Source organism: Mesoplodon bidens, assembly GCF_964165515.1.
Source record: "Mesoplodon bidens genome assembly, chromosome: 7".
Lineage (NCBI taxonomy): Eukaryota > Metazoa > Chordata > Mammalia > Artiodactyla > Ziphiidae > Mesoplodon > Mesoplodon bidens.
The window spans coordinates 115778034-115847216 of NC_138164.1; the positions used below are offsets into that span (position 1 = coordinate 115778034).

General features: G+C 57.8%; 1 protein-coding gene across 1 annotated transcript; it reads right to left on the reverse strand.

Moving 5' to 3' along the window:
- Nucleotides 1-254: 254 nt before the first annotated feature.
- LOC308620874 (mucin-5AC-like) lies at nt 255-29057 on the reverse strand (the record flags this gene model as incomplete). The annotated part of the gene is made up of 56 exons (XM_081240761.1): nt 255-957; nt 1332-1446; nt 1552-1615; nt 1747-1866; nt 2184-2282; nt 2363-2485; nt 2871-2908; nt 3052-3153; nt 3507-3678; nt 4071-4102; nt 4286-4395; nt 4504-4591; nt 4951-5129; nt 5596-5803; nt 6233-6416; nt 6524-6774; nt 7149-7323; nt 7840-8048; nt 8334-9007; nt 10077-10235; nt 10386-10547; nt 11898-12059; nt 12258-12430; nt 12853-13842; nt 14182-14410; nt 15528-15578; nt 16066-16228; nt 16477-16605; nt 16999-17155; nt 17375-17614; nt 18227-18406; nt 18555-18668; nt 18757-18895; nt 19042-19193; nt 19380-19480; nt 19734-19786; nt 19856-20111; nt 20287-20413; nt 21041-21135; nt 21525-21689; nt 21770-21907; nt 21987-22056; nt 22483-22593; nt 22826-22964; nt 23260-23377; nt 23601-23726; nt 23824-24037; nt 24160-24269; nt 25034-25124; nt 25475-25589; nt 25787-26048; nt 26229-26288; nt 27292-27366; nt 27437-27588; nt 28416-28437; nt 28985-29057. 56 exons carry the CDS (start codon nt 29055-29057, stop codon nt 687-689), a joined length of 9087 nt encoding a protein of 3028 aa, XP_081096887.1. The 3' UTR covers nt 255-686.
- Nucleotides 29058-69183: the final 40126 nt, after the last annotated feature.

The following is a 69183-nucleotide window of genomic DNA, read 5'->3' on the forward strand; positions in this document are numbered from 1 at the left end:
CGTGCACAGACACAGGAGCACCGCACACCGAGCTTGACTTGGTGTGATGGGAGAGTCCAGAGATTTGTAGAGAGAAGATGGAGCCTTCCCAGTCTGACGGCTCAGCTGGGTGGACCCGCGGGACTCCCGCCCTCTGTCCAGCCAAATGCACAGACGACCAGGCAGCTGGCCTGCCCGGCCCCGGGCCCATGTCTGCCCTCTGACCTGCTCCCGGCTTTTATGGACAAGCTTAAAAATCACACAGAGCCCACGAATTGCAAATGCTCCAAGTGTATTTCCGAAACCGATGGCCCTTTCCTGAGGCCCAGGGCCGAGGCAGGGGGGAGGTTCTGCCTCCCAGTGGCTGGCCGAGCAGTCAGTTGCTGCATCTGAGGGACCCCTGTGGATCAGGACCTTACGTGATGCTGAAGGCTGGGGCCAGCAGGCTAGACCCACAGCCAGAGGAGCCTCCCCCACCCCCTGCCCACACGGGCTGGTCCTGAGCCGGCGGCTGCAAGCCCGTCAGGGCCACTGTACACCCAGGGCCGCTGGACCTGGAGAGGGACGAAAGGGGTGGACCGTGCGTCCTAGGCTTGGGTCACCTGGACCGGGGCTCAGGTTCCACTGGCCTTGGAGGCTGAGATTGCAGCGAATACAGACGTTCTTGTGGGCCTGTCCTGGAGGGACAGGGCGGGGCTCCGGCTCCTCTACTGCAAAGGCCGGGAAGCCGGGGTGCCTCTGCTCTTGCGCCTGAGCCCTGCCTCCTGGCTGCGCTCGGCACCCTGCACCTCCCATGAGTGGCCGGGGCCCCCGTGGGAGTCACAACGCAGGCGCACGCAGCCGCACTCCTCCACCTCGGTGTAGCTGAAGGCCTGGCTGGAGCCGTCCTCACAGCGCAGGGTCACGTTCCGCAGAGAGACCCGCAGCTCGCGGCAGCAGCTGCACCTGTGCTCCATAGTGCGGGCCTCCAGGGAGTACCTGCGGGCAGGGGCCGCCTGAGCCAGAGGTCACGGGGGGCGTTTAACAGTGGCTCCTGCGTGCCAGTCACGGCAGCTGAGGGGCCCCGTGGCTCCTTCTGAGCCCCCAAAGGCTAGGGAGGGGCCCAGCAGCCTCTCAGCAACCACTTGACCAGCAGGTCACCAACGGGGACCCCGAGTCTGGGGTCTCAGTAAAGAGAAGAGTGTGAGTCCAGACAGGCCGCGAGCTGTGCTTGGCCTCCGGCCCAGCCCCCTGCTGGCCCCCAGCCCCCCATCCTGCCCCTGTCTGCCGGCCCCAGGCCCTGCCGTGCAGGAGCCCTCTGTGGGCGGGGGGGTGTTGCGGGTCTGCCCTGGGCGAGTCAGGGGCTCACGTACATGGAGGTGGTGTCCCCACAGTTGCCCCGGCAGTAGGTGAGGCGCACGGGCACCACGGAGCTGCAGCCTGGCTGCCGGAGGACCTGAAGCTCGTGGTACACGGCGCAGGTCGACCCTGGGGAGGGACACGGGAGGCGGCGCAGAGGTCAGCCCTGGCCGGGCGCCCCCCGCCCCACGCCGCCTCCTGTGTCCCCCTCCCCTGGCAGACACGCCCACTCACTGTTCTGGACTGAGGGTTGGGGGCAGAAGGGGCAGCAGCCGTCCTCGCTCAGCCGAGCCTTGTCCTGTGAGGACAGAGATGCCGCTGGCGAGGGCAGGGACGCAAGACGGTGGCGCCCACTCCCACGCAGGGCCCGATCCTCCCATGGCCACTGTCGACCCCCCTGGGCAGGGCGGGAGGGCTCCCAGGACTCACCGCGGGACAGCTGAGTGGGGGACACGCCTTCCTCGTGGTCACCACCACGAGCCCATCCTGGTACTTCTCACACTCGTGTGTCACGCAGCGGCTCCCGGGGTCTGACCAGGACTCGCCGGGCTGCAGGGAGGCCCAGCCAGCAAGTGAGTGGCCCTCCCCAAGGCCCCCCTTCCAGCAGGGGAGGGTGCTGCATCCGTTTGTCTGTCAGCCCCCAGCCCACGGGCGTCCAGAGGCTCCCGCGGCCTCTGCTCTGCACCCGCCTTGCACTGACGGCTCCCCAGGGGCCCCAGTGCACCAGGAAGCCATCCACCCAGCACCCCCGCTGTCGCTGTGCGCTCCCGGCGGCCACCCTGTGCAGGGGTGGGGCTGGCCCCCCCCCGGAGCCTGTGGCCTGCCCCGCCCGGAACTCACCCCAAGGCCCCGTGACCGTTACTCACGTAGAAGAGGTGAGCAGAGCTGTCGCTGGTGTTCATGACACAGGCCACCTGCACGCACTCGCCACAGCACTGCCCTCTCTGTGTCTGGTACTCGAAGCCCTGGGAGGGGGCAGGATGTGTGGCCTGAGCCCCGGCTGGGCGCTGCGTGGGGGTGGGAGTGTGAAGTGGGGGGCACTCACCACGGGGCAATGGGTGCTGCAGATCTGGGTGTCACAGCTGATCACGAACGTATCCGACTGGGGCCCACCGGGCAACTCACACCAACACTTTTCGCACAGGTTCGAGGAGACTATGGCACCAGGCTGGGGGAGTCAAGGTGACAGTGTCTGCCCAGCCGGGCCTGGTGCCCCTGCCCTCCCGGACGTCCCCTCCAGGCCTGCCCCCGCCAGGCAGACTCTTCCCCTGAGGTGACCCTCAGTAGTGCCTCCTGGCTGGGGTCCCGGTTTGGGGGACAGAGCCCCAAGGCTGCTCCTCCAGGGAGGTCACATGCTTTGGAGGACCCGGCATGGAGAGAGCAAGGCTGGGGACCTTCTCAAGTTCAGGACAGGGGCCGTGGTCCCCGAAGAACCCACTGCTGCTCCAAAGGCCACCCAGGCCCGCAGGGATGCAGCCTCGGGGAGAAGCTGGCAGGACGGGGGGACTCCAGTCCCTGTGCACCAGGGGGCCTGACCTTCGGCTGGTTCTTACCTGGTACAAGGTGCCATTGATGCTGCAGACGGTCCAGCCTGCGCGGGGGAGAAAGCAGACCTGCAGACCCGCCATCCCCTTGTCCCGCCAGCCTCCCGCGTAGCAGCTGCCCGCGCCACCACTACAGCATCCCAGCCCCAGGCTGGGGACAGCCTGGCTGCCGCTGAGCCAGGACACTCACTGCAGTTTTGGGTCGGGCAGCAAGCCCCTTCCTTATAGGCCAGGATGGAGCGCGAGCCTTCTGGGCAGTCCTCGGGCGGGGGGCAGTATGTGGTGTTGCAGACTGCAGCAGACGGAAAGGGGGCGTCAGGGGACCTGCCTCCCTCCCAAGCCTGAGTGTCGCCTCCCCCTGGGGGTCTCCAGGAGTACTGACTACCCAGTGGACAGGTGGTAGGCTCTCCAGGGGATGCCCACCACCACGGGGGACGAGGCTTCTGCTCGGCTCTGACCTCCATGGTACCCCTTACCCTTGAGCCTTCCTGCTGGGGGTCAGCAGCTGAAGCCACATAAAGGGAGGGTATGCCCACCACCCTCCTGGGGTGTGCCCCCAGGTACCAGCACCTCGGGACCCTTCAGGGACAAAGCTGGCCAGCCCTGAGCCTGTGCATGTGCGCCCCCACCCGGCCTGGGGCTCACCACAAGTGTACTGGGGACAGCACTGGCCGGTCTGCAGGGCCGCGGGCACTGGCACGAAGCCGGGCTCGGGGCAGGCGGGGGGCGGGGCACAGGGCCGAGTCTGGCAGCTCAGAGTCCAGGTGCCGCCCTTGCAGGTGCACTCCTGACAGTCCACGCTGACAGTGTGGCCAGGCTGTCAGGGGAAGGACATGGGACCCCCGGGCCGTTGGTCGCCTGCCTGTCCCATGGCACAGTGGGAGGCGGCCCACGGCTGACGGCCTGCAAGGGGTCTTCCAAAGTGTGGGCGGGGCTGAGGGCTGCTGGGGCTCTGGGAGGCCCATGGGGGCCAGGAGGCAGGGTGGGAGGGAGTTGTGCGGGCGACCGGCCACCCTCCCCACCGTCCCCACCTTCACTGCGTGGGAGCCAGGCGGGAGGGGGTCTCCAGGGAGGGCGGGACGCGGCCAGCCTTGGGGCCAGCACCCACCCTCCTCCAGGGCCGTGCAAGGAGGCCTCCTGAGTCTTTGCTCAGGAAACCCTGGCCCCTCCCTTCCCCTCCTCTGGGTCCCCCAAGGGTGCCACACTCACCTCCACAGGCTCCCCGTGGGGCCCCAGGCAACCTGGAGGGAAAGAGAGGACGTCATCGCTGGGCCTCCATGGCCCCCAGCCCGTCACGGGAAGACCCGGTGTCGGGGGCTGGGGGAAGCCTAGGCTGTGGTGGAAAGCCCTGGGGCCTGGCTGAGAAGCGCAGAGCCCTTGGGGCCAGGGCGTGGCAGCCCCCGAGCGCAGCCCCGGTGACGTACTGCTGCAGCTGGCTGGCACGCAGACCTCCGCGCTCGAGCTGAACAACTTCATGTCCTCGGGGCAGAAGCAGCCTTCCGTCATGGGAACGGGAACGGCTTCCGGGAGGGCCCTGTGGGGAGCGGAGGGGGAGCGGGGCCGTGACCTCCAGGGTGGGGAGAGGCGGCCTGGGGACAGGGGAGGGGTGGGGGTGTCCCAGAGGGAGAGGGCAGGTGCTTACAGGGCACTGGCACTGTCGTTCGTGTAGCAGTAGGAAGGAATGGACGGGCCGCAGGGCTGGTACACCTTGTCAGCAGGGCAGGTGAAAGCTGTGCGAAGGGCGAGGCCACACCTGAGGCCGGAGGGCACGAGCAGCGAGCCCTGGCCTGGGCCCCGCTGGCTGGAGCTCTTGGCCCAGGCACCTGCTGTGTGCCCTGCACCGCCCAGCCTGTCCGAGCCCTGGACCCCTGCACCCTGGGCCCAGGGGCTCTGACCTGGATGGCCCCTCTTGTCCCTCCAGGAAACAAATGCACTCCATCCTGGGCTCAGCCCTCCTCCTCCCGGAAGCCCATACTGACCACCCAAGCCCACTCATGGATTGCCCAGTGTGTCTGTCCCCTCGAACATGCTGATTGCCACTGCCCAGCGGGACGGGACACTCTGGGGCTGGGGGTGGGGGGGCACTCACGGCATGTGTGGTTGGTCAGGCCCCTCCAGTCGATGCACACACTGAGGGACGCGCAGAGGGTGGCGTACAGCTCCAGGCTGGAGCACGGCATGTGCACCCTGGGCATGTGGCACTGGTCAAAGGTGCAGCTTTGGTAGTATGGCCACGGGGGGATCACCAAGTGACACGGCTTGAAGACCCTGCAGCACAGAGACACACGGGTCATGGGGCAGCTCCATGGTGGGGTTGCCAGGCTGTAGGCTTTCCCTAATGAAGGGTCCCGAGGGAGAGGCGTCACTGGGCCGACCTGTGTGCCAAGGGACCCCAGCCTCTGGGGCCATCTGTGTGCGGTGGGGAGGGTGTCTGGCTGCAACACAGCTTTTCTTTCTGCAAATTCTCCGCTGGGCTCCCCCCATGCCCTGCACGCCTGCGTGCTGCCGCCGGCTGACGGCTTATGCCCGGAGCCACCATGAGCTGCCTCAGAGCCTCAGAGGCCGACCCGCCATGATCCCCACTGGGCTCTGCGCCTGGCGTTCCAGCAGCTGTGACCCCCTCTCCCTCGGAGCCCCCTGCAGGCCCACCCACTTCTTCCCATCTCCCAGGCAGCGTGGGATTAGCAGGGCTACTCGACACCCCCCACACCCCAGCCCTGCCAGGGAATCTCACTTGCTCAGAATTAGCTGGCAGATTGGCGAAGGTGGACACGAGGTGGGCGTTTTCTTGGGCTCAACTGTGGTGGGCGTCAGGGGAGGCCTGGGGCAGGATGGCTGGCCGGGGTATGTCACATTCCAGTGGCTGGGCATGTCGGAGCAGGAGGGTACCACCGCTCCTCCGGGCAGGCGGCACTCGTCCTTCTGGTCATTGGTACAGGTGCCTGGGGCGTGGAAGCAGCGGTCAGTCAGCCGGGGAAAGCAGAGGCACCCTCAGCCTCCCTTGGAGCGTTGGGGGCCGGGCCCCGGCGTCTCCACGCCGCGCTCGGTGGGTTGCTGTGGGACCCTCGGTGGGTTGTGGAGGTCCCCTGACCTCCTTGTGCTTTCTTTTGCCTCCAAGACACTGGGGCAGTTCCCAAAGAGGCCTCAGGTATGGGCCAGGCCCCTGGGCCGTGTGGCCACACATTCTTGGTGCAGCTGGAAAGCAGAATCACCTGAAGGCTCCGCGCCACATGGGCGGTCTCACCCCCAGCCAAGAATGCAGTTCCTGGAGGGACACACCCGAGGCCGACACTTCTCACACCAGACACTCCCAGCCAGAGAAAGGGCCCAGAGTCCGGAGGGCCAGAGCGGGGCTGGGGCCGGGCGCTCACCGCACTGCCCCTCCGTGTTGTTGGCGAATTTGCTGAAAGGCAGCTCCACGGAGAAGATGAGGCCGCTGAACATGACCTGGACACCGAGGGCGGGGATGGTCACGTACATCTTGGTGCCGATTTGGGAGACGACGATGCCGTCTTTCTGGAAGCCGGGTCTGACCACCTCACCGTTGAAGGTGATCTAGACGGTGACCCAGCGAGGGAAAGAGAACCGGGTGGCGATCAGCCAGTGCCTGGCGCCCCCAGTCCGCCCGGCAAAAATGGGGGCTGCCCGGAGGGCATCCCCACCTCATTGGTCATCACCCCTCCGACAGGCTTGAGGGTCAGCACGACACGGCCCTTCTGGTACTCGACGATGATGGACTGTCGGCAGGGCAGCCCATCCTCAGCGTCACACAAGTAGCTCTCGATCAGCACCCGGAAGTGTCCGAACACGGGCACGATCTGCTGCACCAGCACATACGTGCAGTTGTCCAGAAAAGTGTAGTATGTGCCATCGAAAGTGACGTAGTGGGGTTCGCCCCAGCGGCTACACACGCCTGCGGGAGGACGAGCCGCCTTACCTGGCCGCACTACGGGCCTCCTCCCACCGCCCCAGGGCTCCCGCAGGGGCAGGTGTGTCCCGCACCAAGGCGAGCAGGCGACTGCCCTGTTGTCGGGACCCACACGCCAACAGCGCACAGAACTCTGTCCAGTAGGTGCCCGAAGCGGCCAAGAGGTGGGACCAGACTCCGGATGCCCCCTTGCGCCTGCGTGGCCCGGCTGCTCTGGGCTTGGGCAGAGTTCCACCGGGCACCTGGGCAGGAGGCTGGGCGCCACCACCGCTGCCCTGACCTTGGGAAGTCCTTCCTGGGTCCCACCGATTCCGTCCCGCTTCTCTGCCATGGCCGCCACCCCGGCCCCGCCCACTCACATGGGCACTCGTAGTGCGGGCAGCAGTCCTCCTGGCTGGTCACCATCACAGCGGAGTAGCCGCTGGTGCAGGTGGGCTTCTGCGCCTTTGGACACTGGCGCGGCCTCACGGTGATGACCCCGTTGCCCTCACAAGTGGCCTCAGAGCAGTTGGGCATGGCCCAGGTTTCGCCTTTCTGCGGAAGCAAAGACTGCTGCGGGGCCTTGCCCTGACCCGGCGCCCACCCCTCGTGGCTCAGAGCTCGCCTGGGTCTCCGGGGAGAGAAGAGCCACCGGGATTGGGACCAACACTTACACCAGGCCTCTCCTCCCCCAGACCCCACCGAGCACCCGGCTGACTGGGAGGGGTCCAGGGTGTTGAAGGTTGCCCCCTTCCCCCTCTGCCCGTTTCCACCCTGTTCCCCACCCACCTTTTCCACTCCTTGGCCGTTTGACCCTGTCCGGAGCATCAGTCACCTGCTCTAGCCCCCTTTATAGGCAACGGAGTCTCAACCTCGGGCCCCACGCTCCTGGCACCCCCTTCCAGAAGTTCAGGAGGACCAGAAATGGCCTCTTGCCATGGTCAGCCTACATCAGCCAAGGGGTCACCAACCTTCATGCACACTTGATGCAACAGCCTACTTTGAATGATGCTGAAGGTCCCTGCCCCGGCCCCCCTGAGCCCCCGAGAAGGGCAGCAAAGGTGAGGTTACCGTCCTTGGGGGGACGACGTTTGGGCATCCGCCCTGAGTAACGGTCACAGAGGCAGAAGAGGAGGACACTGGCATGGAGGTGGCCGGGGCAGGAGGGGGCGTGCTGGTGGGACAGGTGTGGTCGGTCCGCCTGACCACGTGGCAGTCCAGGCTGCAAACGGCATAATAGCAGTGTCCGGAGAGGTCTGTCTGTTGGTAAATGATGGATCCTGCAAGAAAAGGAACAGGAGGGCACTAGGAGAGCCAAGAAGCGATCACCAGGAGGGAGTCTAACCAGGCTGGTGGTCCACCTGGGTGCTGGTCTGGCAGGTGGCCTTCCTTCCCAGATGTAGATGGCATATCCTCAGAGACGGCTTACTGCCTTCCTACACACAAGACCTAGTCCTTTCGCAAAGACAAGGCACCCCTCCCTCCCCTTAACACCGTAGTTTTGTGAACAGGACAACAGTGACCAGGGTCAGCATACACCCCACACCCAGGTAGAGTACACATACCTGCGGGGTAGAACCTGTCGGCCACACTGCAGTAGCACGTGGAGGTGGAGGGCGCTGCGGAGCTGGGGGAGGTCACCAGGGAAACCGTGGGGGTGGTGGACTTGGGAGAGAGTGAGGACTGGGGACTTGAAGTCACAAAGGGAGTCACAGAGTTGACAGGGCAGCCTTTCTGGGGCTCACAGCACAGCACGCGCACCTCGTAGTTGAGGCACATCCTGAACCTTCCCTTCTGGTCCCGGTTCCGACAAACCAGGCCCACTTCCAGGCTGCACTGCACCACCTGCCCCAGCGTCTGGATGCTGACATCTGGGTGGTTCTCGGCTCGGCACTCCAGGGCGCTGATGTATTCGGGTCGGTGGCAGATCTTCTCTCCTCTTCTGATGATGTTGCTGTAGGTTTCAAAGTCTCCTCCTTGGGGCTCAGGAGATGGGAAGTCCGCATCAAACCACTTGGTCCACAGGCACTGTGGCTGGCAGGAGGTGGTCCTGGGTTGGGAGTGGGTTGTTTCAAGTATAGTGACAAAAGTTGTGCTGGTTGTAGGAGCTGATGTTCTGCTGGTTGTCTCCACAGTGGTGGTGCTGGTTGTAGGAGCTGTGGTGTGGCTGGTTGTCCCCACAGTGGTGGTACTGGTTGCAGGAGCTGTGGTTGGGCTAGTTGTCTCCACAGTGATGGTACTGGTTGTAGGAGGTGTGGTTGGGCTGGTTGTCTCCAAAGTGGTAGTGCTGGTTGTAGGAGCTGTGGTTGGGCTGGTTGTCTCCACAGTGGTGGTGCTAATTGTAGGACCTGTGGTTGGGCTAGTTGTCCCCACAGTGGTGGTACTGGTTACAGGAGCTGTGGTTGGGCCGGTTGTCTCCACAGTGATGGTACTGGTTGTAGGAGATGTGGTAGGGCTGGTTGTCTCCACAGTGGTGGTGCTAGTTGTAGCAGCTGATGTTGTGCTGGTTGTCTCCACAGTGGTGGTGCTGGTTGTAGGAGCTGTGGTTGGGCTGGTTGACTCCACAGTGGTGGTGCTGGTTCTAGGACCTGTGGATGGGCCGGTTGTCTCCACAGTGATGGTGCTTGTTCTAGGAGCTGTGGTTGTGCCAGTTGTCTCCACAATGGTAGTGCTAACTGTAGGAGCTGTGGTTGCGCCGGTTGTCTCCACAGTGGTGGTGCTGGTTCTAGGAGCTGTGGTTGGGCCGGTTGTCTCCACAGTGGTAGTGCTAATTGTAGGACCTGTGGTTGGGCTGGTTGTCTCCACAGTGGTGGTGCTGGTTCTAGGAGCTGTGGTTGGGCCCGTTGTCTCCACAGTGGTAGTGCTAATTGTAGGACCTGTGGTTGGGCTGGTTGTCTCCACAGTGGTGGTGCTGATTCTAGGAGTTGTGGATGGGCCGGTTGTCTCCACATTGGTGGTGCTGGTTCTAGGAGCTGTGGATGGGCTGGTTGTCTCCACAGTGGTGGTGCTTGTTCTAGGAGCTGTGGTTGGGCTGGTTGTCTCCACAGTGGTAGTACTAATTGTAGGAGCTGTGGTTGGGCCGGTTGTCTCCACAGTGGTGGTGCTGGTTCTAGGAGCTGTGGTTGGGCTGGTTGTCTCCACAGTGGTGGTGCTGGTTCTAGGAGCTGTGGTTGCGCTGGTTGTTTCCACAGTGATGGTGCTGGTTCTAGGAGCTGTGGTTGGGCCCATTGTCTCCACAGTGGTGGTGCTGGTTGTAGCAGCTGATGTTGTGCTGGTTGTCTCCACAGTGGTGGTGCTAATTGTAGGACCTGTGGTTGGGCTGGTTGTCTCCACAGTGGTGGTGCTGGTTGTAGCAGCTGATGTTGTGCTGGTTGTGTCCACAGTGGTGGTGCTTGCTGTAGGAGCTGTGGTTGTAGCAGCTGATGTTGTGCTGGTTGTCTCCACAGTGGTGGTGCTTGCTGTAGGAGCTGTGGTTGGGCTGGTTGTCTCCACAGTGGTGGTGCTGGTTCTAGGAGCTGTGGTGGGGCTGGTTGTCTCCACAGTGGTGGTGCTTGCTGTAGTAGCTGGGGTTGTACTGGTTGTCTCCACAGTGGTGGCGCTAATTGTAAGAGCTGTGCTTGGGCTGGTTGTCTGCACAGAAATTGGGCTGGTTGTCTGCACAGAGATTTTGCTGGTTGTAGGAGGTGCAGTTGAGGTGGTTGTCTCCGCAGATGTTGCCCTGCTTGTAGGAGCTGAGGTTGTGCTGGTTGTCTCCACAGTGGTGGTGCTGGTTGTAGGAGCTGTGGTTGGGCCGGTTGTCTCCACAGTGGTGGTGCTGGTTCTAGGAGCTGTGGTTGGGCCGGTTGTCTCCACAGTGGTAGTGCTAATTGTAGGACCTGTGGTTGGGCTAGTTGTCTCCACAGTGGTGGTGTTAATTGTAGGACCTGTGGTTGGGCTAGTTGTCTCCACAGTGGTGGTGCTGGTTGTAGCAGCTGATGTTGTGCTGGTTGTCTCCACAGTGGTGGTGCTAATTGTAGGAGCTGTGGTTGAGCTGGTTGTCTCCACAGTGGTGGTGCTGGTTCTAGGAGCTGTGGTTGGGCCCGTTGTCTCCACAGTGGTGGTGCTGGTTCTAGGAGCTGTGGTTGGGCCCGTTGTCTCCACAGTGGTAGTGCTAATTGTAGGACCTGTGGTTGGGCTGGTTGTCTCCACAGTGGTGGTGCTGGTTGTAGCAGCTGATGTTGTGCTGGTTGTCTCCACAGTGGTGGTGCTAATTGGAGGAGCTGTGGTTGGGCTGGTTGTCTCCACAGTGGTGGTGCTGGTTGTAGCAGCTGATGTTGTGCTGGTTGTCTCCACAGTGGTGGTGCTGGTTCTAGGAGTTGTGGATGGGCCGGTTGTCTCCACAGTGGTGGTGCTGGTTCTAGGAGCTGTGGATGGGCCGGTTGTCTCCACAGTGGTGGTGCTTGTTCTAGGAGCTGTGGTTGGGCCGGTTGTCTCCACAGTGGTAGTACTAATTGTAGGAGCTGTGGTTGGGCTGGTTGTCTCCACAGTGGTGGTGCTGGTTCTAGGAGCTGTGGTTGGGCCGGTTGTCTCCACAGTGGTGGTGCTGGTTCTAGGAGCTGTGGTTGTGCTGGTTGTTTCCACAGTGATGGTGCTGGTTCTAGGAGCTGTGGTTGGGCCCATTGTCTCCACAGTGGTGGTGCTGGTTCTAGGAGCTGTGGTTGGGCCCGTTGTCTCCACAGTGGTAGTGCTAATTGTAGGACCTGTGGTTGGGCTGGTTGTCTCCACAGTGGTGGTGCTGGTTGTAGCAGCTGATGTTGTGCTGGTTGTCTCCACAGTGGTGGTGCTAATTGTAGGACCTGTGGTTGGGCTGGTTGTCTCCACAGTGGTGGTGCTGGTTGTAGCAGCTGATGTTGTGCTGATTGTCTCCACAGTGGTGGTGCTGGTTCTAGGAGTTGTGGATGGGCCGGTTGTCTCCATAGTGGTGGTGCTGGTTCTAGGAGCTGTGGTTGGGCTGGTTGTCTCCACAGTGGTGGTGCTGGTTCTAGGAGCTGTGGTGGGGCTGGTTGTCTCCACAGTGGTGGTGCTTGCTGTAGTAGCTGGGGTTGTACTGGTTGTCTCCACAGTGGTGGCGCTAATTGTAAGAGCTGTGCTTGGGCTGGTTGTCTGCACAGAGATTGGGCTGGTTGTCTGCACAGAGATTTTGCTGGTTGTAGGAGGTGCAGTTGAGGTGGTTGTCTCCGCAGATGTTGTCCTGCTTGTAGGAGCTGAGGTTGTGCTGGTTGTCTCCACAGTGGTGGTGCTGGTTGTAGGAGCTGTGGTTGGGCCGGTTGTCTCCACAGTGGTGGTGCTAGTTGTAGGAGCTGTGGTTGGGCTGGTTGACTCCACAGTGGTGGTGCTGGTTTTAGGAGCTCTGGTTGGGCCAGTTGTCTCCACAGTGGTGGTGCTGGTTGTAGGAGCTGTGGTTGGGCTGGTTGTCTCCACAGTGGTGGTGCTAATTGTAAGAGCTGTGCTTGGGCTGGTTGTCTGCACAGAGATTATGCTGGTTGTAGGAGGTGCAGTTGAGCTGGTTGTCTCCGCTGATGTTGTCCTGCTTGTAGGAGCTGAGGTTGTGCTGATTGCCTCCGCAGAGGTTGTGCTGCTTGTAGGGGCTGAGGTTGTGCTGGTTGTCTCCATAGTGGTGGTGCTAATTGTAGGACCTGTGGTTGGGCCCATTGTCTCCACAGTGGTGGTGCTGGTTCTAGGAGCTGATGTTGTGCTGGCTGTCTCAACAGTGGTGGTGCTGGTTGTAGGAGCTGTGGTTGGGCCGGTTGTCTCCACAGTGGTGGTGCTGGTTGTAGGAGCTGTGGTTGGGCCGGTTGTCTCCACAGTGGTGGTCCTAGTTGTAGGAGCTGTGGTTGGGCTGGTTGTCTCCACAGTGGTGGTGCTGGTTGTAGGAGCTGATGTTGGGCTGGTTGTCTCCACAGTGGTGATGTTGGTTGTAGGAGCTGAGGTTGTACTGGCTGTCTCAACAGTAGTGGTGCTGGTTCTAGGAGCTGTGGTTGGGCTGGTTGTCTCCACAGTAGTGGTGCTAATTGTAAGAGCTGTGCTTGGGCTGGTTGTCTGCACAGAGGTTGTGCTGCTTGTAGGAGCTGAGGTTGTGATGGTTGTCTCCACAGAGGTTATGCTGGTTATAGGAACCACGGTTGGGCTGGTTGTCTGCACAGTGGTTGCACTGGATGTGGCCTCATGGGAGGTGGTCCCTGTCTGGCTGGTGACACTCACACTTGAAGTGCTGGGAACTGTGGCATGTGTGAGAGTGCAACGTTTCTGGGGCTCACAGCACAGCACACGCACCTCGTAGTTGAGGCATATCCTTAACTTGCCCTTCTGGTCCCGGTTCCGACACACCAAGCCCACTTCCAGGCTGCACTGCACCACCTGGCCCAGCGTCTGGATGCTGACATCTGGGTGGTTCTCGGCTCGGCACTCCAGGGCGCTGATGTATTCGGGTCGGTGGCAGATCTTCTCTCCTCTTCTGACGATGTTGCTGTACGTTTCAAAGTCTCCTCCGTGGGGCCCAGAAAATGGGAAGTCCACATCGAACCACTTGGTCCATGTGCACTGTGGCTGGCAAGAGGTGGTCCCCAGAGGGGACTGCTCAGTTTTTCTGGTTGTGACCCTCGTTTTGGGGGGCACATATGCCGAGCTGGCAGTGCTGTGTTGTGTGGAAGACGAGAAAGTTGCAGTGGTCCAGGCAGTGCTGGTTTCACCTGTGGTCGTGTGTGTGGGCCCAGGTGTGGTAGGGGGTCTGGTCTTTGTTGTGCAAACATCCACCATCTCACAGCACAGGATCCGGATTTGGTAGTTGTAGCAGATGGGGGGCAGCTGGTCTTTGTTCCAGCAAATCAGCCCCACGTTTTTGTCACAGATCAGGTGCTGCCCCAGTGTCTGCAGTGTGATGTTGGGGAAGATGTCTGCCCGGCATTCCACGTTCTTGGGGTTTGCACAGAATTTATAGCCTTTGGATCTCAGGTTCTGAAAACTGTCAAAGTCTCCACCGTCCGTCCCGGCCCCAGGGGAGCTGCTGTCAAGCCACCTGGTCCAGGCGCACGATTCCTGAAAACACGCGACCTCGGTTGGCTCAGATGAGGGTCCCTTCGAGGGCCCTGGAGTTGTGGTTGACACAGAGGTTGTGGTGGAAACTGGCGCTGGGCTGGGGGTCGAGAGGGTTATTTTCCCAGTTGCTGAGGTACCTGGGCCAGGTGTTTTGTTCGTCGTAGAGGCAGTGGTTGGGCCACGTGTGGTGACAGGGGCTGAGGAGCCTGTGCTCCCTGTCGGCACAGATGCAACCCCGCTGGTTGCTGGCGTGGGCCCAGTTTCGGTTGTGCTGAAGGTTGCGGGAGGGGTGGTCTCTGTACTGCTCGTGGGGCAGGCCCGGGGGGAGCAGCACAGGACCCTGATCTGGTAGTTGTAACAGCGCCCAGAGGCCTGGTCCCTGTTGTAGCAGGTCAGCCCCACCGTCGGGCTGCACTGCACGCGCTGCCCCAGGACTTCCAGCGGCACCTCGGGGGCGCCCTCGGCTCGGCACTCCACCGCCCTCGGCGCTCGGCACACCCGGTGCCCATAGGCACGGAGGTTCTCCAGCGTGTCGAAGTCACCGCTGTCTGTGCCCCATCCTGGACGGCTGACATCCAGCCATGGCGACCACTGGCACGCCTCCCCACAGGGGGGCCGGGACGAAGGCGGGGCCGAGGCTGTGGGCGGGGTTGGTCCAGGGGATGTGCCCGGGGTGGTGGCCGGGGCCGAGCTCGGAGCGTGTGCTGTCCTTTTGGAAGGGCTGGGGTGTGTGCCGGGTGGAAGCGTCGAGCTCACGACTGAGGGCAGGAGAGAAAGGGCGAGCGTCAGGGGCCAGGGCTCCCCACACTCGAGGACACCCCCCCGCCCCCCCTCTCAGTGTCAGCTGCCTGTCTCTCTCTGCCCACGACGGGAACTTGGGAGAGAGAGAGGGCAGCCACCAAGAGTCCGGGATATGCCCAAACCTGGCAGGGGTAAAGCTCACCACAGCTGAGTCAAGGGGTGAATTAAGCTTGTGTAAAGGAAGCCTGCTCCCCGGAATCTAAAGCCAGAGTTATAGGGGCTCTTCACCCTTGGGGGAAGCTCTAATAAGGCTCTAAGTCACCCTTAGAAGACGTTAGGATGCGGAGGTGCCTGGCCCTGGTGCGATGCAAGGCGATCAGAGAGCACTGGATCCAGGCAGGGACTCCCCAGCTGGGCTTCCCGTGGTCCTCTCCCCAGGAACTAACCTGGGATACCTTTGCTCACAGCCCCTGCCCCGTGCTGGGTGCCTCAGCCCTGAGAGCATGACTGGGGACATGGGTCCTGCCGGCCTCAAGGTGGCTGGCCCTTCCTGCCTGCGGGCTGACTGGCACAGGGACATGCCCTCTCCCGTCCTGGCTCCTTCCTGCCTCTCAGGGCCAGGGGTGGGGGGATGGCCCCGCCCGGTCGGCACCCCACGTGTCTGCCTTACCGGTCAGGGGTGTAGAGAAGGTGAAGGTGGTTTGGGGGGTGCGGGGGGTAGGGCCGCAGGCTTCGACCCTCCTCTCGATGGTGCCGTTAGCCCCACAGCGGGCGGAGATGCAGCCCCCTGTGCCATCTGTCGTGTGGTAGATGACTTCCCCAGGACGGAAGCGCCTCCCATCGTAGGTGCAGACACAGGCTGTGGGGAGGACAGCAGCCAGGCGGTTAGGGGGCCGGGGCGCAGGCAGGGACCCGAGACCCCGGGCACAAGGAGGGCCGCCCACCGCTCACCCTCAGAGTCGTAGGTGCACTGCACGCCGCTCTCAGTGCAAACGCTGTCAACAGAAGGGAGATGAGTCTGGGGGTGGAGACTCACCCAGGGGCAGGCAGGCAGGGGAAGCCCCACTGGGGTTCCTGGGGGCCACGCCTCAGCCCCAGAGGTCACGCCCTCTCAGGGAGCCCTTCCTATCAATGACCAGAGAAGGCAGTTCGAGCATGGCCACTGAGCCCCCTGGACCTTCTGAAGGCCACTCCCTCAGGGAGTGGGTGGGAATAGGGTGTCTTCCCAGAGGTCCTTGGGCTGTATCATGGCTCAGCTTCCCCTCTGGCCCCTTCCTTCACCCCCAGAACCCCCACCCTCATCCTGCATAAAGGAAGCTCCCTGTTGGACCCCACAGAAAACCCAGGCTGGGGGACCCTCTGGCCCTGAAGGAGGGAGGCTCTGCTGGGCGGTGGCCGGGTGGGGCCTTTCCCCAGTGGCGGAGGGCTGGGCGGATCCCCCACGTGCTCCAGGGTCCTCGCGGCTCCCGCCAAGCGACTCACCAGTAGTGGCAGTTCTTTTCCGAGGGCACCGCGGAGCCCGGCCGGTAGGACCTGCCCTGGACGCGGCAGAGCGTTGGTGGGGTCGGGGTTGGGCATGAAGCTACACATCGCATCTGGTCCTCATCGAAGATGGGGGCCTCTGATGGGCACTTGGGGTAGCAGCCTGGGGACCAGAGAGGCCTGAGTCCCAGCCACACCAACTGCCCACTGCCTCAGCCCCGCCTCGACTCAGTCCCCAGCCCTGGACCCCACCACGCCGTGGGGAGCTTGAGGCTATGGCCGCAAAGGCACCACAAGGGGTCAGGAGCAGGCCAGCCTGGCCAAGGGTCCCAGGATCCCCAGGACAAACCTCTGCCCCAACCACCGGCTGCCCAGCACGGCCCCGCCCAGACCAGCAGGGGAGCAGCGCACCTTCCAGGCCGCAGACGTCGTGCAGGTACCGGCCGCTGGGGTTCCGGCAGGTCCTCAGGCAGGGGACCCCGCAGGGCTGATAGTGCCATTCGCACTGGCCCTGGGGGTTGTAGTAGTCGCAGAAGAAGGCTGCGGACAACGGGGGCGGGCTCAGGGCCAGGCGCTCGGCCCAGGGGGCCCCGGCTGGAGTGCCGCCCTTGCAAGGACAGCCCCGGGGGGCTCCCCCGTACCCCGATCCTTGACCAAGTCCTGCGAGCTGTTCTGAAGACACGTCCCTCCTCTGTGCCTCCCGGACGCAGCCTCAGAGGACATGGGCCTGGGATGCCCAGGGGCAAGAGGGGGCAGTGGGGAGGGGAGCTGGCCAGCTTGTCAGGGACGCCCACCCACTGCAGCCAGGCTCCATGGATGGGGGCCGCTCTGCTGATTCCCTTCAAGCCCTTCCTCCCCTCACACGTTCAATACCACTCTTGTCACTCCCAGTGTCTCCGCCCCACCCTGACGGACACATCCGTGGGCACTCACGGCAGATGTCCGGGGTCCGCCAGGATACGCACACGCCCACTTCGTGGCAGGCATGGGCATAGGCGGCCACGGCCGTGCAGAAACACTCGCAGTCGCCCCCCGAGTGGCAGGCGCACGCGTCGCTCACGCAAGCCTCGTAGTACCTGGCCGACTCCACCTACGGGAGAGAGAGGCTTCAGACGCCGGGGGACCCACCATCCCTGTGGGCTCCGGGGAATCAATGCAGCTTGGTGTCGGCCTGGGCCGGTTTCCCCTGGAGCTCATTGTCCCACGAGCTGGGTCCTCATGGCCACAGCTGGCCCTAGAGGGTGGCAAAGAGCCACTGCTCCCATTTCTGTCCCTTGTCCCCAGGTGCCTGGAGGAACACCCTGCGTACGTGGGCGTGGCAGGCGCTGAAGGGGACGCTGTTGATGATGCTGCACTGCTTCTGGGCCCAGGACTTGCGGTACGGGTTGGCGGTGCAGGGGTCCTTGGGGGCCTGGGCGTCCGGGCAGGACGGGGAGAATTTCCAGCTGTTGCCGAACTCCAGCACGTCGCCCACCACGGACTGGCTCCGCGTGGTGAAGTCGTTGAGGGCGTTGTCGTCAAAGTTCCCGCACAGCCCGCAGACCCTCCCCTGCGGACGGACAGACGCAGAGACGGCACAGGCTCAGGTCCTGACCCGGGACCCACGAGCGTGGCCCCAGGTGGAAGCAGGGTCTCTGCGGATGCGATCAAGTTAGGATGAGGGCATCCTGGACTGGGGTGGCTGATCCAGTGGCCGGTGTCCTTACAGGACGAGGGACACACACAGAGTGAAGACAGTAAAGGGACGTCGTGGGCAGAGGTTGGGCTGATGGGGCGCCTGGGGCCACGGACGCTGGAGGAGGCGGGAAGGATCCTCCCCTCCAGCCTCTGGAGGGAACGTGGCCCTGGGGCACCTGGCTGGACTTAGTGTCCAGACTGCGAGAGAAGGGCCACCAGTCAGGGATCATTTCTTCCAGCAGCTGCAGGACCCGGACACGCCGAGGGGCCCCTGCTGTCACCCCCTCTCCCTCTCTGCCTCCCTGTGTCTCTCTGTCTGTCTCTCTGTCTCTCTCTATCTCTCTGTGTTTCTATCTCTCTGTCTGTCTCTCACGCTGTCTCTGTGTCTCTCAGTCTCTCTCTGTCTCTCCCCCACCCGCATCCCTGTCTCCGGCCGGCCCTTGGTCTGGGGTGAGGGCAGCGTCCTTCCTGGGCAGGGCCTCACCTTGAACTCGGGGCTGAGTCTGAGGAAGATGCTGGTCCGCTTGTCCCACAGCACCACCAGGCTGACATCCGTGTCTACCACCAGGTAGATGCCCATCTGGCGGATGGAGAAGGGGGGCACCTGCCCCTGCTCCTTCTCGATCACCTCCACGTTCCCGTCACTCAGCTTCAGCTCGTAGCTCTGCGTGGGGCAGGGCCAGTGAGTGTCTGGGTGAGGACCCCAGCTACCTGTCGAACGGGTCCATGGCCCTGCGGCCCCCGTCCCGGCTCGGCCATGGGAGCGTGGCCTTCCTGGGGGCTCCCCACCAAGCCCCCCGCCCACTGCTCACCCCCAGGAAGATCTTGATGGCCTTGGAGCAGGTGGTCCCGGTGGTGACACAGGGGACGTTCTCGGTGATGACACGGAAGCTGTCCTGGGCGCTGCCATTCTCCCCACAGTGGTCCTGGGGGAGGCCGGGATGGGACTGAGCGTGCACCCCGGGGCAGCACAGCAGGCCTGCGGGACGGCGGGAGAGCTCGGCAGCCACATACCTGAAGCAGTGTGTACTCGCAGTCCCCGCTGAAGCTGTAGCGCTGCCCGTCGAAGGTGAGGTAGTGGCCGTCGCCATACACCGTGCAGGTGGCCGGGCAGGGCTTGTCTGTGCACTGCCACGTCCTGCTTTTACAGGTGCTGGGGCAGGGGCGGCAAGCATCAGGCCCAAGCCTCCCTCCTAGAGGCCCAGCTGCCTGCCTGGGTGGGGGCAGGACTTGCCGGCTGGGCTGCCCCTCCCGCTGCAGGGAACCCTCCCCCAGGTGGGGTCCGAGCCCCCCACATACCAGGTGTTGCAGCCCACCCGGATGCTCTGGCCCGGCTTGTAGCTGGCCTCGTTGTGCACACAAGGGCAGTCGGACACAGGGATGCAGCCGCCGTCACCAGTGGCCACCAGCCCGTGGGGACACACACAGCCAGGCACACACTGGGAGCTGTACTATGGAGGCAGGGGAGCAGACACAGCTTAGTGGACCCCCAGGGCCTGCAGCAGGGCCACAGGGATAGAAGACCAGCAGCCTGCGGGCAGGGGTCCCCTGGGGCCAGTGAGTGGGCTTCTCCACAGGTGCCCATGAGGGCCGAGGAGGTGTGGGGCTGTTGGAGGGGGGTCGCTGGGGACACTTACACAGTCCATGTCCAGGGTGTGGCAGCTCTTCTGACAGCCAGCCCCAGCGGCCCCAGGCGTGGTATTGCGGCAGTCGAAGTAGACCATGGGTGGGGTACAGACTGGGGAGGGTGGGGCCATTCAGTGTACCCTGACGCCACCTGCCAGGCTCGCTTGAGGGACGTGTTTCCCGACGGCAGAGTTTGGCCGCCCCAGGGTGAGTGTGTGAGTGCGCAGGCAGGGTGCCCACGCTGCTGAGCCCAGAGACGCTGATTGGCACTCACCAGCCTCGCTGACTTGTGGGCATTTAACCCCATACTTTAGGCAGAGATAACCGAGGGCCCCCTCCCTCTCCCTCCCCCACTCCGGGCTCACCTGGAGCTGGGGCATGGCCTCCGATGCAGGTCAGTGTGCCCTGGGTGCAGGTGCTGCAAGGAGAGAGTGGTCAGAGGGTTCCCCAGCCTCGCCCACACCACCCACTCAGCAGGGGCTCTTACCAGATGACCCCCTGCTCGTGCGTCGACTCCCCATCGGGGACCAGGGAGCCCCCATGGTAGCAGGGGCAGCTGGTGGCCGGCACACACTTGCCCATATCATCCAGGAAGGTGCCGTCAGGGCAGGTGCAGCCGTCCACTGGGACGAAGCTGATGCTACAGGTGACGTCCGCGTCACTCCGGGCCCGGCACGTGGGCTGGCAGGTGCTGATGTTGTAGAGGTAGGTCAGCGACTGGGGGCAGGTGGTCATGGGCTTTGCTGCAGGATGCCAGGAGTGGGTAGCACTCAGGACAGGGCTGGCCCCCCTGGCTTCCCTGTTCCCGCCAGGCCCTTCGTCCTTGATGGGGTCCCGGGGCACTGGCCTGGGCGCTCCTTGGCCTCTGAGCCTGGCTGGGGGACGGGGGCCATGGGACCTCCACCCTGGGACACTCACTGCACACGCCGTCCCGCCAGCCGCCGAGCAGCACGCCCCGGGCGGCGCAGGCCCGCACGTAGGAGGACAGGGCCGCGCACATGCAGTCCTCGCTCTTCTCACAGTTGCACGTGTCAAACATGCAGTTCTGGGGGGGCATTGGGACATCAGAGACCCCAGGCCACACACGGTGAGCTTCCCCCATGCTGCTGCCGGAGCCCCTGCCTCCCCAGAACCCCTCCCCGAGCCTCACGGGGGTCCCACTAACGTGCACAGAGCATCTTGCAGTCACGCCCCTGCTGGGGGGCAGGGGTGCTGGAAGGACCACAGCCCCTCATCTCTGTGACCCAGTGGCCCAGCCCTGTGTAGTCAGCCTTAGACGCCAGTTTCTCATTTGCGCCCTGGGGCCAGCGGGCCACTCACTCCCTGGGTGTAGGCCCTGTGCCTAGCATGGAGCAGGAGGACAGGACGGACTCAGAACCGCAGCAGGTGGGTGAGTGAGTGAGTGATGAATGAATGAGTGGATGAAAGAGTGAGTGAGTGAATGAGTGAGTGAATGAATGAGTGATGAATGAGTGAATGAATGAGTGGATGAATGAGTGAGTGTGTGAATGAGTGAGTGAATGAATGAGTGAGTGCGTGAATGAGTGAGTGAATGGGGGCGGGAGAAACTGGAGGCTGAGAGACCGGCTGGGCCCAGACGCTGCTGCCACGGCCCTTGGGACCCTGAGGGTGGCCGAGTGGTCCAAGGGCAGAGGCAGGTGGGTGGCATTACCGAGTAGTAGGTGCTGGGGTTCACAGCAGCGTGACAGCGGGTGAAGGGGCCGTGGGGGCCTGTCAGCCGCGAGCACCAGTGCTGAGCGTATTTCTCTGTGGACGGGGAGTGGGGGCCGTCAGCGAGGCTGGACGGTCACGTCAGGCGGGAGCTACACGGAGATGAGCAGCTTTCCTTTTAGCCGGAATCCCTCATGCTCCGTATGAAAGAGGGCCAGGTGTGAGCAGACCTAGGCTGCTTCCCGAGCGCCCCCCAGCCCGGTCCCCCCAGGAGAGCAGGCAAGGAGGGTGGGCCTCCCCTCCCCCCAGCACCCTGATCCTCTCCTCCCGGGGCTCACCCGGCCAGAACGACGCATGTTGAGTCTGCCTGTTCACCTACCACCTGACTCCCCCTTCAGGCCGGGCCCCCAAGGAGCCCATGCTCAGACCTCTGGCCCAGGGGCCCCGGCACCAGGTTGGCCTGCGGGGCTGCTGGGCACACATACCGTTCTCCACGCTGAGGGAGCAGGGGTCCTCCAAGCTGTTCTTGACGTTGGGGCAGGCGGCCTGGGTCTTCCAGGTGTTGGCGAAGGCGGCGGCTGTGCCCTCCACCACGCCGCTGATGGTCCGGAAGTCGTCGGCCTGGTTCTGGTTGAAGTTCCCGCACAGGCCTGAGGGCGGGGGTGGCGTGAGGTCCCTGTGTGCTGGGCTGCGGAGGGTGGGCTCAGGTGCTGGGTGGTGACCCTCTTACCGCAGGTCTGCCCCTGGAGCTGGGGCGCCAGCCTCACAAACACCTGCATGACGGGCACCAGCTGGATGTCCAGCTGCAGGCCCAGCTGGGTCTGGGCGATGATGAAGAAGGTGGAAGGTCTGAAGAGCGTGACGTTGGCTGCAGACACAGGGGACCAGGTCTCAGTGGGCGCGAGGGGTGGGGCTGTCAGGGGGCGGGGCAGGGCAGGCGCCCTCACCTGCCGAGAGGGGCAGCTGGGTGTAGATCTGGTTCACAAACACCTCCCCGCTGGCCTTTACCACGAAGACCTGGAGAAGCACACGACAGGGCTCAAGATGGCCTCCCCAGGGCAGAGGAGGGCTGATGACCTGGCCCCCCATCCCCCAGGCTCAGCCTGCTCCGCTAAGCTTTCCGCGAGGACCCGACCTTTTTTTGGCGACATGAAAACCAAAGAGATTTACTAAAGTAAAAAAGTCGACTTCAGCAGAGAAGCTTCCTGGCCTCATGGGGGAGGTGTGGAGGCCCCGTGCCAGCCCCTGAGCTGTTCACTTTGGGGACGGTCACTCAAAAGAGCCACAAGAGGTGGAAGCAGGGAGTCAGTGGGAGGGTCCTCGGGCCATGCCTGGGCCACCTGCGGGCCATGCCTGGGCCACCTGCTGCCCATGTGGCATCAAGGGCTTGGGCAGAGGTCACTTGCCGTGAAGGACACCCCCAACCCCAGGGTCTGCACTCACCATGTGCCCCCCACCCAGAATCAGCGTCAGGCTCTTCAGGCAGGTCTCACTGTTGGTCAGTCCACACCTGCGCAGCTCGGCCAGCACAGTGAAGGCATTGCTGTCACAGGGCTGGAAACACAGGTCCTCACACAAAGCTCAGTGGCCCCCGGCCCGCCTCATCCTCCCCTCCCCACCACCCGTCCACCCGCCCAGAGCTGGGGTGGTTTCCTGGAGGACTCGGCATCGGGGATCCCAAGGTGGCCCCAAATGCAGCACCTCCATGAAGCCCAGGCTGGGGAAGGACACGTGGACCCACGGCCTGAAAGCTGCTCTGTCCGGGAAGGACCCTGGGGCCATGTACCTTGGCCAGCACGTAGCTGCAGTCCCCGTGTACCGTGTACTGCCTCTCGTCGAACGTGGAGAAGTGGGCACCACCCAGCACCGAGCAGGTGCCCGGGCACTGCACCTCCTGGCATCTCCACCGGCCTCCAGAGCAGGTGCTGAGAGCAGGGAGCGACCACGTGGGTGCTGGCCCCCAGGAGCAGCCCGCCCCCCCACCCAAGATGGCAGGTAGACTTGCCCAGGCCTGCCTGCATCACCACATAGACTGGAGCCCATCAGCGCCTGCCCAGAGAGCCACTGGCCTCTGCCCGGGGACCCACGTGGGAGGGGATGAGCAGCACCGGGGCCACAGCCCCCAGAGGGGCTGGCCCGGGCTCATCTAGGGGTACCAGAGGGCAGGGGCCGTCCCTGGACATCTCCAGGGGGAGGGAAGACAGGGACCCAGGGTCCTACCAGTTGGTGCAGTCTGTGGAGTAGCCGGTCCCTGGAGTGTAGGTGGCCCCGTTGTACACACAGGAGCACTGGGGCACTGGGATGCAGCCAGTGTGGCCGATGTCATCCAGCACCGTCCCTGCAGAGGCAGGCAGGCCACTTGGCAGGTGCCGGACCGTGTCTGCCATGTGGGTGTGTGGAGGGGACAGGCCCTCTGCCCACAGTGGCCCTGCCCTGGAGGGTTCCTCAGACCCAGGGGTCCAGGGACACCTCGGGCCACGTCAGAGGGGTCTTCCTTCCTGAGCGCCCACAATGCATCTGTGTGATTCTGGGGGGCCAGAGGGGGTGGGGCTCCAGCTCACCCTCGGGGCAGAAGCAGCCCGCGATGCAGTGGTCCTCACAGAGCTGGGAGTGCTCCAGGTTGGAGCAGGTGTCCGTGCAGGGCGACCCACACTCGCGGTACTGCATGTTGAGGGAGCACGTCTGGGCTGCAGGGAGGAGGACGAGGCCCATGTCACGCCCTGCCCCTGCCTCCAGCCCGAGAAGGGACAGCATGGTAGGGCCGGGGCCACTCAGGGCACTCACGGCAGAGCTGGGGGCCCCGCCAGTCCAGGGGCAGCCCCCCGGCGTGGGTACACTGGCGGGAGTACTCGGCAAGGGTGTGACAGAGGCAGCTGGTGAGGTTGGCCTGGTCACAGTGGCAGAGATCTTGCCGGCAGGCCTCCAGGTAGCTGCTGGCGTCCACCAGGGCGGCACAGTCCGAGAACGGCTCGCTGCTCAGCATCTCCTCGCAGATGCCCTGGGGCAAAGCCGGGGCACTCAGTCCAGGCTCTGGAACATCCCCTGGCTCATGGCCCCCTCCTCGGCTTGTCCCCAGGGCCGTGGGAGCAGGACGCCACCCCCGTTCACTCTGGGACTTACCAAACCGGTCAAGCAGTTCATGGGGGGCTCAGGGGCAGGGTCCTGACACTGCTCCGTGGGGCCGTCCATCTTCTGCAGATTCCCAAACTCGGTGGCGGTCAGCTTGATGTCTGCCAGAAGCACAACACCGGGCTCTTTGCAGACTCCCAGCGCCCCTCGCTCGGGGGGACCGGGCTCCGCCTGCCTTCTCCTACCACACCGCCAGTTTCAGCGGCGGCTACACAGGACTTTCGGGGAGTCTGGAGATGAAATGAGGAACTCCCGGGCATTCGGGGCTGCAGGGCAGCGGGGTTGAGGTCCGTTAACTGACGCTCCGCTGGCCCAGGGCTGGAGAGTGACCCTGGGCCCCTGCCGGCCACTGCTGGGCCCTCGGGCAGGCTTCCCCTGAGGGAGTCCCTTACGTATGGGCTCTTGGCGGGGCTTCATGGGCCTGACAGTGGGGACCCTGGGATCGGGGCTGCAGCGGGTGTGGGTCACATAAAAGGCCACTGCTTGGCAAAGTCTCAAGGACCAAGGAGCAGAGACAGGGTCTGGATGGAGGCAGGTCTTCGATTTCAGAGGAGGGTGTGCGATGGGCTCTGAGAACAGGAGGGCTCAGTGGGGGCTGCCCCTCCGAGAGCGTGTGCTGGGTGGGATGGGGTGGGGGTGAGTGCACGTGAGGGCACGCCTTGCGCCTGTGTGTGCTGGGGCGTGCCGGAGTCTGTGCACATGTGTGTGGTGTAGGTGTGCGTGCATGCTGGACCTCGAGTGTGTGGGTCTGCGTGCACGTGTGTTAAGACTGAGACCTCTGATTTGGGACCCTGGAAGGCAGGCTTCCAGGGAGCACAGAGCTGGAGCAGGAGGCAGGGAGGGGGCCTTGCGCCCCAGGGCTTACTGTGGGAGAAGAACTCGTTGAAGACGGGGACACCATTGAAGTCTCCGCAGAGCCCGCAGGTCTGGTTGGCGTACTTGGCGTCCAGCTCCAGCTGTAATGAGAGGACACATCAGACTCCAGCCGTGCCAGGGACAGCCCCGGACCAGAAGGACAGACGAGGCTCCCCAGGTGGGAGCAGCTGGGCCTCCTCACAGAGGACCCTCCCCATTTGCTCCACGCGGCTGGGACCCGGAGCAGGGGGTCTGTCCTGGAGGAAGCTGCCCCCGCACGCAGGGTCTCCATCAGGGGTGTGGACCCTGGGGCCCCCATTCTCACTGCCCCGGGGCCGGGGGCGTCTGGCTTTCCCACCCTCCTTCGCCCAGAGCACCTTCCTCCCTCCCTGGGGAGGCTGTCAGCCTGGAGGCGTGTGCCTGGTCCCCCGAGCCCGGCCCCCCGCCTCACCAGGAGGCTGTCATCCTGGTTCCACATGAAGACCAGGCCCAGCCTGGCCGCCACCTTCACGTCGCTGCTGCGCTGCTCGATGAGGACTCCGGAGCGGCTGAAGGGAAGCTGAATCCTGCGGAGGGAGGGGCCCAGCTGGGAACGAGGAAGGGGCCGCTTCCAGGGCAGAGGGAGAGCCTGAGCCCCTGGGCGGGGCAGGGGGCCGAGCATGGAGGCCTGGGGGGCACCGCACCGGGCCCCACTCTCGGGACAACTGCACTTCCCTCCCCCGACGGCCCAGAAGCATCCTCGCCGTCCAGGGCCCAGACTCACAGGCGGCCGTTGACCAGGACGGAGCCCTTGGTCAGCTCGACGACCATGCCATCAAGCTTCATGGTGACCCTGCTGGGCGCGGTGGCGTTGGGGCCTGGGCCGCGGCGGAGCTGGAGGTTGAAGTCCTCGTAGGCGGCACCGCAGTGCGCGGAGAAGACGTAGTTGCACTGCCCGGGGAAGCGGAAGACGTCGCCGTCGAAGGTCTTGTAGTGGAAGTCGCCCCACGTGCTGCACACCCGCCCGCGGTGCGCCGCGTTCAGGGCTGTGGGCCGAACAGAGCAGGGCCTTTCCGAGGGCGCCGAGTCTGGGACACCCGGACGGCCCGAAACCTGGGCCCTCAGCCACCTGGGAAGCTGCGGTCCCCCTGCCCGCCCCGCCCCCCAGGTCTGACGAGGCAGAGCTCGGCCAACACGGCCCCCCGCCTGGCCTCTCGGGTTCTCACCTCGCACCAGGGGGGTGCTCCTCAGAGGCGGGTGGATGGTCACCCCGCGGAGGGAATTGCCTGTGGAAACAGAGCGGGTGATGCACAGCCCTCATCCCCACCACCCAGGCACAGCTCAGCCCCCACGAGAGGCTTTGGCGGCTCCGCGACTGCTCGCATCTGGCGGACTCCAGATCCGGCTCTGGGTTCTGCCGTGTATACGGCCTCCCGGCTGGTGTGAGCACCAAGGCCAGCGGGGACCACTGTGGGCTGAGAGCAGAGCATCCCAGGGGCCCCAGCTCTCACACCCCGTGGCCCAGAATGCTGTTTGCACCGGGGCTTCCTTGCTCCCGGAATCTCAAAAATGCCTGAATCGATACCTGGAGACTGTCATGCAGAGTGAAGTAAGTCAGAAAGAGAAAACCAAATACCGTATATTGACGCATATTCATGGAATCTAGAAAAATGGTACAGATGCACCGGTTTGCAAGGCAGAAATAGAGGCACAGACGTAAAGAACAAATGTATGGACACCAAGCAGGGAAAGGGGGGTGGGATGAATTGGGGGATGGGGATTAACATATATACACTAATATGTATAAAATAGGTAACAACTGAGAACCTGCTGGATAGCACAGGGAACTCCACTTTGCTGTACAGTGGAAACTAACACAACATTGTAAAACTATACCCCGATTAAAAAACCAAACAAACACATCAGCAGCTACGGACAATCCCTTGGGTGCTGACGTCAGGCACAGGTGCGCCTCCCTGGGAGCCCCTTTCGGGGACATGCAAACTGAGGTGGCTGGGCCTGTCCCCGAGCCTCCCCTTGCTCTGGGGCGTCTGGCCGCGCTGGGGGCTGACCCTCACCCGCCCTGCCACCCCTGGAGTATCAGGTGTTAACTTCAGGGAGAAAGGGACATTCTGTGAGCCCCCAGCCAGCCTGTCACCCTGTCTCAGCCACGCCAGATGGGGATGGCAAGCGGCCTGCAGGGCCCAAGGTGAGTGGCCCATGGCCCCTCAAGGGCTCTTTGACTGCTGGGGTGGTGGGGGGGCTCTGACAGGTGGGGGGTCCACTCACCGCCAGGCCCCTGGGGGGCAGGAGGGAGGTCCGGGTACGCATAGCCGAGCTCTGCAGCGCTGCCCCGGGCCTGGCCTTTGGGAAGAGGAGAGGGCGCTGGGCCTGAGCCGGCCGAAGGACAGGCACGTCCCCTCAGAGGATGCACGGAGGGAGGGGCGGAAGGTCCGGATGGTGGAGTCCTCTGTGCGGACGGGGGCGCTGGGAGGACCTCTTCCAGGCTGCTGAGCCTCGGAGGTCACCCGGGCCCACGGCTGGGCCACCACTCCCTTGACCTCCCCCTCAGGTGGCCCCATGAGCCTGTGGGGGTGTCCCCGGCCCCATGAGCATGTGGGGGTGCCCCCGGCTGGTCTCTCCAGGGGCCATTCCTTCATTCACTGTTCATTCATGCCCACCGAGTGTCCACCAGGGCCCAGCCGCGGGTCCCCTGCTCAGGTCATAGGGGGACAGGCAGGCAGCCCCCGTCCGGGAGCATCCCATCTACCGAGGGAGCAGACAGTAAAGCCGCTGGTCCAAAGGCAGCCAGAGCTCCGGAGGGAAATTCAGAGCCTTTTGGGGATCTGGCACCAAGAGTGGGGACAGAGCTGCTCCCAACGTGGGGTGCTCAGGGCCACTGCACAGGTAGGGGCCCCATGCTGTGGAGGCCAGGCAGGCAGGGCCCAGGGACAGGCAGTGTCGGCCCAGAGGCCACCCCAAGAACCTCATTTCTGGGGTCCTCAGAGGCCGTTCCAAAGGTGCAGAATGTCACCAAACACAGGCTTGCCATGATCCTGCACAGAGCTGGCATTGCAGGAGGGTGCCCAGCCCCCCACCCAGAAGGGGAGGCCCAGCCCCCCTCTGGATGGGGGGCTGACCCAGGGAGCACAGCTTCACTCACTGGTGTTCTGGCCCCATTTCTCAGATCACCCAGGACAACCTGGACTCATCCTCGCCATGTGTCCAGGGAACATCCGGTGGGGCAGCCTTGCCCGGAGCACTCGAGGGAGAGTTTCCCAGTTCTGGGACTGTCTGGCGGCAGCGGGAGACTGGGGAGCAGGATGTGTGAGCCGCCTGGGGCAGTGGGGACCTTGGCTAAGACAGCATGTTCCCCAAGCTGCCGTTCCAGGAGCCTGGGAGCCACCCCTCACCCATCCAGGGCCCTGCTATCCCCTGGGAAGCAGAAGAGGGAGGTGAGGCCCAGTTGGGAAGGGGCCTCCGAGGACCGTGGGGCCTGTGAGCCGCCCTCATCACACCCTCCACCCAGGACTGAGCCCACCATAGAGAACCAGAGAGGGAAAGCGAGCTGCTGAACCGGGGATGCATGGGGTGGGGGTGGGGTGTCCCAGGCAGGTGGGCAGCTCTGCCAGGCTGGCCCAGGAGTTCGAGAATCTGCTCAGACCAGGCCTGGCAGGGGGCAGAGGGCAGAGAGCAGCAGAGACGCACGTGTGGATGAGATCCTGCCGCCAGGGGCTCATAGATGCTGGGCTGCTCCCAGCCCTAACCCCCACGTGGATCCCGCAGCCCCCAAGAACCCCTCCCCAACCCCACAATCTGGAAGAGCTGCTCACGGATGCACTCAGCTTGACCAGAGCCCAGGACAAGGCCTCAGAGCCGTCTGCTGCCCGCCGGGGGCCAGGGCCACCCTAGGATTTGGGGGGGCCACAGGGGTCCCAGGCCATGGTCAGGGCCAGCCTGGGAAAGCCAGCACGAGCCTTACCTGTGTGCTGGGCACAGGCCAGAGTGAGGCCCAGGGCCCAGAGCAGGGCCAGCTTCCTCAGGCCGACACCCATGGTGTGTGGGGGGAGAAGTCCCCAGGGCAGCCTCTGAGGAGGGCTCTGAGTGTGCAGGAGCCTTTTGTAGTCCCAGAGCTGGCTCCAGCCCCACTGGCCTCACGTGGGAGGGTGGGGCAGGGCCTGTGGTTCCCCTCACCCAGGTAAACAGTGGGCACTGGCTACGGGCTGGCCGGCAGCTGAAGACAGGCAGGGATGGGTGTGTCTGCCAGGTGGGACATGGTCCCTGAGGGTCCCCCAGTCCTGGTCTCAGGCATCCTCCCCCACGCCCCTGCCCCTGGACCTTCCCTGGCACTCTCCCGTGCAGCCGGACCCCTGAGTTCCTGGCACCTGGAGTGGCCACTGGCATCTTCCCTGCTGCCGGGGCTGCTGGGGCCAGCCCCACCCTCACTGGAGAAGGGCTCAGGGCGCGGCACTCCCGGTGACAGGACCCTGCCCCACAGTGCAGCCCCCCGACCAGCACTGCCTGGGGGCCTGGCTGTGCTCCAGCTGGGCAGGTGACCCCAGGCCAGCTCCAGTCACAAGTGGGCCTGTGGCCTTGAGGGGCAGGGGTGGCTGAGTCCACTGAGCTAGAGAGATGCCAACTGAACGAGCCCAGAAACTGGCCCAGTGGTCTTGGCCCTGATGGGCTCTGGTTGAGAAAGCACGCTGGTGTGATGGACACCCGGCCTCAGACAGTGGGTGTGCAAACCCTGGGCCTATCAGGGAGCCAGGCGCTGCGGCTGGACTTCTGTCTCAGGGGTCGGCACACCCACACCAAGGCTGGCGGCTCCACTGCCACAGGTGGGCCCAGCCAGGAGCTCTACCTGGGGCAGAGTGGCAGCAAGGTGAGCAGGGGCAGCTGGGCTGGGTCCCCAGCATGCTGGGGTGGGGGCTGGGGTCAGGGGGCACCCTGGAGCTGCTCTGAGCATTTGCTTTTGGCTCACTTGGGGCCTGTCCCAAGCTCCTTCTGGTCACCTTGTTTTTGGCCCCTGAGCCACCCCCTCCTCATGCCCCAAATTGGCCCTGGTACCTGGTAGAAAGAAAGCCTCACACATAACAGGAGAGTTGGGGAGGGACATGGTGGGTGGGTGAGTGAGTGAATGAATGAGTCAGTGAATGAGTGGGTGGGTGGGTGGGTGATCCCATAGCAGGGGCCGTGCATGCGGGTTGAAGGGCGCGGGCGCCACCTCCGTGCCCCCCTGCAGGCTGGTGTAGCACATCGTCCCCCTCCCCGGCACGCTGCCCGGCTCTAGAGCTTGACAGCACGTGACCTGGTGCTGAGCAGGGCAGAGACCCCTAGGGGCAGGCCGAGGGGACCAGTCTGGCTCCAAAGGGCTGTGTGGGTTTTGTGGTTAGGATATTGGACATTGGGAACCAGTGCCTTGGTGGGGAGGCTCAAGGGCCTGCAGCTGGGGGCCAGACCCAAGCTGAGGGAAGCATGAGTGACACGGGCCTCCCCTCCTCACGACCCCAGGAAGGCAGGGAGGCAACAGGTCAACCAGTGTCCACGCTCCCGGCGTAGGGCACAGACCTGAGTCCACACCTCGCCCCCGACCCATCTGAGTCACCAGGCACGCCCTGCGCCGGGCTTAGCATCCCTTCCCGGGGTGCGGGAACCCCATAAGAGGGACACATGGAGAGGGGGTCTGGAGTTGGGGCAGGTGTGGGACCAGTGACCCAGCCTTGAAAACCAGGCGCCTTCTTCCCTGTGACCTCCCCGCACCCAGTGGGGGCTGTGGAGGGGTGGGGGGCTGGAAGGGGTCCCTTAAAGCAGTGGGGCAGTGATTCCACCCTCGGGCTCTCAGGGCCCTTCACGCCTAGTGAGGGCAGCACAGGGGAAGGGGCACGGCTGGGGTGAGCCTCGGCCACCCTCAGTTTCCTCATCTGAAAAGGGGGTCCATGAAAACCCCTGCAGGAAGAGGGTTCATGTCCAGGGGTTCACAGTAGGGTGCTGTGTGTGAGAAGCGGGAGCCACACATGGGGCTGTGGCTTGCCCAGGGCGGTAGCCCCACAAGCCTTTGTTCTCCCGGGTTCTGGGGGGACCACACAGCCTGCGCCTGGGCTGCTGCCAGCCCCCCACCCGGACCTGATAAACTAGCGGGTTTACTGGAGAGCAAGGCAGTGCTTGTTTGGACAGAGGGCTGGGGTCCAGTGCTGACAGGATTGCCCAAGCATTGCCATGGCAACAGGAGGACGGTGGAGGGACGTGGGGATGGGATTCAGGCCAGGCCGCTGACTCACTCTGGCAGCTCTGATTTGGGACCGGAAGCGGGCATCAGATAGCTCCTGTTTGTATGAGGGACTGACCCAGGTGAGGATGAAACGTCCACCAGACCGGACCTGGCCAAGAACAGGGCCCCACGGGTGGGCAAGGGGCCCATGGGTGGGAGGTGTGAGTCCAGCGCTTTCCTCTTGGAGCGGGTGGTGTCCTGGGACCCCCGGGGGCAGCACGTTCCTCACACTCTCTCCTCGGACACATGACATGATGGAGAAGCGGCCCCCACGACCCTCAGGACCCTGGGCTGCCTGACCCTGACTCTGATCCTGACCCTGGCCTAGCCCAGCCCAGCTGTTCCTGGCCAAGGTGACCAAGGCAGGGGACACTGGCTTCAGCATTGCCTGCCCAGGGCTGGCACTCCTCCCCCACGCCTGTCCCTCCTCCCCCACGCCTGTCCCTTCCTTTCCAGTTTCTGGGCGTGGCCGAGGTCCCAATGCAGGTGACCTGCAGGGCCGTTGGGGTCACTCTGCTGTAACTGCAGGACCTGGGGGCTGAGCCGTCGCCGCAGCCTTCTTCGGACCTGACGCTCCCACCTCCCTCAGCCCACTCAGGCTGCAGGGCAGAGGCTCTGTCCTGGGGGACACAGGTACAGCTTAGGGGCAGAAAAAGGGGGCAGCTTCACAGCCCTTCCCATGTGGGACTCTGTGGGGTTGGCCTCCTCCCCTCCAGAGCGAGGAGGTGAGCACAGCGGGGTCTGACTGGATGCGCAGACTGTCCGGCTGGAGTGGCCAGGGAGCCAGACCCAGACCTCCCTCCCCTATAGCCCGGTGCCCTCAAGGGGCTGCAGTGGGGGGAGACTTGACTTCCACCCTTCCACCTGGGGCACGTCTCCAACCCGGAGGTCAACACCCACACCCCAAACGCCAGGTCCCTCCAACCCCCTGCCCTGGGGAAAGAGCCGGGCCTGGACCAGCCACACGTCTTAAAGCAGACAGTCAGCTGTGGCTCCTGTTCTCTGCTGAGACTGCGGAGTGGACGGCTGTCTCCAGGCCCCTCCGGACACTTTGCAATCCCCGTCTCGGACGCCAGCATTGTGGCAGCCCTGGTGGGCCGGGCACACTTCTTGGAGGCTTCACTGTATAATTCAGTCCATAGAAAACCAAAAACTCCTGAGTGGTAGGAACTGTGGTGATCCCTGCTTTTTGGATGACACAGATGGGAGGCACCTGACCTCAGAGGGACCAACTGGAATTCGAACCCAGGGCCTGGGGCTCCAGACACTGGGAGGAGATGGTATCCTGGCCCTGAAACCCATCAGCTGTGCAGCCCTGGGCCAGCACATCACCCTCTCTGTGCCTCGGGCGTCTCATCTGGAAAATGGTGATCATAGGAGCACTGTTGCCCCAAGGACAAAACCAATTGATGCATCAGGGAAGCATCCTCTGAGCTGCGTCTGGTCCCCCGGAAGAGCCCCTGCCGCCCTCGAAGCGGTCGCCTCCAGGAGACTTCAGGCAAGTTAAGGGACCGCATGAAGCTCCCGCTTTCTCTTCCTGAAACGGGGTGATGATGCCGCCCCGGGTCATCCCTTCGACTTTCTGCACATTTTAATGCATCTGGAATCTCGGTGCATTGTCAGCCTAACCTGCACCATGAGAGTCAAACAGGCAGCACCTTCCTCTCTTGGCTGCACCTAAAATCACAGCACAGTTTCTCATCAATGTTGGCTTAGCATCCGTGACCCACAGTCACTCCTGACACAGGGGACACCGTGAGGCCGAGGGTGCGGCCTGATGTCATAGATGCAGAAACCAGCAGTTTGGGGAAAGTTTACCACGTATCCTACGTGACAGAGAATGATTTCAAGACAAAGACAGATGGAACCCTTCTAACCCGTGAAGAGGAAGTGGGTGCCACCTTGGCAGGGAGGCGCTGGGAACCTCTGATAGCTTGCAGGAATTACCATGCTGTTGACAGAAAGGGCACGGTGGCTTCAGAGTTGCTCCAAGCTGGGAACTTCCTTGATAAGGAGGACGGCTTGGCTTCGGGGCCCGAGGGGGTGAGAGCCATCTGGAAGATGCCCATGGGTGGGGTCAGCCTCCCCGGGCCGAGGGGCCAAGACCCTCCCGGGACTGGTGGCGGGGGCAGGCGGGGCACGGGGGTTGCTCTCTGAGCGGCGGGAGAAGGGAGCGGAGAGTAAACTTGGTTTTATGGCAGGGCTGCACTGATTTGGAGGCTTCCTGCACGTGTTTGTTTATCTGCATCACTGGGGAAGCAGAATTCCTCCCGAGATCTGACCTGGTCCCCCAGATCCACAGCTGTAGATGAAGGACAGTGAGCCCCCCACTTGCTGCTGACAGTGGCTCCCCCCTCCCCCCACAGCTGAGCCCCTCTCTGCCCAGTGCCGGCCCTGGAGTCCCTCATCTCCCTGGGCCCAGCTCGGCTCCTGGGAGCCCCCGCCCGCCCCCTCCTGCCCCAGAAAACACAAAGGCCCTCAGCCCCTCCCCACCATGCCTTCCTCCTCAGCCTCTGCTCAGCGGTCACCCTTCCACCTCCTTGGGGGGATGGAGGGGACTGTCCGTTGAGGTTGTTCCCTGGAGGCATCTGTGTCCCTCATAGCTTCCCAGGCAGCCTGGGCACCTAGGGGTCAGGTAGCAGCTGACACTACTAGAATCCCCCTCCTCTGCCCTAAGAGCACTGTGCCAGCCCCTCCCCCAAACACCGCCATCTGCAGGCAGGGAACTGCCCGGCCCACTTGCCTGCATTAGGACAAGGAAAAGTCACCCTTGACTGTCCTGTCAGCCTCTAGGGAGGGGGAGGATGGAGCCAAAGTGAGACGCCGTCCAAACAACACTGACTGTGGCCCCCCAGGGTCCTGACGTGGAGCGGGTGCCTCTGACCCCAGGACAAAAGAACATCAGCACTCGGGGGGCTGGGGGTTGTCTAATACCATCAGCATGTTTAAAAGGTATTTTTCACAGTGTAAAATCATACTCATAAAAATTAAAGCACCACTTCTGGGTGTATCCCAAAAGAATTGGAAGCAGGGCTTCGAAGAGATATTTGCACACCTGTGCTCACAGCAGCCAAGAGGTAGAGGCAACCCAAGTGTCCATCGATGGATGAAGGGATACACATGGTCCATCCACACAGTGAGACATTATTCAGCCTTAAAAAAGGGAGGAAATCTGACTCAGGCTACACAGGATGAATCTTGGGGACAAGATGCTCAGTGAAATATGCCAGACGCAGGACAAGTCCTGCATGATTCAATCACGTGAGGTCCCTGGAGGACTCACATCCATAGAGACAGAAAGTAGACGGTGGGGATCAGGGGCTGGGGGAGGGGAGGGGAATGAGTGTTTAATGGGGATAGAGTGTCCGTGTGGGAAGATGGAAAGTTCTGGAGTGGATGGTAGTGAAGTTTGCACAACGATGTGAATCTGCTTAGTGCCTCTGAAATGTACACTTAGACATGGTTAAGATGGTACATTTTGTTACATGTATTTTAACACAATTTTTTTTTTCTTTTTTTTTTTTGCTGTACGCGGGCCTCTCACTGTTGTGGCCTCTCCCGTTGTGGAGCACAGGCTCCGGACGCACAGGCTCAGTGGCCATGGCTCATGGGCCCAGTCGCTCCGCGGCATGTGGGATCTTCCCGGCCCGGGGCACGAACCCGTGTCCCCTGCATCGGCAGGCGGACTCTCAACCGCTGCGCCACCAGGGAAACCCTAACACAATTTTTTTTTTTTTTTTTTTTTTTTCGGTACGAGGGCCTCTCACTGTTGTGGCCTCTCCCGTTGCGGAGCACAGGCTCCGGACGCGCAGGCTCAGCGGCCATGGCTCACGGGCCCAGCCGCTCCGCGGCATGTGGGATCTTCCCGGCCCGGGGCACGAACCCGCGTCCCCTGCATCGGCAGGCGGACTCTCAACCACTGCGCCACCAGGGAGGCCTAACACAATTTTTTAATGGGAAAAAAAATTGAAGCAAAAGTTGCCACTCTCACCTTGAGAAAATACGTGTAAATAATCTGGTGTCTGTGTTTGCAGATCTTGGAAGCAGGCTTCTCACAGCACTCTCTTCTGAGCGTCCGCTGGTGGTGGCCCAGCCCCTCCTCCCCCCAAGGGACCGCTTCCTGTCCCTTTTCCTGGCTCATATAAATACAAAGAGATCAGACACATCTCCAGGAACATTCATTAATGTCATGGCTTGGAGGGGAGCTGACCCACAGGGGAGCCAGGCCAGCACCCCTGAAATACTGGTGGAGCTGAGCCTTCCCAGGGCTGGCGGGATTCCACCTCTAAGAGCACATGTGCCTGGCACCCACTTCTGGGACTGGGAACCCAGAGATGCTGGGGAACCACCTTGCCTGGAGCTCCCACTTGGCAAACACCAGCCTGGAGCATCCACTCACTCACACCTGGAATCTCTGAGGAATGTGCAGGCAAATAGCCACCGCTGACCTGGACACACCTATTGTGAATCACTGCCCCCCAGGCCTGGCTGGGGGGGCCCTCGAGCCTCCAGCACTGATGGAGCCTGGACTCCACCGCCCCACCTCCCTGGGCCAGGCCCCTGGGAATGGTGGAGGGACCAAGGCCCCAACACGCTTGGCCCAGAGGGGGACAGGGACAATGCTGTCTCCACCCAGAGGGACCAGGGACGTGAGCGCCAGGGGCCCAGGCATCCAGGCAGTGATCTGGAGAGAAATGCTCGCCAGAGCATCACAGTCGTGCCTGCACTACCCCAGATTTGTAAAGATAAGACCAGAAAGATGCCGAAGGAAATCACTGCAGTGACTTCTCTGGTGTGGTCGGTGGGGCTCTCGGTGGGTGTTCCTTCTGAAAACAAGTGCGCAAACAATAGAGCTGAAACATTGTAGACATTGTATATTGTCTCAGTAGCTGTCAAAGCAGTCACACACACCCCAATCAAACAGGCAGGAACACGCGTGCAAATACACACGCACACAGGCACACACAGAGGGCAGGGCAGGCAGTGAGCACGACTGCTCAGTGATGCGGTCCCCACAGCCCAGGCCACCTCTTTCCCCTCATCTGCTCTGCAGAACTGGGGTGTGCAGAGGGACCCCTGACACTCCCTGGACAGACCCTGGAGAGCTCTCGGGAGCCCCAGGGGCAGCACAGGCCCCTCCCAAGCCTGGCACATCCAGGCTCCACGCCCAAGGCTGGACACCCGCTCCGAGCCCTGGGCTGGAGGCTGAGGCAGCACAGATTCTGGGACCCCCAAGGGCTGGGCCAGGAGCTCGGGCCAGGCTGGAAGCCAGGCCCCCCGGCCAGGGGTGTGGCAGTCACCCGGGACCACACGCCACTGACCTGAGGAAGCTCAGCGCGCAGACTGGGAGCCACTTAGAGCCTCCGCCCCCTCACCCATGGGCCACAGTCCCTTGGGAAGTCATCCCCAATCCGCTTCCCGCTGGGCGACCTCCCTCCCTGCTCAGGCCCCTCTCCTCTTCCACGCCCCATGTCCCTCTGTCCCAAGACCCCTCTCTCCATCCACGACCCCTCAGCACTGCCTCTGGCTTTCCTGTGGGATGACAAGTGACCCCCAATGAAGGAGCGGAAGGGCCCCCTCGGGGAAAGAGGTGTCCCAGCTAGAAACTGGATCCAGCGGACATTCCTGGGCTGCAGACAGCCTGGGCCAGACCCCAGCACCCTCTCCCCCAGGACGTCTGCTCCACTCAGGATGACCAACAGTCCCGGTCTGCCCAGACCATTCTGGTTTTAAAGCTAAAAATCCCACATCCCAAGAAACCCTTCAGTCCCCGGAGACCAGAACAGCTGGTCACCCTCGCCCTGCCAGCAGGACTCCCACTGACCACTTGGAAAGCAATGGGGCGGGAGCCGGTGGGGGCTGGGGGTCTTGGTGGGTAGGGGGGTACAGGCAGAGCCCTCTGCCCTGCCAGGACTGACCTGGAGCAGTCACCGGTCACGGCTGGCTGTGTCCGGCCAGCTGACCCACTGAGCCTGCTCTGGGAGTGTTCCGTCAGTGACCCCAACGTGGGCCATCCTGCTGGGAGCAAGGTGGGGTCCAGGACCACCAAGCTGAGCTTCTTCCCACATGTGCTATGACACTTGGAGCCCCTCTGCTGCAGCGCAGCAAGACTTTGCCTATTTCTTTTGTTGTTTTTTCAATGAATCTTTTTAGTCTTTTACTTAAACCTTAAGTCTTTGGTTTGAAATCATTGTGAATGTCAAAATAGAGCAATCACCTGTAAACACTTGCATCTGTTAATAATTTATCAGATCACAAAGTTTGCAGAAAGATCAAATGTTCAAAAATCAATTAATCATTTAAAGGTTCAATTATTTAACTATTTGGATGAAAAAAAAATAGTTGTACCCATAAGATATGACTCACTAAACTAATTCCATCACGGGTATTTAATATTTGAATATTTAAGATAAAATTATTTTGGTAACTAGAAAAATATAGGTGAATCTGTTTATAATTCCCAAATAGAGAAAAACGTAAGAAGCATAAAAGCAGTAGAAGAAACTTAAAAGAAAAAATTTAGGAAATTTACAATCATACATTTCAAGGCACCACCATCCATAATAGTCAACAAATGGAAACAACCCAATGTCCACATACAGTAAAATAAACAAGTAAATAGTGGCATTTCAAATGCCCATTTTTTTCCAAGTTGGTTTGTTTTTCTTTTCTTATTGATTTGTAAGAGTACTTTATATATACTTGATACAAGTTCTTTGTCAGAAGCTCGTACTGTGAGTACCTTTTTTAAGTGTGTTTTGATGAAGTTCTTAATTTTGATGGAACACAATTATCCTTTTTTTTTCTTTCTTAGTTGATGTTTTCGTGTTCTAAGTAATCTTCATCTAACTCACAGTCCTGAAGACATGCTCCCATGTTCTCTCCCGGAAGTTTTCTTGTTTCCCATTCCACATATGGGACCGTGATCCAGCTGGAATCCTGTCTGTGTGTGGTGTGGCCTGGTCAGGTTCATGTTTTTCCATCCGCTGTCCAAGGGCCCGAGCACTGCTGTTCATGGTGTGTTCGTCATAAGCCAAGTAGCCACACGTGTGGGTCTCTTCCTGGGCTCCCCATTCTGTCCAGTTGATAGAAGGGGGAGGAGGGAGGGGGAGGGGAGTGGGGGAGGGGAGGGGAGGATGGGAGAGAGGGAGGAGGGGAAAGGGAAGGAGAGAAGGAGGGGAGAGGGGCTGCGGGCTAACCACACCGTTAACTCGCCAATTACACTGTTTTGCTTTGCTTGAATTTTTGCTGGACCATGGCTAACATTTCATAAACAAGTAACACATTATCTATGGAATGGGTTGCAGTTTCCCCTGGAGACTAATATAGATTAATTTTTGCGACTATCTTCTGGACTCTAAAAATGAATGAATGTCATCTGTATGAGGGACTAAAGTTAGAAATGTATGAATAAATAAATCTTATGAATCACATAATTCAAATCTTGCCTCTATGTCTGTCTACCCGTCCACCTTGCACCTGTCACAGGGTGGGAGACTACAACCACCTCTTCGCAATTCCTCTGTGCTCTTTTTGATGTCAACTCTCTGTATATTTTTCATTTTTTTTTTTTTTTTTTTTTTTTTTTTTTCCATTTTTTTTTAAGTTTATTTATTCATTTTTTTAATTAGTTTCTGCTTTATAACAAAGTGAATCAGTCATACATATACATCTGTTCCCACATCCCTTTCATTTTTTATTAAGGTGTAATTTATACAGTAAAACTCTCTTTTGTTGGTGCAGAATTCTGGGAGTTCTGATGAATGCATACTGTTGTGTCTAACAACCACCACCCAGGCATGGGTGACTGGACCCTACGGTAAGAGTACGTCTAACTTATAACAAACTGCTGGGCCATATTCCAGCAGGGCTGTGCCGTCCTGATTCTGCACGCCGTGTGGTAGCCTGGCCACTCTGTACCCTCTCCATTCTGACAGATCCATAGTGAGTCTCCTTGTAGCTTTCATTTGAATTTCTCTAACAGCTTTTGATATTGAGGATGTTTTATGTCCTTCTTTGCCTTTCATCCATGAGTCTTCTTAGCTGAGGTGACCGTCAACACTTTTGCCAGTTTTTAAATCGAATTGTTTTGCTTTCTTATTGTTGAGTCTTGAAAAACCTTTGTGTGTTCTGAACACAAGTCCTTTATCAGACATGTGATTTGTCAACATTTTCTCCCAGTTCATGGTTGATCTTTTCACTTTTCAGAGCGTCTTTCAAAGAGCAGAAGTTTTTAATTGTGATGAAACCCAATTTATCAATTTCTTCTCTTATGGGTCTTGCTTTTGGTGTCATAGCTAAGAAATTTTGCCTACACCAGTGTCACCAAGAGTTTCTCTTGCTTTCCTCTGGAAGTCTGATAATTTTAGGTTCTACATTTAGATCCTCATCCATTTTGAGTTAATTTGTGTGTGAGGTGTGATGTATGGATTGGGTTTCTTTTCTTTCATTTTTTTGCATGTGGATGTTCAATTACTTCAACACCATTTGCTGAAAAGACAGTTTAACATATTTTGATGCTATGGGGTTTTTTTCAATTAAGCTTTTTATTTTGAGATAATTATAGATTCTCATGAAGCTCTAAGAAATAATCCAGAAAGATTCCAGGTACCATTTACCTAGCCCCCCCCAATGGTGACATCTTACAAAACAATAGTGGGACATCTCAACCAGGATGTTGTCATTGATACAGCCGAGACAAAGAGCATTTCCAGCCCCACCAGGATCCTACCTCTTGCCTTTGCTCTCACTCTCACCACCTAGTTTACCCCTGACAACCACAAATCTGTTCTCTAGTTCTATAATTTTGTTGTTTCAGGAATTGTAAAAAACCTTTGGGGACTGACTTTTTTCACTCAGCATAATTCTCTGGGGATTCACTCAGATCGTTTTGTGTTCACTGCTTTTTACTGCCGAGTGAGATCCCAGGGCATGGATGGAGCACAGCTTGTTCATCTATTCACCTCTTGAATGACATCTGGGTTGTGTCCAGGTTTTGGCTGTTACGAATGATGCTGCTGTGAAGATGTGTACACGGGCTTTGGTGTAAACATCAGTTCTTATTTCTCCGGGATAAATAAAGGCCTTCGTGCAATTGCTGCACTGTACAATAGTTGCGTGTTTAGATTTTTAAGAACTCGACAAACTGTTATTATTGTTAGAGTGATTGTATTATTTTGCATTCCCATCAACAATGAATGAGTGAGCCACTTTCTCCACATCCTCACCAACACCTGGTATTGTGGTTTTCTTAGCCATCCTGACAAGTATGTCATGATATCTCCTTGTGGTTTTTTTTTTTGTTTTTTTTTTGCAGTATGCAGGCCTCTCACTGTTGTGACCTCTCCCGTTGCGGAGCACAGGCTCTGGACGCGCAGGCTCAGCAGCCATGGCTCACGGGCCCAGCCGCTCCGCGGCATGTGGGATCTTCCCGGACCAGGGCACGAACCCGTGTCCCCTGCATCGGCAAGCAGACTCCCAACCGCTGCGCCACCAGGGAAGCCCTCCTTGTGGTTTTAATTTACGTTTCCCTCCCGGCTAATGAAGTTGAGCATCTTTTCATGTGCTTATTTGCCTTCTCTAGGTCCTCTTCAGAGAAGTGACTCTTCATGTCTTTTACCCATTTTCTATTTGGATTGTTTGGTTTTTAATGTTGTTATGTTGAGAGTTTGTTATATGTTCTAGATATTAATCCTTTGGTGAATGTGTGGTTTGCAAATATGTTCTCCCAGTCAGTACCTTCTCTTTTTATCCTGCAACAGGGTCTTTCACAGAGCAGAAGTTTTTAATTTTGATAAAGTCAGATTTACCTTTTATTTCCTTCTATGGATCATGCTTTTAGTGTCAAGATTAAGAAGTCTTTGCCTAATACTAAATCCTGAAGATTTTCTCCCACTTTTCCTAAAAGTTTTAGAGTTTTGCATTTTACCTTTAAGTGTGTGATCCATCTTGAGCTAATTTTTGCATAACGTGTGAGTTAGATCCACATTCTTTTTTTTTTTTTTTTTTGTCTGTGGATGTCCAATGCCTCCAGCAACTTGTGGAAAAAACAACCCTTCATCCACTGAATTGCTCTGGCACCTTTGGGCATATTTGTGTGGGTCTGTTTCTGGGGTCTCTTTTCTGTCCCACTGATCCATCTCTACCCCTCTACCTATACCACGTAGTTTTGGTTATCCAGCTCCATAAGAAGTCCTGGAATCAGGTACATTGATGTCTCCCAATTCCTTCTTATTCACAGTTGCTTCGCCTACTCTAGTTCCTTCCTGTTTCCATATGAACTTTAGAATAATCTTGTCTATATGCACAACGATTCTTGCTGGGATTTTGATAGGCCTTGTATCGCACTTGTATGTTAATTTGAGGAGAATTGACATGTTGACTGTCAGGTCCTCCCGTGCATGAGCCTGGTATGTCTTTAAGCGACTGGGACCCTGTGGGGCCTTCCTGGGACGGACCCTGCCCTGTCCTCCGTCTGCCTCTTGTTTATAGAAAACTGGTTTCCGAGGCCTTCCCTTAGTTCCAAAGAATAAATTTAATCAGAGAAGTGAGAAAACGAAAAAACAAAGGAAAGCAGTCACACAAGGTGAAATAATAATAGTTTAGCCATTAAACAAAGTCAAGGACCTTTAGTTCCTCCTCCAGGGCTACAGATAATATCCTGAGCCATATCCTTCGAGCTGTTTTTCAGATACAGGAACTGGCACGGAATGGAAAAAGCTGACTGCATGGTGACCAGACTGTAGCCATGACATAAGCTGCTCCATCTTGCTCAATTCCAAGAACTGGCCTCAAGGAAATGGGAACAAACCGACCCTGGAGCTGAAGATTAACTGTACTTAAAACAATCAAGATGACGCTGATCAGACCACTGCAGACCAGTTTCAAATGACTGCCAGAGCTGACTCCGCTGTTTCTGCACTTAGCCCCGCTCTCCGCCTATACAACCCTGAAACTCCCCTTTAAAAGCTCTTGCCCTCTGAGCAGCAGCTGAGGGGTTGGTTCTTTGGGACATGAGTCCACTTTCTCCCCAGGATTGCTGGCTTCCTCAATAAAGCTACCTTCTTTTTAGCCAACACTTGTCTCTCAGTATTGGATTCTTGAGCTGATGAGCAGTCAAACCTGAGGTCGGTGACACTTCCATCTGTTCAGATCTTCTCTGATTCCTTTCGTCAGTGTTTTGCAGTTTTGGGCACACAAGTCCTATATATGCCTTGTTAGATCTACACCTAAGTTTTTCAATTTATTGGAGCAATCGCAAATAGTATTATATTCTTAATACAATGGTCAGTGACCACGTGGCCATCGGTAAGATATAGAAATACCGCTCATGGGTGTATGTTTATCTTGTATCCTTGAAGCTTGCAGAATTGGCTTATTCTTAGATTTGTTTAATAGATTATTTGGAATTTTCTGTGTAGACAATTGTGCCATTTGCAAATAGGGACAGCTTCATTTCTTCCAAACTGGAAGCTCTTTATTTCCTTTTCTGACCTTACTGCACTGACTAGAACTTCCAGGCCTGTTGGATAAGAGTGGTGAGAGTGGGCATCCTTGCCTGGTTTCCAGCACTCATCTCTCCCCAAGAAGTTCAATGTTAGCAGTAGGATTTTTTGTAGATAGTCTTCATCCAGCTGAGGAAGTTCCCTCTATTCCTGTTTCTCTGAGAGCTTTTATCATGAATGGATGTTGAACTTTGTCATGTGAAGTGCTTTTTCTGCATTAATTGATATGCTCATGTGATTTTTCCTCTTTGGCCTGTTAATATAGTTGATTTCATTCATTTTTGAATATTGAAGCAGCCTGCATCCCTGGAATGGACCCCACTTGGTGAAAATGTATAATTCTCTTTATGTACTGATGAACTCTGTGTGCCGTTACTTTGTAAAACATTTTTGTATCTATATTTACGAAAGATGTTAATCTCTAGTTGTTGGTTTTGGCTTTTAATTTTTTTTATACTATCTCTATAATTATGGTATCTGGGTAATACTAGCTTCATAAAATGAATTGGGAAGTGTCCCTTCCTCTTCTCCTTTCTGGAAGAAATTGTGCAGACTTGGTGTTAATTCTTCTTTAAAAGTTTGATAGAATTCTTCACTGAAACCATCTGAGCCTGGATTCTCTTTTTGGAGTTTAAAATTATGAATCTAATTTCCTTAATAGTTATAAGGCTACACAAATTATCTATATTGAGTGAGTTGTGGTAGTCTGTGCTTTTTGAGGAATTGGTTTATTTCATCTAAGTTGTCAAGTTTCTGTGTGTAGAGTTGTTCCTAGCATTTGCTCATTACCCTTTTGACAGCTGTGGGTTCTGTAGTGATATCCCGTGTTTCATTCCTGATATTGGTAACTTGGGTCTTCTCTCTTTTTTCTTTTCAGCCTTTCTAGTGTTCTGTCAATTTTATTGATATTTTTCTTTCTTTCATTTCATTCCTTTCATTTGAATGAGTTAAAATTCATTCATGGGCTTCCCTGGTGGCGCAGTGGTTGAGAGTCCGCCTGCCGATGCAGGGGACACGGGTTCGTGCCCCTATCCCGGAGGATCCCACATGCCGCGCAGCGGCTGGGCCCGCGAGCCATGGCCGCGGAGCCTGTGTGTCCGGAGCCTGTGCTCCGCAACGGGAGAGGCCACAGCAGTGAGAGGCCCGCGTACAGCAAAAAAAAAAAAAAAAAAAAAAAAAAAAAAAAATTCATTCATTTCTTTCCCATTTTCCTGTTTTCAATTTCGCTGGTTTCTGCTGTTGTCTTTGCTTTTTCCTTCCTTCTGCTTTGAGTCCCTTTTTCTCTTCTTTTCCTAGGTTCTTGAGGTGGGAGCTTAGTGTACTGATATGAGACTTTTCCTCTTTCCTAGTATATACCTTTACTGATATAAAATTTCCTCAGCACTGCTTTAGCTTTGTCCCTCAATGTTTGATATGTTGAGTTTTCATTTCTATTCAGTTCAGTGTATCTTTGTGTTTCCCTCAAGACTTCCTCACTGGTCCATGGGTTATTTAGAAATGTGTTTCTGAGTATTTGGAGATCTTCTTGTTAACTTTCGGTTACTGGTTTCTAATTTCATTCTATTGTTGTCAGAGAACAAACTCTGTGTGGTTTCAGTTATGTTAAATCTGTTGAGATTTGTTTTGTGTCCCAGGATATGGTCCGTCTTGGTATATTTTCTGTGGGCACTTGAGAAGTGTGTGTATTCTGCTACTGTTGTGTGGAGTGTTCTGTAAATGTTGATTAGATCCTGCTGGTTTATAGTATTAAGTTCTTCTACATCCTTGTTGATTTTCTGTCTAGTTGTTCTATCAGTTGTTGAGAAACAGGGGTTGACATCTCCAGCTGTAATTGTAAATTTATATATTTCCCCTTTCAGTTATATCAGTTTTCAGTTCACATATTTTGCAGCTTTTAGGGTATATCTTATGGTGACAGATTCTCTAACTTTTCCTTCATCTGAGAATGGTTTGTCTTCCCCTTCCTTTCTGGAGGATATTTCCACTGGGTTAAGCATTCTGGGCTGGCAGTCCTTTTCTTTCAACACGTGGAAGATGTCATGCTTTTTTGGCCTTCATGATTTCTAATGAGAAATCGGCTGTCATTCAAATTGGTTTACCCCTAAAGGTAAAGTGCTGTTTCTCTCATTGCTTTCATTTTTTATATTTTCTTGTCTTTACGTTTCAGAAGTTTAACTATGATATATCTTGGTATGGCTTTCTTTGGGTTTAACCTGTTTAGGATTCACTCAGCTTTTTCAATCTGTGGGTCTTTTGCCAAATTTGGGATGTTTTAAAACATTATTTCTTTGAGTACTTTTTCCAGGTCCCCAGTGGCACAGATGTTAAATATTTTGTTATAATCCCACAGGTTTCTGAGTCTCTGTTCTTTTTTTTCCCCATTTATTTTCTGTTTATCGGATTGGATAACTTCCATTGTTCTACAATCCAGTACAGTGATTCTTTCCCTCCATTTTGTTGGTGAGCACATCCATTGAGAGGTTTTTCTTTGTTGGTTTGGTTTTTATTTCATTTATTGTAATTTTCAGTTCCAAAGTTTGCATGGGTTCTCCTTTATATTTTCTCTTTCTTTGCTGGCACTTTATATTTTTTATTCATTTCAAAGTGTTCATAACTGAAACATTTTTTGGCAACTGCTTTAAAGTCTTTGCTGGATAATCTAACATCTGTGTCATCAGTGTTGGCCTCTGTTGATTGTCCTTTTTCATTCAGTTCGAGATCTTCCTGCTTCTTGTCATGATGAGCAATATTTTTATTGAAACTTGGACATTTTTGGTATTGTCATGAGATTCTGGACCTTATTTAAGCCTGTTTAGTTGGCTTTCTCTAGCGCAGATTTACCAAGGGAAGGGGAGCACCAGACGGGGGTCCAACCCTCTGTTGACACCCAAGAGGCCTTCTCATTACTGCTGGGTGGGGTGGGAGTCCTGGCTCCCCATGAGGCCTCCCCGGCTGGGGGAGCAGGTGTTTTGCATTAGTGGTCCCCTGCACAACCTACCCTGACACCCTGGGGGAAGGTGTGGCCTTTCCCCTCTAACTCTTCTGTGGCATGATTTTTAGATATGTCTCTTATAAATATGTAGTCAGCCTGTAAGTATTTTTCTTCCTTTTTCACCCCACCTCCAGCTTTGTGTTCAGGGGAAGTTGGATGTGCCTTTATTCTCATAGATAAGAGTGGGCTCTCCAGCCACCCTGTTGGATGCATCCCTGCCTCTTTCTTTGGCCTGCCCTTCTCATGCCGTTTGGCTCATGTTTACTTTGCCATTTTTGCCCTGTCAATAGTCAATAGTCAGTGTGTTTTAGCAAATGTTTACACTCACGGAACCAGCATCATGATCAAGATACATTTCCATAACCTCAAAAAATTACTTCGTGCCCCTTTCCAGTCAACCCCACCCTTATTCCTGACCCAGGCAACCACTGGTCTGAGTTTTGTCCCTGTACCTTATTCATGTCTGTTCTGGAATGTCATACAGATGGAATCATAAGGATAACTCCTTGTGTCTAGATATTTCTGAGACTCACCTGTGCTGTGGTGTGTACCCATAGATCGTTTCTTTTCAGTCTTTTTTTTTTAACTTATTGATTTATTTATTTTTGGCTGCGTTGGGTCTCCGTTGCTGCAAGTGGGCTTTCTTTAGTTGCGTTGAGCGGGGGGCAACTCTTTGTTGCGGTATGTGGGCTTCTCACTGCAGTAGCTTCTCTTGTTGCGGAGCACGGGCTCTGGGCACACAGGCTTCAGTAGTTGTGGCACGCGGGCTCACTAATTATGGCTCGTGGGCTCTAGAGCGCAGGCTCAGTAGTTGTGGTGCATGGGCTTGGTTGCTCCGCGACACGTGGGATCTTCCCAGACCAGGGCTTGAACCCATGTCCCCTGCACTGGCAGGCAGATTCTTAACCACTGCGCCACCAGGGAAGCCCTCTTTTCAGTCTTGCATGATATCATGTTGCACAGATAAATTACAATTTGTTTATTTCACCCACCTCTTGATGAATATTTTAGTCATTTCCAGTCTTTTATAATTATCAATAATGCTGCCATTAACATTTTTGTGCAAGCCTTTTTGTAGACATAGTTTTTTTAAATAGATTTTTAAATTATTGTGTTTTCTTAATGCAGAGCTTTTCTTTTTTAGTTTTAGTTTTATGTATTTATTTTCCTTTTTTTTTTTGGCTACATTGGGTCTTAGTTGCAGCACACAGGATCTTTTTGTTATGGCATGCAATCTCTTCCTTGTGGCGCTCAGGTTTCTCTCTAGTTGTAGTGTGTGGGCTTATTTGCCCTGCAGCGTGTGGGATCTTAGTTCCCTGACCAGGGATCAAACCCACACCCCCTGCATTCGAAGGCAAAGTTTTAACCACTGGACCACCAGAGAAGTCCCTCTAATGGTTACTTTAAAATGTTTCTGTGCTAATTCCATCACATGGGTCTCTGTGAGTGCAATTCTTTAGCTGTCTTCTTCCTTTGGTGGAGGTCACGTTATCAGGCCCAGTGGCTTTTATTGCACACAGAACCTTGTGCAAGAGACATGGTTGAGAATCTAGGTTCTGTTCTCATCCTCAGGAGAGGGTTCTGTTCCGGGTCAGCAGGGAGTTAAATCATTGGTGGATCACTTGATCTTTAGGAGGATTCTTTTTAGCCGTCTTTTTTTTATATATATAAATTTATTTATTTATTTACTTTTGGCTGCTTTGGGTCTTCGTTGCTGAGCACTGGCTTTCTCTAGTTGCGGTGAGCGGGGGCTACTCTTCGTTGCAGTGCGTGGGCTTCTCATTGTAGTGGCTTCTCTTGTTGCAGAGCGTGGGCTCTAGGCTTCAGTAGTTGTGGCACACGGACTCAGTAGTTGTAGCTTGCGGGCTCTAGAGTGCAGACTCTGTAGTTGTGGCGCACGGGCTTAGTTCCTCCACGGCATGTGGGATCTTCCCAGACCAGCGTTCGAACCCGTGTCCCGTGCATTGGCAGACGGATTCTTAACCACTCCGCCACCAGGGAAGTCCCCTTTTTAGCCATCTTTAATCGTCCATCTTTCCCTTCTTGTTTCAGAGTCAATGGTTTCTTGAATTAATAGATACTTTCTAAAATATACTTTATTTCCCTGTCGTAATTTTTTTTCTTACAAAACTATGTGTCTCTCCTGTCTCTCAGCAGAAATGTTTCTTTCATACTAACTAATGACTCTTTCCAAGGGCCCCGCTTCAGTTGGTTTTATTTGTTTGTTGTTTGCTTGCTATGAAGTGGCTTCTCCAGGCCTCTGGTTCTTTCCTGCTGAGGGGACCGCAGGTTCTGCTGGTCCCTGGGCTCACCAGTTGGTTAGTGTATCAGTCAGTTACTTAAAAGTCTGAGGCTTAAACTAGCCAAGCTTTACTCGGGACCCACGTGGCACGTCTGCTGTGGGCTCAGTGTCCTCGCTGCAGGACCCAGGCTGGTGGAGCATTGCCATGTGCTGTGGCAGAGGGCAAAGCCTGGTCCAACAGTTTTGCTAAAGATGTTCCTTTTTCCATATCTTCATCGCCCAGAGGGATAAAGTAATCCTGAGTAAGTGGAGATCTGTGCATGAATGAGAAGGCTGGGGTGCCAGGGAGGAAATGGCCCTCGAAGGGTTAAATCCTGAGGGGGCTGAGGTGGGACCTGATGGAGTAAGAATGTGGGTGATAATGACGTGGGGTCTCCAAAAAGTCTAGAGATACGTAGCCAGCACGGTCGAGATGCAAGGGAAACGATGCTCTGTGGAAAAGGCAGACCTGGCCAAGAGGGCTGCAGAGAATTTCCAACGGTTCGTGCACAGCTGGGCGAGGAAAGCATGAAAGGTGCTCCTTGTGCAACGCCAAGCAGATACCTGCACGGTGAGGACCGGGTGGGCTGGGATGCCGTGAGGAAGTGAGGGCACGCGAGGAGGGGAGATCAGAAGCTGGTGTGGTGCGCACCGGTTCCCATACCAGAGGGTCTGAATTGCCTGTGGCAGAGGCTGGGCACCACTGGAGCACAGCGACTGCATCACCTCACAAGCCCTTATCAGGCCCCGCAGATGGCTCCCCCATCGTGGCCCCACTGGAGGAGCTCTGAGGCTAGTGGGGGGGTGGGAAGAGACAGGAGGGGGGCCACATCCTGCTGGCTTCCTGGAGGAGGTGACCGTGAGAGGAGGAAGGGCCAAGCAGGGGCAGGAGGAAGGCGGCAGGGTGGGACCACGGCCTCGGATCTCCCTCCTCTGGCCCCTCAGTGGGTTCCAGGCTCCCACAGCCTCTGTGTCTCTGCCCTCCCCTGTGGGTGGGCGGTCTAGACTGCAGGCTCCTCGGGCCCCCTCCCAGAGTGATACAGGGCTGCGGCAGTCTCCCGGGATGCACATGCAAATGCGGGGCTCGGCTGGAGGACCTGGCCTGGGAGCTTGTCCTCAGAGCCTGTTGCCCATCTGTGGACGAGGGGCGGGTGGGGTGAGGACGGACAGGGTACATGGAAGGGCTTCGTGGAGGGTGCGTCTGTCAAGGCTTGGTTGCAGGGTGAGACTTCATTAGGTGGACATGGGGCTGGGAGCGGGCAGGGGTCCCGGGGGCAGATCCAGAACAGAACTTTCAGGGAGTGAAGAAGTCGGGGACGGGGCTCAGCCTGGCCAGGTGGGCAGACGAGGAGGGCCCCAACGGCTACAGGTCTGCGCCCACACCAGCCTCCTCTTCCCTCCTCTTCTGCAAGCCCCCCAGGACTCGGCCCCTCCCCAAGGACCCCCAAGCCACCCTGGCTCCCCACTCCCTCTCCATGGCCCTTCTCCTCACATCCAGCCAGGAATGACAGGAAGACTGGGTGCCAACACCCTGCCGCTTGCGAGCAGGGCCCACCTGAGCAGCACCAACTGTTCGGCCACCGGCCTGGCTCTATCCGAGTCCCCAGGTCTGTGTTTCTTTCCCCCAGTTTCCTCACGGGGTTTATTATATTCTCCCAGCTCGGTAGGGATGAGGTGAGGTTCAAACCACCAGTCAGTGACCTCAGGCCAAGCAGCCGAATTCCCGAGACTGTTTCCTCATTTGCTGGTGGTGGTCCCCTCTTGAGAATCCATCCAGATGTCATGTGGGTGCTCTCGGTCCCCCCAGGTGCCCCCAACACCACTGCAGACACTGCCCAGCTGATGCCCGAGGCCCCACCCCACTGGGTGCCCTGAGCAGGCCGGGCCCCCCCCAAACCCCGGCATCCCCCTCCCGGTCTCTTTGTTGGTGCCCCTGACACAGGAGCTCAGGAGACGCACGAGTGGCTGTTCTGTGAGGACAATCCGGGGAGGGCAGGCCCGATGGACACCAGAGGCTGGAACACCCAGCAGCGGGCTCCCTGCGGCCTCCACACCCTGGCCCACCCGGGTCCGTGACGGCCAGGAGCCCAGTGGAGCGGACCCTGCCCCAGGCTCCTGGCCCCCGCCATCTCCCAGCCATGGGGTGGGGTAGGGAACGCCCTCCTCACCTGGGCCTGTCCAGCTCCACCTGAGACAACATCCCCGCTTGATAAGGCTGACTTCACTGATTTCACGCACTGGCGCACACAGTGCTAACCTGCTTATCTGTGGGTCGCCAGGCCACACCTGAGAGGAGCCCCCTGGGCCTGATAGGGGAAGGAGGAGGGGCCCTCTCCGCTGCCCCAGCCTGGCTATCCTGTGCAGCAAAGCCCAGAGCCAAGGGTCCAGCATGTTCCCCTCCCCCCTTCCCTGCGCCCCACACCTGCAGCCATGTCCACCTGCAGGACAGCTGGGCCAGGAAGTGACCGCTGTCCATGGTAGTGGCCAGAATCCGGGCCAGGGAGTGCCTATTTGTGGGAGGGAAGTCCTAACCCCCTCCTGTATGGCTGGACGGTGTTCGCACAGCCAGGGCTTGTGCCCCTCCCCATTGGGCAGCTCTGGGCAGGGCGTGCTCATGGGTGACTTGGCCTCAGGCCCCGGGTGCACACAGAGCATCGGGGCAGGTGCACCTGAGGTGCCCCCACCCCGGGGCCAGGTCCAGCTGGCATGGGCACTGGCCACCCCGAGGCAGAGAAGTGAAGGCTGCCCGCCACGTGGTGGGGGGCTGGGAGACGGAGGGCCAGCCCCTCCCGTGGGCGCCAGCAGAATGGTGGGCCGGAAGTGGTTTGAAAGGGCAGCTGGAAGGGTCCTGGGGGCAGCTGTCGAGGGGGCAGCAGGGCCGCACTTGAGGGCTACGTGCAAGTGGATAGAGGTCCCGAGAAGCTGGACCCCCGTGGCCGCAGTAGGACTGCGTGGTGGCCTGCGGGGTGCCACCTGGGTCCCTCAAGGACCACACCCTCTCCCCCTGCCCCTGGCCACTAGGAGTGCTGGATGCAAGGACTCAGCCGTCCGTCCCCGGGAACTGCCCCCCCCCGGAGACCCTCCCAGCCCAAGGCCGAAACACCCCCACCCCGGGCACACACAGCCCACAGAGGTGCTCCGAGCACAGCCGAGGTTTCCCCAGATGGCAGGATGCAGGGCTGGGAGTGCCAGCGGTCAGCCCCGCTCAGGGCTGCCCGGGGGCGCAGACTCTGTCCTACATCGTGAGGACACCGACAGCCACCCTTGGGGGCTACTTCGAGGCTCAAGCCGGGAGGGCGTGTGGATGAGCCTCTGTTTCCTTCATTCAGGATTTCAGCCAAGGGCGTGCTCTTGGCCCGGCGCGTTCCCGCACTGGGGACACAGCACAGAGCAAAGCAGACCTCGCTCTCGTGGCTCTGATGCTGGGAGCAGGGGACAGCCCACAAACCGGTGAGTGCACAGGACAGTGTCGGCTGGTGACAAACTCTATGAAGAATTTGGACCAGGTGGTGTGGGTCAGGTTGGCAATTTCAGAAGCACAGTCACAGGGCCTCTGGGAGGGGACATGTGTTCAGAGGGCAGGTGCCAGGCATGAGCACTGGTCCCCACAGTCGCCCCTCCCCCTAGCACAACTGACAGGGGGGGCAGGGGGGGCTCCGGGTCAGCACGTGGGCCGGGTGGGAAGGTGGGCCGTGCACAGAGCCTTTGTTGCACTGTGGGGCCTGAGACACCTGTCTGGGAGGGCTTAGACAGGCAGAGCCACCAGGCATGGACAGTGTCCTCCCCGGATGGCCAGGAAGTCCCAGGGATGCTCAGCCCCTGGGTCTGGTCTGGGGGACAGAGAGGGGGCTGGAGAACGGGCATCTGAGGGTCTCCGGGGACCGTGCTTCTTCCCTCTCCAGAGCAGGACCTGCTGGCTCCCAGAGGCTGTGGGTACGCCCGTCGGGGATTTACTCTGCGGATGCAGAAATGAAGGGGGGCCGGGGCTGAGCGGGGGACGTGGCTCCGTCTCCAGTGCTTGAAGGACCTTAGTGACCTGTCACAGCACAATGGTCCAGGGTCTTTGTCCCAATGGGGCGGGGCCTGGGGACTTTGCGGAAAGTGTCCAGCGGCCCAGGGGAGCTGTGATGGTGACCTGGTGGGGTCAGGCCTTGGGGCAGCGGGGGCCTCTAGTCACACCAGGCTGTGTGGGATGTTCTCCTAGAGGGTGGATCCTCCTGAGTCAGACTCAGCTCAGGGCCCGGCTTGGGGTGGATCTCTGTGCTCACCACGTGCCAGCCTCGGGGAGCTGCCAGGATCCCCCACCTGGGAGTCAGGTGCACCCCGCCTGGCCCGGGCTCAGGGGCGTCCATGGGCCAGGGCACCGGTGGGCGATACTCTGAGCTGCTCGGAGCAGAGCCTGCAGGTCCTCAGAGTGTGAAGCTTCACTGCCCGAGGGGCCGAGCCCCCCAGGGTGGGATTCCCTCCCATCCTGCCTGGTGGTTGGATTGGATGGACTACCTGCCCTGCCTGCCCCGGGGACCGTGCTGTCTGGGCTGTGAGTCCTGAGGTGAAGCCAGGTGAATGGTGGCCCCCAAAATACATGCCCCACACCCCAGCCCCCGGAAGCTGTGAGTATGTGTATTTGGGAAAAGGATCTTCACAGGTGTAATTAAGTTAAGGACCTTGAGGGGCCTTCATCCTGGGCTCCAACTCCAATGGCAAGGGTCCCAGTGAGATCTGAGAAACAGACCACGCAGGGGACGTGGCCAGGAAGACGGGAGCAGAGACGGGAGGGATGTGGCCACGAGCCCAGCAGCACCGGAGCCCCCAGGACTGGGAGAGAGGCCTGGAGCGACATCCTCGGGGGCTCCAGCTCCCTGACCTCTGACCCTGAGGGCCTCCACGGGCTCTCCCAGGCCCAGAACCCTCAGGGATGCACACCGTCCTCCAGGTGCACAGGCCGGGAGGGGGTGGTCCCATGCAAAGCAGCTGTAGGCACCCTAACGGGGGACAGGTCATGGAAGGCCACACAGCAAGGGAGCTGGCCACTGTGTACCCCCCCCCGCCTTGCTGTCCCCATCACCTCAGCCAACCTGTGCTACCACAGGTCAGTGCCGGGAGGCCCCCAACACCCAGGGCGGGCAGACCTGGCCGGGAGACACTCCTGCTGTAGGTTCCGTGGCTGACAGGCCCACTGGAACCAGGAGGCTCTGCAGGGAAGCCAAGGCCGTGTGCTCGCGGCTGTTCATCTGCTCATCAGACACCACTCGCTCCCCCGCGCTCACCTGTGCTCACCTTCACTCGTTCACCTTCTCTCACCCATTTATTGCACAGTGTTTATGGGGCCCCTCCCTCCAGAGCACACTGCGATTTGGGGGACAGACCGTTCACAGGTCGTAACACAGCAGTGGGAAGGGGAGATGCGGGGTCAGAACGGGGTGGGGCAGCAGGGACCCTGCCTCAGGTGAGTCCTTGAGAGGCTTGAGCCCAAGTTCTAGACCCCCACTGGGTCAGAGAGCAGGGGGCTCACACCTCTGCTTGGACACCACTACTTTGGGTCTCCAGGGACGGGAAGTCCTCTGTCCCTGGGGCAAGGGTGTCCCCCACCCCTGGGACACGTATGTCCCGGTTGCCCTCCAGGAAGCTGTGAGGATTACACCAGCCCAGCCCGGTGGGGGTGGCCCGACGCCGGGACCAGAGGGGATGGGGCCAGGTCACCCCGTCTGCACTGAGAAGCCCCTTTAGGCCTCGCCGGCCCCTCCGCCCGCTCCCCTCGGCATCACTGCTCAGAGAGTTTAGAAATTCCAACCCGAGGACAAGCAGTGGGGGAAGCGCCCAGCGGGAGAACTCGACCCCCCCGCCCCTCCCCGCTGACTGGGCTCATGGGAACTGAGGAAGGTTGCCCTGGAGGGTTAGAGCGGAGATCAGAGCTCTAGGAGTGGGGGTGGGTCGCGGGGGGCTGGAGGATGCTGGGCCTCGTAGGAGAGAAAGCAGTGCCGTCTCCCCAGGCCAGCCCAGCCCAGCCTGGCACGGAGAGCAGCGGGGCCTGGGGCAGCTCTGCGGACACACAGGGCTGTACACAGCCCCTCACACACTGGTCAGCTCTCGACCTCAGCCGCCTTCAACCCCAGGGTCAGGCCAAGGTCCACTGCTGATCTGAGAACAGAACCTGGGGTTTTCAGGGACCCTAAAGCCGGTCCCAAGACCGTAGGTGGCAGACGCTGCCCCGCCTGGCTGCCCGCCCCGAGCCCGCTGGCAGCGCCTTCACAAGGCAGGGGTCCCCAGGGACTCTTCCCAAACTGGCAAGATGTCTCAGGCCGTGGCCCCACCTGAGGGACCTGACCCTCTGCCAGTGGCTGTGCTCCCACTTTCCTGGGGTGCCTAGCAACATCTGGCAAGGCGCTTCCAGCAGGGCTGAGCACATCGGGGGCCGGGGTCTCCGACACCCATGCAACCTTTGCAGGCTGAGCCCCAGAAGCTCCAGCTGGGCCCACGCTGGGGGCTGCAAGCCTGCTGCTGGGACCCTCCGTGTTTCTCGCGTGACCTTAGACCACGCCGGCCTGCTCGTTACAGAACGTCGGCCCCTTGCACACCTGTGTTCGCGGCAGTGGTACTGTCAGCAAGAGGTGGAGGCAACTCAGTATCCGTCCGTGGTTGAGGGCGTTCCCAAAGTGTGGTCCGTCCACACGGTAGAACGTTACTCAGCCTTAAAAAGGAAGGAGATCCTGACACAGGCCACAACAGGGTGGCCCCTGGGGACACCACACTCAGTGAAATAAGCCAGACACAGAAGGACAAATCCTGTCTGATTCCACCCACATGAGGTCCCTGGAGGAGTCACATCCATAGAGACAGGAAGTAGACAGTGGGGTCCCAGGGCTGGGGGAGGGGAGGGGAGTGAGTGTTTCACGGGGACAGAGTGTCCGTTTGGGAGGGTGAGAAGTTCTGGGGGTGGATGGGGGTGATGGTCGCACAACAATGTGAATGGACTTAGCACTGCTGAAGTCTCACAAGCGGTTAAGGTGGTAGGTTTTATGTTGTGTGTATTTTGCCACAATTCAAAAAAATAATTTTAAAAATAAATCAACCCCCCCGCCCCACCCCGAGCAGCATAACCTATAGAAAGCGGGGAATTCCCTGGTGGTCCAGTGGTTAGGACTCTGCACTTTCACTGCGGTAGCCAGATTCAGTCCCTGGTCGGGGAACTAATATCCCGCAAGGGAAGGAGGGAGGGAGGGAAGGAAGGAACTGTGTCCCGGCGCCCTGCTCCTGGCACAGACCTTGCCCTGTCCACACCGAAGGACTTGACCGTGTGGCTCTAGACCAGGAGGACTGAAGCCTTCCTGGGGGCTGCAGTGGACACACGTCCAGCTGACCGGGGGTGGAACCATTCTTTCCTTTTCTCCTGCAGCAAACATTTATTAAGTCCCACTGTGTGCAGGATACCGCTGTCTGCCAGAAACCTGCTGACCAACCCAGGGCCGCACAGGGAGGGGCCCAGGCGAGCGCTCTGGGAGGAGAGGACCTGCCCCGGGGATTAGTGGGGTGTTGTTTCCCTGAAGGAGAATTTGAGAACAGCCCTGACAAAGGCAGCTGCCTGCCCTCTGGGACTAATCCAGGATCTCTCAGCCCAGGGGCGGCAGTTCCCGTCTGGGGAGCCTGAGTCAGGCAGCCTCCCATGGGGTTCGTGGGCCAGGGAGCCATGCACTTGGCTCGGTGGCAGTGAAAGGCCAGTCAATTCACAGGAAAAGAAGAGATCCATTTGGGTCCCCTCCTCCCAGGTAAATCAAAGGCCCTAGGCAGGAGAGGAAAGAGGGAAACACGGCTCAGAACGCAGCCAAGCACCAGGCAGCCTGCGGGTCAACCAGACGTCTCTGCAGCCACTGCTCCCCGCCGTAAGGGGGTGCTGGTGGTGAGGGGGAGGAACAACTGGGTTGGGGGCCTCTAGGTGCCCCACTCTTAAAGATCCTTCCTGGCAAACCAGGCTCTCTGGGCAGCAGCTCCCACGTCAAGCGAGGAGGCCAGGCTTCCCAGACGGTAGGGGTTCTCCTTACGCACCAGCCCTGGGCGCGGGGCTGCCCGGCGCAGGGTGTTCATCAGGGTTCCAAGGCCACTTCCAGGCCTGTGTGGGCAGGAGGGAGCCCTATCAGTTAGCGATGCCGGCCCAGGCACCAGAGGACAGGGTGGCAGCCACCTGCAAGCTGGGGACGCGGCCTCCTCCAGCTGCTTGAGGCCCCCACTTCTGAGGGCCTCGGAGACCCTGTGCCTGGCCCGCTGCCCCATGGGGACACCTTCTTCTTGTCCCACAGCACATGCCTGCGGGTGGGGCTCAGGGGCCATGAGATGGGCACGGCCTGCCCTCCCAGACCTCACGGCGAACAGGTGGTGACCAGAGCGGTCAGCACAGAGTCTCAGATTACAGCCGCCCAGTGCCGGTGGGACGCTGGGCTCAGGGCAGTGGTCCTGCAGCCCCCAAGCACTTCCAACAGCCGTCTGGCTGGCCCACCCGGAGTGGGTGCCTGTGAATGGGGGATCGGCCCCCCGCAGCTTTGCTCTCTCTTTGCCTTCGAGGCACCTGTGGGGCAGGAGGGTGGGCATCAGTCCACCCCGCAGGCAACATGCCTGCCCTCCCAGGGCCTCCTATGACAAGGCCCGCAGGTAGGACCTCAGAGGGCAGGACCTCTCCAGCCCCCCATCACCCTCAAGGACGTAGCATTGGCAGGACAGCCGGAGGCAGGGACGCCGGAGGTTACAAGATCTGGGTGTGCGGTTTGCAAGAGGGCTGAGGGAAGGGTTTGTATGCCCAGCCGGCTGTGCCTGCGCCCCACTGGGAGCGCCGCGGGTCACGGCAGGTCCAAAAGCTGCGTGCCCTCTGAGGTCGGGTCACCTCCTCAGGGTCCCAGGGGAGGGGGGTGCGAGCAGACCTGCTGAGGCCGGGAGGTCCTCTCAGAGGAATGGCCCCTCCAGTCTGCACCCTCCCTGCCTTGCGGCCTTGCAGGAGGGCTCCACAGGTCAGCCGACGGGGTGACGTGGCACTGTGACCCTTCCTCCTGGCGCCCGGCCCTTCCCAGCAAACCGTGAGGCTGAGCGGCCCCTGGAATGTGGTGGGGTTGGCCCTGCCTGGCCCATCTCTGGGAGGGAAGGAGACGTGCAGGGACAGATGAAGGTCAGGGCAAGGCGCATTGTCCCCAGCGGCCCTGAACACGTTCCCGCCCAAGTATCAAGGAAGGAGGGTGCACATGGACGGACAATGGCCATGCCCATGGCCGAACACCCCAGTGGGCAGCGGGCAGCTCATGGTGGACAGAAATGTGGTAGCTCCCTGGCTCTGATAAGTGTCTGTGCTTTTCTGAAAAAGGCATCATCATAAAGGGAAGCTCGGAAACCTCAAGGACGTGCTCCCTGAGGGTCAGCGTGGGCCATGAGGCCACTGTCCCCCAAGTCTCCACACCCGGCCATGCCAGGGGCAGGCCAGCGGGACAGGCCTCATGGCCCTTCTGGGGGAGCAAGGTGGCTAAGCGCTCGGTCACCAGCCCCCCTGCATGCGAGACCCTGGACTTGGAATCCCACGTGGATGCTGGGTGTGGGGGGTGATTTCCAGGCATCTGATCCTCGTCCTGCTCGTCTGCAACCCACGCAGCTGCCACACGATGACTCTGCTACAACCACCAGCCGGTGTCCCGAGCAGACGCTGCACAGCCTGGCAGGAGCAGGATGGCCAGGGCCCAGGTTCAAAACTGACTCAGAGGGCTTCCCTGGTGGCGCAGTGGTTGGGAGTCCGCCTGCCGATGCAGGGGACACGGGTTCGTGCCCCGGTCCAGGAGGATCCCACGTGCCGCGGAGCGGCTGGGCCCGTGAGCCATGACCACTAAGCCTGTGCGTCTGGAGCCTGTGCTCCACAACGGGAGAGGCCACACAGTGAGAGGCCCGCGTACCGCAAACAAACAAACAAACAAAAAAAACTGACTCAGAATCCGGGACAGAGATGCAGAAGCTGCCCCTGAGAGCCCGGCCACTCTGCCTCCCAGCATGTGACCCCAGTGACTCCCCAAGACTCACTTCTTCTCGGGGCTCCCCAGCCCAGGGTTGGCCCCTCCTCTTTGTGAAGCAAGGCACAGCCGCTGCCCCCTTCTGCTTCGCAAGGCCTCTGAGCCAGGAGGTGTTGGCAGGTTTGGAGGGAAAGTGTCAGAACGATGGGGTCTGTCCCGCCCTCCTCAGCAGTGGGGCGGAGGCCACACGGATGCTTCTTGTTTGCACACAGGGCTGGCCCAGCTGCCTTATTTAGCTTTGAGATTTATGAGGTTTTAATTAAGCCCTATCTAATGACGCAGTCACTGGTCAGCACCCAGCGTGGGAGACAGAGAGAGTGAGAGAGACACAGAGAGAAGCAGAGACACAGAGATGCTGAGAGGGAGAGCTCGAGGCTGCCTTGCTAGGTGGGGGGTTGGGTGGGCAGGGAGGGGAAGTAGGAGGCCATGGGGAGGCGGACTGGATGAAGGCCTTCTGGCCGCTCGCTGGTCTCAGCCCTCAGCAGGCTCCTGGGCCATGAGGTCGGAGTCAGAGGCTGGCAGCAGTGTCCCAGTCGGCCTAGGGGAAAGATGGGTATCGTAATGGCAATGGTGGGCAGGCCCGTGGACCAGCCCACCCAGAATCTCTCCTCCAAGCACCTGGGCTGGCCGGTCAAGCCTGTAAAGGCTCCTCCCCCAGAGGGTTCAGGTGAGGGTCTGACCAGGAGGGGTCTGCTCAAGGGGAACGCGTCAAGGTGCATCTGAGGGTCTGGGCCCATCCCTACTTTCTCCTCAAGAAGACCCTGGAGGATCCCAAAGCAACTGACAGCAGGCACCCAAGCACTCATACACCATGTTCACAGCAGCCCAGAGATAGAGGTAACCCAAGTGCCCGTCGAAGGGTGAGTGGATAGGTACACAAAATGTGGTCTATCCATAAATAGATGTCAGCCTTAAAAAGGAGGGATATCCTGCCACAGGCTACATCCTGGGTGAACCTTGAGGACATGACACTTGGTGAAATAATCCAGACACAGAAGGACAAATCCTGTCTGATTCCACCCACATGAGGTCCCTGGAGGAGTCACATCCATAGAGACAGAAAAGTAGACGGTGGGCCCGGGGCTGGGGGAGCGGAGGGGTGTGAGTGTTTCATGGGGACAGGGTTTCAGTTTGGGAGGATGAAGAAGTTCTGGAGGTGGATGGTGGTGAAGGTTGCACAACAATGCGACTGTGCTTCATGCCCCTGAGCTGTGCACTTAGACGTGGCAAGATGGTAAATTCTATATCATATGTTTCTTACCACAAATAAAATTTTTTTTTAATTTTAATGGAGAGGGCTTCCCTGGGGGCGCAGTGGTTAAGAATTCACCTGCCAATGCAGGGGACATGAGTTCAAGCCCTGGTCCGGGAAGATCCCCCATGCCGTGGAGCAACTAAGCCCGTGCGCCACAACTACTGAAGCCCGCGCACCTGGAGCCTGTGCTCTGCAACAAGAGAAGCCACCGCAATGAGAAGCCCGCACACCGCAACAAAGAGCAGTCCCCGCTCGCCACAACTAGAGAAAGTCCACACGCAGCAATGAAGACCCAATGCAGCCATAAATAAATAATTTAAAAAGATTTTTTTTATGGAGAGGAAAAGTGTTAAAGTAATAATGGAACATTTTTCCCACAGTGGAAAGCAAAAGGCCTCAGAAGGAAGGGATTCAAAGGCAGCCCAACAAGAGAGAAATGGAAAACGGTCCCTGGACACGACACAGAGAAACGTCAGGACAAGATGAACTCCCGCAGGAGGGCTGCTGGTGGAGATGGACCATTCCAGGTGCTGGCCCAGCACCGAGCTGGGGGAGCCCCCATCCAGGCTGAGAGGATGCCCATCGCCAGGATCACTCAGGAAACTGTTTGCCTGACGTAGGACGAAGCAGTTCCAAGAGAGATGGTGGCTGCACTACCCAAAACACCGCGTGAATGATTATTGCAACTTTATTAACAGTAGCCAAAAACTGGGTACGGCCGCGACCCCTGACTGCCAGGACAGGGCACCGCGCACAAGTGACTTGATCAACAGAAGTTCATTCACTCTGTCCTGGAGGCAAGAAGTCCCAGATTAAGGGGCGTGCGGGGCTGGCCCCCGTCCCGAGGCTCTGAGGGGTTCTGTCGAGCTCTCCCCCTCAGCTCTGGGGTGTTTGCTCCAATCTTTGGTATGCTTGGCGTTTGGAAGCATCACCCCGATCTCTGCCTTCATCTTCACGTGGCATCCATCCTCCCTGGTGTATGTCTGTCTACAAATCTCCCCTTTTAAGAAACACCAACCATACAGGATTAGGGTCCAGCCAAATGACCTCATTTTAACTCAATCACCTCCAGAAAGACCCTATTTCCAAACAAGTCACATTCCAAGGTACTTGGTGTTCGGACGCTGACATATGAATCTGGGGGGAATGCAGTTCACCCCATGACACTGGGAGTAACCAGATATCCACCAATTGTAGGGTGAATAAATAATTGTGGTAAAGCTGCAACACCACCACTCAGTAATAAAAAGAATGAATTTCTGCTACTCACAACACACATAAATCTTACGGACAAAGGGTACTTACTTACAATTCTGTTGGTGTGACTCATAAGAACAGGGGAGACAGTGAGAGAAACCAGAAGGACCCTGAAGGGCACCCGAGGGGCTCTGGGTCCTGGGTCGGGGGACGGCAAATTCCTCAGGCCTCTTGTTACCAAGCCTCCGTCACACCTCAACTACCAGGGTGCGGGGGGAAGAAGACGGTAGGATTCTGAAAGAGATGGGGTCGACCTTCAACTTCTCCACGCGCACTGGTTATGGGACCAAGGAGTGATATGTTTAAATGCTGAAAGAAAAGAACTCTGAACTTTATTTGATATTTGAGCCAATTGTTGCTCCAACTCGAGGGCATTAAAGGACCCTCGGGTTCGGGGGTCCTGGGAGAGCTCGCCACAGACGTGTGGGTGCTGAGAGCCAGTGTGAGGAGCGGGGGTCGTGACACCCTGGAAGCGCTCACCACCATCCTGGACACCGCAGCCAAATGCAAGGAAGAGCTAGACTCACGTGAGCTGCAGTTGGAACTCCAGACACTTGAGCTTCGTGGCCAGCGGGCCGCTTGGGGCACCTCCACCCGTGGCTGGGCTGTGCTGCCCTAGGGGCCCTCACCCACCACCACCCCTGGACACCTGACGGGCTCTGGGCAGTGGCTGGAGATGCCCCCAGCAGAGCCACCCGGGGGAAGCAACAGAGGAGACAGCGGTCCCCCCCCAACCGAGCGCCAGCCCTCAGGTTCAAAGGTGCAGTCGGCACTGGCCCTCCCGGCGAGCCTCTGTCGGGCCTATCAGTAAAATATGGCAACGCTTCACCGCCAGAAGGAGAGGCACAAGACTCCCCGCCCCTGGGTAAACTTCCGTGGCCTGGCGCTTGGCCCATCTCTGACCAACAGGCCAAAGGGCTCTGAAATGCCTGCGATTTGGCCAAGAGCTGCTGTTTGGGGGCTGGGCTTGTGTGAGCCCTGATTTCACAGACGGGAGGCCGCTGTGAACGCTGGTGTCCTTACAGGATGCTTCCCCCAAGACCCCAGTCCAGGCATCGTTCGCAGGAAGGGTCCTGAAAGCTGACACTAAGTAGGGAGCACCCGGGGCCCACTTTGTGGGGCTCCCCCTGCAAGTTCTCCGTGTGGGGCCCCATCTTCAAGCAGAGGCAGTAGAGGGCAGCCCAGGCAGGGCTGGGGGGCGGGCGGCATCCAGGCTCCCTGGGGTGGGGTCTGGCCGGACACTGGAGCCACGGCTTGCCCTGCAGCCTGGCCCAGAGCCGCTGTCCCCCGAGCAGGAAGTGGTAAGATGACCGGCTCGCTCACTGCCCTGGAGATGCTGAGTCACAGGGAAGGGCCGCTTCCTGGTCCTCGGGGCAGCGCAGGGACAGCCAAGAAGAGAGGACACCGCTGGCCCCATGCCACCGGTGGGGTGAAGGCCTCTGATGCCAGGTGGCAACGTCCCCGATCTCCCGGGGGCCTTGTTAACAGGCCCGCTGACGCCGAGGATGTTGGGGATGGAAAATGCCCAGCTACCCCCCACCCCATAGCTCAGGAGGTGGTGGCCTGGCTGCAAGGCCCGGGTACCCGTTTCTCAGCCACGTGGTGCAAGGACGGTCGCGGGTCCCAGCTCTGCGGTGGGCGGGTGGCATCCCAACCACGGGAAGAGTGGGAATGCGGGGCTCAAAAGCACCTCCAGCCAGGACAGAGCAGGCGCTTTCTGCGGCATGACCGGACCAGGAGGGGAACTGGGGAGGCCCTGGCCTTGTCCCCAGGGCCGCCTCCCTCGCCCAGCCCAACCAGGGTCTCTAGGGGATCAGCGTGGTGAGGTGCTGTCTACCCCAGCTGCGTGACCCCCAGGGCTGCTGGCCCACCTCGGCCGGTTTTGCCGTCTGTTAAATAAAGTGATAGTTAACCCCCCGCCCACCAAGATTGTCCCCTAGATGAAGCTGCTTCGCCCTCGGCCAGGAGCACTGAGCCAATGGCACCTCCCCTGTCACTCCCCCAGCTTGGCAGGGGCTGGCCTCTTAGGGGGACGCCGACAGGTGACGGCCCGAGAGCCCTGTGTCCTCTCTGAGCCCATCCTGTCCACCCGGGTCCTCCCTCTGTGTAGCCGCAGGGTTGATCAGGGTGTGTTTGCTGGGGTGACTGGAACAATGTTGTTTGTTGTTTTTGTTTTGTTTTGCGGTACGCGGGCCTCTCACTGTTGTGGCCTCTCCCATTGCGGAGCACAGGCTCCGGACGCGCAGGCTCAGCGGCCATGGCTCACGGGCCCAGCCGCTCCGTGGCATGTGGGATCTTCCCGGACCGGGGCACGAACCCACTTCCCCTGCATCGGCAGGCAGACTCTCAACCACTGTGCCACCAGGGAAGCCCTGCTCGTTGTTTTTTGTCCCCAGTCCTGAGGCTGGAATCCCAGACCCAGGTGTGGGCGGGGCTGGTCCTCCCGAGGCCTCTCTCCCCGTGTAGACGTGTAGACGGCCGTCTCCTCCCTGTGTCCTCACGGGGTCGTCCCTCTGTGTGTGTCTGTGTCCTGACCTCCTCTTCTTATAAGGACCCCAGTCACACTGGGCCAGGGCCCACCCTCGTGACCACATTTCACTTTCCACCTCTTTAAAGACCTCATCTCCAAATAGTCACATTCTGGGGTGCTGGGGGTCAGGACCCCTATGTATGAATTTGGGGGACACAGTTCAGCCCACGACAACCTATAAGAACAAAAGGGGAGAGAGTGAGTCAAAACTCACTGCACAGGGCGAAAATCCCCGGCTCCTTTCAGGGACCGGCAGGCAGGTGGGGTTCAGGGAGCGGCCAGCAGAGCCCTAAACAGACAGGATCTGATTTGATGCCATCAGCAAACCCTGGCGGAGCTTCTCCTGAGGGTCCGAGGGCGCCATGAGGTTCTCAGAGCCCGGTGACGTCCGTGGGGCCCTGCTCTGGCCTCCTGGTCGCAGGCTGTGGGCTCGGCCTGGCTGGCTTGGGCAGGGAGGGACTGACCACACCTCTGACGCCCTCAGCAGCCTGAGACCTGAGATGCCCTCCCCCCACCGCGGCATGTTCCCTGTGCTCCTGCCATGGCCCCAGGGGCTGCGCTGGACGTTGCAGGGCCCACTCACCAGCTCCCATCCTCCTCACCAGGAAAGATTTCAAACTCACCATCGAGAACAGACTGACACGTGGGCACTGTGTACCCGCCATCCAGCTTCAACTAACGTTAGCACCTTGACCTTTGTGCTTCAGATATGTTTTCCATCGAGAAATAAAATATTACAGATAGAACCGGGTGCCTCTCCCCACCCACCCCCTCCCCAGAAGTGGCCACAATCCTGAATTCCATGGTTCTCAAAAGTTTTTATAGTTTTACCACGTTTGTAAATGTGCAAGTTATAAAGCAGGGATAACGCGTGAATCCCCAGTGATGGAATCAGGGTCTGCGTGAGCCTGCTGTGGTTCTGGTTCCTGCAGGTTTAACTGCCATGTTGCATTCCGGGGAAGGGTGGGGGTCTCACTCCTGCGAGAGGGCTGTGCACACCCGGCTCGGCTAGTGGCGGGACGGCCCAGGCAGAAGCACCGGTGGGCTAATGCGGGTCCCAAGGGGGTTTGTCTTGCGTTTCCTGGATCCCTGTGGTCAAGCTTCTTGGCTTGTTGCTTATTTTTGTCATCTGTGCCTGAAAGGAGGTGAGCTGCCCTCTGCCCCAAGGCAGCAGGTGGGCGCCCTGGACTCTCCATCTAGGCCGTGGGTGGGCTCAGCCTCCCCCTCCTCCCCCTCCCCCTTCCTTCTCCCTCCCCGCCCCCGTCCTCCCCTCCCCCTCTCCTCCTCCTCCCCTCACCCCCTGAGGGTCCTGCAGGTGGTGGACATCACGGGCATTCCTTAGCTCTTTGGACACTGGTCCTCATGAGTCATCCTCATGGAAGTTTCCTTCACCCTTTGGCCTATATTTTCACTTTGTCGGGTTGTCTTTTTTCAAACAGGATTATCAAGTGTCTCCATTGCCACATCAATGGCTTGTGATTTTACTGACTTGGTTAAGAAATCCTCCCCTCCCCTGAGGTCATAAACATTACGCCTTTAATTTCTCCTGAAAGTTTAAAAGTTTTGCTTTCCACATCTAGCTATTTAAGCCACTTGGTATCTGATCTTAGTTTGGGGCGTGAGGTGGAGACCTCATTCCTACTTCCCCACTGAGAGAACGCTGTCCCAGCAGCTTCTACTGAAGGTCCCCCCTCCCTGCATAGGAGGAGTCCCTCCCACCTCAGTCATTGTCCTGGCATGTGGTCTGTTCCACCTGCCCACTTGCCTAGCCCTGAGCAAGCCCACGCTGCTTCGTGAGAAAAGACCAGCCTTCCCACCTCGTGCTTCTCTGAAAACTCTCGGCTCTTCTTGTCTCTTTGCTCTCTCGTGGGCTGTTTGAGCAGCCTGACGAGTCCATGAAAAACTCTACTGGGATTGTGAAAGGCATTTTGTTAGGTTTACACAGCTGTTTGCCAAGAATTGGTTTTATTTTTCTAAACTGAATCTTATCATTCGTGAGCAGGGCATCTCTCTCCATTTAATAAGGTCTTCCTATTTGCCTTCCAGTAACTTTAGTAATTTTCTCTTAATAGCTTGGGAATATTCTGTTTGATTTATTCTTAGGAATCTGTGTGGGTTTGTGGCTGTGTTAATTATTATTTTTTTTCTACTTGGTTTTTACTGGCATAAATAAATGCTACTGGTTTTGTGTACTTGTTTTCATTAACCTTGTATCCAACAATGTTACTGAGTTCTAATTGACTTTTCCATCTTGATAATCACAGTATCTTTAAATCAGGACAGTTTTATTTTTTTCCAATCCTGATACTTCTTTTTTTTTTCTTGTTTTGTTGCTTTGGCAAGAACTTCTAGACCCCATAGATATGAAAAAGAATATATATATGTATAACTGGGTCACTTTACTGTATAGCATAAATTAACACAACATTGTAAATCAACTATACATCAATAAAATCTTTTTAGAAAAAGAAAGTAGTCATTGTAGACAACCTCCACGTTCCCTGACTTTCATGGAATGATCCTAAAGCTCTAGCACTAAATCTGATGTTTGCTGCCATTTTTTGACTGATACCCACTAACAGATGAGGAATGTTTCCTTCTAGTCTTAGTTTGCTTTTTAAAAAAAAAATGAAGACACACTGTTTACTTTCATGGGGTGCTTTTTCTGCATCTCTTAAGGGTTTTTCTCCTTTCATCTGTCCATGGAAATCGCCAAACGTTGCCGGCTCCCCTCCTGTTGGCAAAGCCATATCTCGCGTCCCAGCCCTGGCAGCGGCCAGCAACCAGGTGACCCTTCATTCTGAGGGTTTAGACACCGGGCAGGATGCTCCATGTGACAGACGTGATCTCTGAGATGACAGCTGCTCCATCACTTGAGGTCCTGGAGGGAAATGGGAGCGGAGCACGAGTCCAGGGTGCCTGGGAACCTCTGTCATCACAGGCCGCCAAGGTCTGGGGGCTCTTGTTACTGCAACACAGCAGAGCTATCGTGACTGAGACATTACGTTAGTAGATTCTCTGCTGTTGAACAATACTTGACTTGCTGGATAAGTCTCCCTGCTCACGGTTTTGGGGATCTTAGGGGAGCTTCATACACAGCCCTCCCCACCTGATGGCTTGAACCAGTTGAAAAGTAAGGAAGGGGAGGTGGCGCGTGCAGGACCAAGCCTAGTTGCGTAAATTATAACTTCTTGGCCGGAGACCATGGATCGTGCTTGTGGGTAAGTCGGCTTCCTTACTCTGACCCCTCGAATTAAACAGACAACCCTCCAATGGCCGGCAGCGCTGGCCCAGACAAGCCCCCTCCTTGGAGAAGCAAAGGAGAAGAGGTCAGGCCAGGGAGGAAGGAAGAGAAGAGAGGAGGGATGCCCACGCCCTGTTTCTCTTTTCGGGTGTGGATTAAGCCTTTAAGCCACTGTGCTCTCCCCGAGATGGAGGACGTAAAGGACAAAGGGGGCGGGAACAGAAGGACCAGCTCCTCATGGAAAGAGATGTGGCCGCAGAGAAAAAGGCAGGCCCCACAAGGACTAATAAATTCTTCAGGGTGTCTGCAATTTCCTTTCCTTGGGCTGCTTTTGAGAGATTTTGGTATCACCGTTATCCTAGTTTCAGAAATGAGAGGCCTAAGCTTCCCACTTTTTCTGCCTTCTGGGAAAGTCTGTGTGACAAGCTGTGGTCAAAGGCCCAGCTGTTCACACCCCTGTATCCCATCGTCCCTGATCTGGGCTTGCTGTGCCCATGGATAGTTTTGGCCACTGGAACAGCAGTAAATCCGACACACGTGGAGGCATGAAAAGAGCTTGTGCCCTGGGGTCTCTCGTGGCTCTTGAGAACAGTGACCGCCATGGGAATAGCCACCTTCTTCTGGAGAAGGAGGGACTTATGGATACAGGCGCCAGTGACCCAAGCTACTCCGGCCATGTCCAGTCCTGCAGACCCACCAGCTGACAGCAGACACGTGGCAAGCAGCCTGATAACTTTTAGTAACTATGTGCAATCATGTACCCACCACCAAAATCAAGATGGAGGAACTCAAAAAGCTTATTTGTGCCCTTTTGCGGCTGGTGCCTTTCCACATCCTTGGTCCCAGGAAACCACCGCTGTGCTCTCCATTCCCCCAGGTTTGTCATTTTTAGAATTCTGTGGTACCAAATCCTGCAGTCTTTTATACCTGACTCCTTTCAATTAACACGATGCTTTTGATACTTATCCCAGTTGCATCCAGCGGTATTTGTCCATTTTTATTGGAGAGCAGTATCTCAACATACGGATATATTGGGTTGGCCAAAAAGTTCGTTCGGGCTTTTCATGTTACAGAAACACCTGGACGAACTTTTTGGCCAACCCAATATTTCCATTTGTCTATCCACTCACCAGTGGGCGGGCAAGTACATCACTTCTCGTTTTCAGAAATCTTGAATGATGGGGACTCAAACATCCCCATACGTCTTCTTGCGACCGTGTGGCTTCCTTTGTCCTGGGTAAACATCTACGAGTGGAACTGGTGAGTCACGTAGTAAGTACGCATTTAACTTGGTAACGTTTTGTTTTCCAAAAGGCTGTACAATGTCACGTTCCTTCCAGCAACATCTGAGAGTTCCAGTTACTCCATGTTCTTGCCAACATTTTGTATTGTCTGTATGTGGAGACGGACACATCTGTGTAGTTTGTGCATTTATTGGAGGACCGGTAACGTTGAACATCCTTTCATATGCCTACTGGTCAATCTTATATCATATTTTGTGAGGGATCCTATAAATCTTTTGCCTATTTTTAATTGAGTTAACTTATTTTTATTGAGTTGTAAGAGTTTTTTTATATATTCTGGATGTAAGTTCCTTTGCAGACATATGTTTTGCAAAAATTTGGTAACCATGCCTTTCAAAAAGCAAAAGTTTTTAATCTTAATAAAATCTATTTTATTGGGGTTTTCTTCTATATTTTGTGTTTTTAATGTCTGGTTTGAGAAATCTTTGCCTATTCCAATGTCATAAATATTTTCTTCTGTATTTCTTCTATAAATTTAATAGTTTTTGCTCTTGCACTTAGGTTATATTTGTATATGGTGTTAGCTAATGGTCAAGGTTTATTTCTTTTCCCCACAGATAGACATTCGGCATTATTTGTTAAAAAAGACTACCTTTATCCTATTAATTACCTTTGTGTATTCTTGGACTCTCTATCTTGCTGCATTGATCTGTATGTCTATCTTTATGCCAATAGAACACTATTAATTATATAGGCTATATCTTTATAATAATATAATTAATATAATATAAATAATAAATAATATAAAACTATATTTACATAACATTTTCCTGCAATCAGGTAATGCTAGCCCTCCAACTTCGTTCTTCAGAATTCTTTTGACTATACCAGATTGCCTTTCCATATGAATTTTAAATCATCTTGTCAATTTCTTCAACAAAGCCTATTAGGGATTTGATTGATATTGCACTGAATCTTTAGATAAATTTAGGAAGGGCAGCCATGTTCCCAATATTAAATCCTCCACCATGAGCATGGTAGAGTTTTCCATTTACTTCAGCCTTTATGTTTTGCTTTGTACTATTTTGTAGTTTTTACTGTACATATCTCACACAACTTTTGTTAAATCTATTCCTAAGTATTTTATTTATGATGCTATTGTAAATTGAGCTGTTTTCTTTAATTTCATTTCTAATTGTGCATTTATACTATATAGAAATGCCATTGGTTTTTGTACATTGCCTTATATCCTGCAATGTTGATAAATTCAGTTATTCTTTCTAGTAGATATTTTGTAGGTTCCTTAGGGTTATCGCCAGACATAAATATATCATCTGCAAATATAGACATCTTTATAAAATATACCATTCAGATCTTTCCAACCTGAACATCTTTCCTTTCTTTTACTTGTCTTAGTGCATTGGCAAGGGCCTCTAGTACAATGCTAAACAGAAGTGGTGAGAGCACACATCCTACTCTCCTACCTGATCTTGGAATAGGCTTTAATCTCTGAGTGTGATGTTAGCTTCAGATTTTTGTAAATGTCCCCAATCAGGTTGAAGATGTTCTCTTTTT